This window comes from Malurus melanocephalus, unplaced genomic scaffold, assembly GCF_030028575.1.
Source record: "Malurus melanocephalus ecotype Western Australia unplaced genomic scaffold, MMel_1.1 scaffold_182, whole genome shotgun sequence".
Lineage (NCBI taxonomy): Eukaryota > Metazoa > Chordata > Aves > Passeriformes > Maluridae > Malurus > Malurus melanocephalus.
In genome coordinates, this window is record NW_026623414.1 from 477,668 (window position 1) to 548,666 (window position 70,999).

At 40.2% G+C, this 70,999-nt stretch overlaps 3 protein-coding genes across 5 annotated transcripts in view; all 3 read left to right on the forward strand.

Moving 5' to 3' along the window:
- FBXO3 (F-box protein 3) overlaps positions 1-4,314 on the forward strand; it is an 11,259-nt gene extending 6,945 nt beyond the window's left edge. The window contains exons 6-11 of the mRNA XM_057372988.1: positions 51-96; positions 1,174-1,258; positions 1,913-2,035; positions 2,444-2,559; positions 2,911-3,101; positions 4,179-4,314. Of these exons, the coding sequence (XP_057228971.1) occupies positions 51-96; positions 1,174-1,258; positions 1,913-2,035; positions 2,444-2,559; positions 2,911-3,098 (558 nt within the window). The 3' untranslated portion in view covers positions 3,099-3,101; positions 4,179-4,314. The remainder of the gene's footprint in view (positions 1-50; positions 97-1,173; positions 1,259-1,912; positions 2,036-2,443; positions 2,560-2,910; positions 3,102-4,178) is intronic.
- A 4,775-nt stretch (positions 4,315-9,089) lies between these two features.
- CD59 (CD59 molecule (CD59 blood group)) lies at positions 9,090-15,383 on the forward strand. The gene is made up of 4 exons (XM_057372989.1): positions 9,090-9,203; positions 11,407-11,479; positions 12,188-12,289; positions 13,739-15,383. Exons 2-4 carry the CDS (start codon positions 11,416-11,418, stop codon positions 13,930-13,932), a joined length of 360 nt encoding a protein of 119 aa, XP_057228972.1. The 5' UTR covers positions 9,090-9,203; positions 11,407-11,415; the 3' UTR covers positions 13,933-15,383.
- A 4,409-nt stretch (positions 15,384-19,792) lies between these two features.
- LOC130577545 (golgin subfamily B member 1-like) lies at positions 19,793-54,250 on the forward strand. Of its 3 annotated transcripts, none has more exons than XM_057372990.1 (29): positions 19,793-19,887; positions 22,369-22,426; positions 23,052-23,195; positions 23,926-24,072; positions 25,147-25,269; positions 25,838-26,005; positions 26,218-26,403; positions 26,703-26,825; positions 26,966-27,079; positions 27,188-27,509; positions 27,856-27,965; positions 28,329-28,446; positions 28,544-28,635; positions 29,106-29,256; positions 32,717-32,826; positions 33,595-33,685; positions 34,562-34,695; positions 35,876-35,985; positions 36,245-36,413; positions 36,780-36,884; positions 37,149-47,978; positions 48,264-48,415; positions 48,494-48,653; positions 49,934-50,086; positions 50,615-50,782; positions 51,674-51,768; positions 52,130-52,264; positions 52,849-52,963; positions 53,571-54,250. In XM_057372990.1, the coding sequence occupies exons 2-29, from the start codon at positions 22,382-22,384 to the stop codon at positions 53,727-53,729; spliced, it is 14,529 nt and encodes a 4,842-aa protein (XP_057228973.1). In that variant the 5' UTR covers positions 19,793-19,887; positions 22,369-22,381; the 3' UTR covers positions 53,730-54,250. The 3 variants fall into 3 exon arrangements, with proteins under 3 accessions (XP_057228973.1, XP_057228975.1, XP_057228974.1); XM_057372992.1 differs by having other exon boundaries at positions 34,565-34,695; XM_057372991.1 differs by lacking the exon at positions 19,793-19,887 and adding an exon at positions 20,927-21,061.
- The last annotated feature ends 16,749 nt before the right edge of the window (positions 54,251-70,999 follow it).

A 70,999-nucleotide genomic window follows, 5' to 3' on the forward strand; every position in this document is an offset into this window, starting at 1 on the left:
AAGTCCAGTGTTTTCCTTCTAACACATCCTTAAACTTCTTCCCCTTTCAGGACCAAATGGCTCGTAATCCATCTGCTATTGTTATGTTCATTACAGGTAACACGTCTGATAAAATATTCAAAACAAGTGTTCAAAATAAAATGGTCAGTATGGATGATCCATATTTACAAGTATTCCTCTTGGCTGGGAGGGTTAATCTTGGTTTAGCATGGGGTAGAGGGGAAGTTCCATACACAGCMTTTCTCTTGGCATTTTGAAGTGGCAGGTAAATAGACCACTTCCTCMATTCAGAGKTACTTTATACAAGGTTTGCATTTTGTGGATTAGTGGTAGRAAGGAGCATAATCAACTTGGAGTTCCTTAGAATTCCAAAAGATCAAAGGACAGCACACACAGCTCGTCTTGAAGAGGAAGTGGTAAGTACATTTAATCTAACAGGAGTGGGAGTACYTGATAACACATCATGAAGGCAAGGATAATAATTTCTTGGTAGTTCAGCTTCAATCCYGTTTTGAATCACTAATATTGATAAATAGTTGAACTCTCTACTTTTCTATTGAACTCTGTATTACAATGCTTGGAAGATTTATGGCTGAGAAATTTTATGTGCAGAGATCTGGTATGTGAAACTCTCTTCTTTGAGAATTAAATGTGACAGCTTGAGTGTCTGCTTAGCAATCAAGCTGTTCCAAAATAATGGCTGTGGGTGTTTGAAAAGCTGTTCTCAGACAATGGCTTCAAGTGTATAAAAATCCCAGAATGACATACAGCCTTAGTCCTTTGAGGTTATAGAGGAGTGCAGTGTATGCCTATSATTTATTCCTCTTTTTAAGGAGAGGAAATTCTGCAGTGTTCCTTAGAAGCTTTCCATATGGAATCCAAGTGATGAGACACACCATTGAAAACCCTGGTTATAATGTAATGATTCTTGGTTGGCTTGTGTCATTTCTGGAGGATGTACTCTTAACTCTTCAGTTCTTGATTGGTTTCTCCAAATTTTCCTTGTTACCCAGATAGAATGAACTGGAATATTGACTGACTCATCTCAGTAAGCCTGAGCATTTGTTAAAAAAATAATCAAAGCTTTAAATGTTTTCCTTGAAGTATTTACTGTAATGTGCATAGTGGTAAATTTGCCTATCCTTAGAAATACTTTTCTTCCTTGGCATCTAGGTACATCTTACTTTGAATGGTTTACATCCTATGTCAACAAAGTTGTAACTGGAGGTTATCCTATCATCAGAGACCAGATTTTCAGGTATTGTGACTGGGATTTGTAACCTCAGTGCCAAGTTTTGGTGCTGCTTCTAAGCATGCTCACCTCTTTCCAAGTAGTTTTGGGTATCTCATACAAAAGCTGATGGTAGGGACAGGAGAAAGCCCATGAAACTACAGAAAATAAACATGTAAACCAGACTTCTTAAAGCAACTTCATTATTTTTACCAGAAGCTTCAAAGCTTGTAACTTTGCATTAATGGGATCAGAATTTTGCATTATAAGTGATCTGAAGTTCAGCAAACAACATGATATTTATTCTGTGTGCCATGAGGTGTATTTTTGCTGCAGGACTGTTCAGAGTTAAAAACCCAAATGTTTTAGCTAATTGGTCTCTTGAGTATGTAAATGAGCATGTTCTGGTGTTCGAACCGTCATGCACTTGCAATTTCTTCCAAACACAATCAAGAACCTTAATTCTGTCAAACTGGGATGCTGTAGAACCTAATTCTTAAACTGTGAATAAATTTGCTGCTGGGGCATCTAGGTAGTTTTTCTTCTAAATAGCATAATGAGACATTCTTATTTAAACAAGTGTGTTTATTAATATTATCAATAACTAAYGACTTTAGGTGTTTCATTTTCTGTACTGAATGTGCAGAACTGCTTGCAGAGTTAATGCTTTCCTCTTTGTAGGTATGTGCATGATAAAGACTGTGTTGCTACCACAGGAGATATTACTGTGTCGGTGTCCACCTCTTTTCTACCTGAACTCAGTTCTGTACATCCACCACATTATTTCTTCACTTACAGAATCAGGTAAAAATAAATGAATTAATTCTTAGAATGCAGGATAGACCTATGGAATGTTCAAAGCAAATTCATGCACAGCATTCAGAAATGTTCTGAAATGAACAGGCTGTGCACTATATGCTGTACTTTTTAACAAAATAAATCCTAAATCTTTACCTGGTCAGGTGCACAAAGTACCAGTCAAGTTGGTAATTGTTAAAATGCAGTGCGGGGTGGGGGAGAGAAGTTAWAAGTAGCTCTGGTGATTTAGGAAAGGGTAAGTAACAGACAGTGAAGCATTGGAGATGGATACTGCCAACTGATTCAGGTTACCTTAGTGGTGTTTTCTTTTTCCAGTCTASTTGGTGATCTCAAGGGCACTAAAACATTTCTTGAAATAATACAAATGTATTAAGTATGTTGTTTGGCTTCTAGAATTGAAATGTCCAAAGATGCTCTTCCTGAGAAGGCCTGTCAGCTGGACAGTCGATACTGGAGAATAACAAATGCCAAAGGTGATGTGGAAGAAGTCCAAGGTCCTGGAGTAGTTGGTAAGTAAAAAATTACTGGAGAGAGTATTTAATGTACTTGTTTTTAAAATTCTGTTATTACTTGTTTGTCAAGTTGCATGTTTGTATTAAAATAATTTCATTGCTTCAGAGAAAAAGATCCATGTCCATCTATTTTGGCTTAAAAGTTGTTTCATAAGAGGCATCTGAACAKCCTTCTACTTAACCCCTCTCCACTTTTCTATAATATCAATTGCTGAGAATCAATTTATGCATCCACTAAAATACAAATTGATCTGCCTGAATCTTTTGTGAAGTGCAAGTGCTCTAACAATTGCTAAGCTGTAGTTCTACATCAGTCCTTACCCTTGTGATCTAATACTTTTCCCACAGGGGAGTTCCCAATTATCAGCCCAGGGAGAGTCTATGAATACACCAGCTGTACCACRTTTTCCACAACCTCTGGATACATGGAGGGGTACTACACCTTCCAYTGCCTCTACTACAAGGACAGATTCTTTAACGTCACAATCCCTAGGTTTCATATGGTGTGTCCAACATTCAAGGTGTCTACAGCATGAATGGTAAGCAGAGATGCAGTTGGCTAAAACAAACACAAAAATAATAAAAATGACAAAAATTGACAGTGTTGAATAGTGTTCATATTGCTAATTCCATGATAAAAAATGCCCCATAATTCAGAGCCCATCGTTTGTGCCTGCAGACTTGGCATTGCATGAGCTGCGTGGATTTCAGAGTTCCCTCCTGGRTTGGAACCACACTCATTCATTGTAGCCATAATAATGGATCTGCTTTATTCAGACATGCTCCAGTTAATGACAGTTTAAAAATTGTAAAGTCTGTGTTGTTCATTAGTTCTTGCTGAAAGTGCATTTCATAAAGTCACTTAATGACTTCGCAAATCACCAAGGTACTTCATTTGCCATTAATTATAATGTAGTTTTAGTTTGGAGACTGGATTAATTATATAATTTCTCCCATTTCTTTGGCACACTTCTCTACAGAGCAGTTCTTGGTTTATTTTATCCTTAGTTTTTTGTGCAAGCACTGAGGAGTATTGGGCTTTCCTCAGGAGTAGGCATCTGCTTGTACTCTATCTCTGATTTATCACAGGATTTCAGACATTCAATCCCCGTGGTTCTAACAGTAGGTGCCAGCAGATGTCGTGCTTCTAACAGAAAATGACATCTCTTAACCCTTGCTCACATTTTTGGGAGCTGGAACTGCCTTCCTTTCTATCTTACTTCCCTTCAGCCAACTGGAAAAATAATTGGCTTTTCTCTCTTGCTCTACCCCTGCTTTAAAGGTGGTAATGACCCTTTTGTTTATAAGTTACTTCAGTAAAACACAACGTAAGCCACCAAGAARACWGGTACAGCTKAGGTACTGAACTGTGGCTTGACATAATTGTAGGTATGAAATAGTGATACCTAATGGATCCTTAGGGAGTGAAAAGTCAAACAKTTTGGCAAAATTACCTCTATTGCAAATTAAACTTGGGTTTCGGACATGGATCACAATGTCTGCTTCAGCTAATAGGCRTGACCATACAGCCCAGATTTTTCTAGGCAGATGTTAATGCTTTCTTAAAACTAACTGGAAGGGAAGATTTTAATTAAACTGTGTGTGTTTTGAATTAGGCAACATCCTAATGAATCTGCAGTGGATGAGGACCAAGATTCCACAGGCACTGATGACTCTCAAGATCGACAGAGTGTTGGACATTCCTGCACCCTCTGGATGCTGCCCACGTGACAGCAATGGGATTTTTTCCAAACAAACYGTTTGCAGAAGCTGAACTCTTTGGGGCTAGTGCATAAGAATATTTCTGACTATTTTAAATGAACTCTGTTGCACATCAGGGCAACTAGCATGAATGTTGGTGCCAGTTCTAATATTCATTAGAGTACAACTTTCATTTCCCTGGTTCAGAAGTGGAGAAAAAGGAGGGAGAATGAGGAGGGAGAGGAAGAGAAAGGTGTTTGGGCTTTGTTCACTTTTTTCCTGAAGTGTGAAACAGCTTGATAGTCCAAGATAATGATACCTTACATTTTTAAACTATTGCCTATTTATGATCATACTGCAGATATGGTGTGGGGATTTGGTTTTACACAAGCATTTAAAATTAGTATAGATGAGATGGCAAAAAAGGGTGTATCCTGTTGTCCTTTCTCATGAGTTTGTGCTCTGGATAACTCCTGCTAAGAATGAAACTTGCAGTTTGGTCTGAATATACCATTTGGATGAGATTAGGTGCTCTTACGCTTTTTTTTTTTTTAATTAACATAGAAACAGCAAAAAATTCTGGTCATCAAACACATAAATTGGGAATGAAACTGGCCTTATTTTTAGACAATCTGTTTTGAGGGTTGATTTTATGGTAAGTGATTCTGATCGGATAATGCCTCTGGGAATGTAGTGTCCATGCATAATCTGCCACTTGTTAACTAAGGAATTTCTCAATCACTACAGTTTGGATTTGTAAATATGTTTTGAGGTTTCTTTCTTTATATGTTGTTTGCTGTTGTCATAGGTGACAAATTTATGTTACGTATCATGTTTCCCTGAGCCCTCGATGGATTTTTGTAACTGCATAAAAATAAAAGGAAAAAAAAAAGAGGCTAGCAGAACAGCAGATGACTAGAAAAATAATATTTAAAGAATATCTGTTTGCTTTATCATTTTAATTTTGTTTCTCTTGTCATTAATAAACAACTGCCTCCTTTGTTCTGAAGTGCTACATGGGAATGTTTTTGCCAAGACTTGACTAATAATTTTGTGACTAGCATTGGTGAGTCCTTTTTTTGGCAGCCAGAATTTGTAGATTTTATGAGGTAGATCAGTATGTTGTGGTTCCAGCTCAAATTTTCCATTACTGACAAACTGCAGCTTTCTCTTACTTATTTTGCAAGTCCAGGTATTGGATTCTCCATGTGCCCAGCTTTCTCTGGTGCATTTTCCCTAGTGGCACAAAGTAGAAAAACAAATATTGAGTCTGATCCCTACAACAGTCGATAGGTGAAACATCTACAGAAACAAAACCAGCTTGTGTTGTCTCTCACAGGAGCCAGAACAGCTCTGAGAATTGCTGGAGTGCTTCCAAAATGTTACCATTTTGAGGATTAACACAGAATTATCTGTGAGGGGTGAGAAATTTCCACAGAAGTTTTGTTAAGGATCAATAAAAGAAGGTCTTAGTGGAGCTAGAAGTTATTCCAGGGCTCTTGTTCTGCTGTGTGTTTTTGAGGAAAGATAACTATCATGGTTGGAGGCCTTTCATGGGAGAATTCCTCCCAGGATCTCTATGTTCCAGTGCAGTGGAATCAGCTGAAGGGCATGGGACTCTCTACAAACACTGCCAACTCTTGGCAGTTTCACTCATTTTGTAGGGAGTGGTTCTGCCTTGGGTGGTGAAAGATGAGCTTTCTGTGGTGGATGCTGAGATCCAGGACAGTGCTGTTCTTTCAGCCCTGTGCATTGTGGTGCTGTTTGAGGCCTCAGCTCAGCACAGCTGGTGGCAGGAGGCTCTGGAGTGGAGGGAACCAGGCAGGAAACTGGGCTTGCTGTTCCTGCTCTGAGCACAGCTGTGTTTGTAACAGGGCAAGGGGTATTTCTTTGCTTCAGGCAGCAGTTTTAGCACAGGTTGTTGCCTGTAGCTGCCAGAAGCACTGCAGCTCCCCATGATGTGCATTTGAAGTGGCGCTGAAGCCAGTGGCTCTCCTCACCCCTCCCAAACAAAAGGTTATGCCAGAGGTGTGAATCATAGAATCATGGAATCTGTGAAATCAAAAAGGAGTTGGTGATGTTTTGCAGCACTGCTGGCCTGTKGGAATGTTCACAGAGCAGCAGAAGAGAAGTGAATTGAGATCCTGAAGCTACAGGCAGCACCTCACTCCTCTATCYGGGCACAGGTGTGGGCAGGTGTCAYTCCMGTGCAYCCAGCTGCCAAGCATTCCCCATGGTCACTGGGATCACAGGAATGTCTTTCCCTCCAGCCAATGTCCTGCAGGCTCAGCCTGAAGTTCTGCCACCTTCTCCTGACTTAGATCTTGATCTCTGATGCTTGGTTAGGGCTTTTTACCCGGTTGGGTAAAACCAGCCTTGTTGAACACCGTGGATTCAGCCGTGGTGAAACCCTGGCATGTCCAACACAAACATGTAACTGGCCTGGTCTCTTTAGACACTGACAGTCTCTTTAGAATTGCTCTGTAGGATTCCTTCAGCATTTTTGTGGGATTTTGTTGGCTGAATAGTTTCATGGAGAGGACCTTTGGCCACRATTTCTTTGCTGTGACTGCATCACATTAAGAAAAACAACTGGTGTGCCAGCCAGTCAAATAAAAAAACACAACTGAAAGTTGCTTGCAAGTTATTCCAGTATTCTGGTGCTGCTTTTGTTTTTTCTTGTCGTTGTTTAACCTTGCAAAATTGCAAAGATTTTAAGGTGGAAAATTCAGGTCAAGTTTGAAATACCATYTATTGGTACAGATAAATGTGTGTTCTTTTGGAGGGACTGTTGCCAGATTTTGAGAAAGGAAAATAGGTAAGTGTTCAGCWGTGGCTGAGGTCCCTTGTTCCCAGTTCCTCATCTAGGTGAGTTAATAGGGTTTTTTTCTATTATATTAATTGAGGGGATTCTCATTTATTAAGCATCTTACTCTTAGATCCCTTTGCTTTTATTTGTGGCTTAAACAGAGGTAAAATCTTTTAAACATAAGATTGTATGCTGAGCTGACTGCTAATCAACACACCAAGAGACTCTGATGTAAGTTCTAAGTGATTTAGGGCTTGCTTTAGGTTTAGTAAATAAATTGGCAGTTTTGGCCAATTATTATTTGGCCAAACAAAAATAAATCCAAGAATCCTTTTAAAATAAAACTGGTAGCTTTCAACATATTTCATATTGTCCTCAAGTGAGCATGGAACTTTTTTTTTTTTCTAGATAGCATGAATTTAAGTATTACTAAAATACTTCTGGTGTTTTCAAGTACATTTCTGTTGCTCTTCAATATGTTTTTAGTTTGTTAATGGTTAGATCTATATCCAGGTACCTCTGGAGGAAAAYTGCCACTTTCCATTCCTGGTTGTTCCTTTGTGTGTTCTGAAACTCTTCACTGTTTTCCTTACCTCATGGTCTAAATKCCAAGGTTATCTCTCTCTGGGAGACCTTGGGGTGCCCTCCAGTACCTAAACGGCCTCCAAAAGAGCTCAAGAGGGACCTTGSAAAAGGACCTGGAGTAACAGGCAAAGGGGGATAGATCTTAAGTGAGAGAGGGTGGGTTTAGATGGGATGTTGAGAAGAAATTATTTATCAGAGCAGGGTGAGGCCCTGGCATGGGTTTCCCAGAGAAGCTGTGGCTGCCCCATCCCTGTAGTATTTAAARGAATAAGATGAATGTGTCTTTACAAACAGACCATGTGAATCTACTTGTAGGCAGGGCTAGGAACTTACAGATAGTGAAGAAACTCTCAGTTCTAGAAAATGTTACTGATCAACATGGAGTGCTGCTCAGCCAAGGCCGTGTTCAATCCTGAACCTAGATAAAAATAACAAAGACTTAACAGAATAGTTTTTTTTTTTCTTTCTTTTATATAACAAAAGGGGGGGGGGGTGCATATTAGAGGGGGCATTGGGAAGTCTGTACCTTCTGAGTACCTCAGCCAGAGGGTTAAAGGAAGAGGGAGATGGAGCTGGGAATYTGGGATAAAACAGGGACTGTGTCACCCAACCCAAAGGGGAATGCTCATGGCTTCTCCCTTTATTCGAATAAAGTTATGGGACTCTGATACCTTAGGATTTTAGCTTCTATCTTTTTCATGTATCTGTAATCCTGTARTTCTTTAGCGTATAACTCTAGACTCAAGTGCTGAACTACTGTTCTCTGATTTTAGACAAAACAATTCCTCCTTAGGCCYGTAACTCAAGGACACCTCACTGKGCCAGGCCACAAGAGATGGAAACAACAGAGAATTGGGGGTGGCAAACTTGGAGTCAATGACWTCAGTGGCTGCAGCTGCAATTGGMGGATTCAGCCCCGATGTGCAAATGGAYARAACTGATAAAGCGTGAAAAACCCGTGAGCCATTGTCCATWGTGGATGCAGCCCCTGGGTGACTGCCCTGAATGGACCTKAAGGCCCTGCAATAAATAGAACTGCTTTTATTGCCTTAATTTTGTCCAGCCTCTGTTTTAGGTAGCAGTTCAGGCATCAACTCCTCCGTCTCCTTTTTGGACATAAACCCTCTAGCGTCGTGGGTTAATTTTCCTGGCATGTTGAAGGCCAGGTCAGTTGGAGCTTGGAGTAACCTGCGACAGGGCACGGTCTTGAAGTTGCCTCTCAACCGCAGCCATCGCAGGATGTATCCACAAGCGGCGATGGATGGCAGGCACGGCCGGATCCCGCAGGAGAGAGGAAAGCAGACCCATCCCTGAAAGGCTCCGCGGGCTGTGTGCGCCGGGAGCGCGCAGGAGCGCGCAGGGAGCTCCGGCCGCCCGTCCTGAGGGAGCCCCGCCTCCGCTCCCGTCAGCGGCTGCCGGCCACCGCCCCGCCCCGCCCCGCCTCGGGGGCGGCACCGCCGGGAGGGGCAGCCCTGGTCGAAGCAGCGCTCGGAAAAGCGGCTGGACAGCTCTGCATTCTGCGAATGGCGCGATTTGTCCGGGAGCGGTGAGCGGGCCGAGCTCAGGGCAGCGCGGGGAGCCCGGCGAAGCGAAGCGGTGGCTGCGGGGGGAGCGCGCAGGTCGCGCCGTGGGGGAGAGCAGGGAGGAGAAAGTGCTGAGAAGGGCGGCTTTTCCCGGCAGCTGCGAGCAGCGGGGCGGGTTCTGGGTGCCGCGATGTGTTTGGCCCGGGGCTGGGGCGTTGTGCCCGTGCCCGTGCCCTGAGTCACGGCGGCCGCACCGCAGTGCGCTGGGCCCAGGGCCGGAGCGGCGGTGGAACGCGGCCAGGAGGCAACTGCCGCTCCTGTCCGGGCACGGGAGAGGGGCTCCWGCTCCCCGCGGGGATTCGGCTCCTGCTCCCCTTCCCCCTGCCCTTTCCCCTTCTCCCCCGTGCTGTCTTTTACAGTGACAACAGCAGCAGGTCCTGTCCGCTTGCCTTCTCCCAGGTGGGACTGCGGAGAAATTCTGTTTCACCACCGGGCACTGAGCCTTMCGTGCTGTTGCACTTGCTGTTTCCTGTCATTGAGATGGGTCAGATGCTTGACTTAAAAAAAAAACTAATTTAGAAAATTCAGTTTAGGAGATGTTTCCTACTTTTGTTTCTTTTAAGCCATGCTGTGAATTGTTGTTTATGTGTATTAATTTTCTGTTCAGMGGTCAGAATTTCCTGTTGTCTCACATGGAAACRGTTACTCATTTTCGCAAAAATAGATGCATTGAATTACTACTGTTTTGCTGGCTCTGGTGATTTTTATTCGTCTGCCTTATATTCATGCTGGTCATGAGTTGGTTTTGCTAAAAGACAAAGCTGTTTCCGTCTGCTGACACATGGGTGACTGAGGATTCCTGGAAGATGGAGAGATTCCCRGGGTGGTTCTATTTGCTGTCCAGAATGGATCTTACTGTTATCACCRCACTTGACAGCACTCCTGCAGATCCACTCGCTGTGAGATGAGCCTCTGGCCTTGAAAGGCTTCTTGCAAAATTGTTTACCTCAGAAAATCAGCTTATCTTCCACACTGTGTTTTTGGTTTTTGTAGTTTCCGTATACTCAACAGGAAGTCATACAGAGAGGAGAAAAAAGAGAGCAGGTTGGGTTTTTTTTTGTCATTGGATGAGGGATTTTTAGATTCTTTTGTTTATGTTTGATTTTTTTGTTGGATGAAGTTTGGAGGTTTTTTGTGAGTAGAAAAATGAATTGGACTTAAGGTTGAGAAGCATATAAATACTTTTTTTGCTGTGAACATGTCTTTTCTAGTCCATGGACAGTGTTCTGGGAGCAAAAAGCTCCATCATAACATGGCTAAGGTCTGCCATGCTGAACTCTTACAGCTGCATGTAGAAATAGCTGCAGGCAGAATGAAGAGCAGTGACTGTTTCACTACGGTTTAACCTGATATAAAACTTGTTATCTGAATACCTTTAATGTTTTGGGACTTCCAATCCCTCTTAAGCTTTGAAGACAAACATAAATCACGCCCTCCTGGCACAAGTATGGTCCTTCTCTTCCCATTGTATCTGCTTGATGCCTCCTTGGAATATCCTACTCTGCAATAGGAGAGATTTTTTAGTAGGAGCTGTGATTGTAGTTCAGACTCCTTGTACAGGAATCTGTCTGAGAGCTCCTGCTTTGGAGCTGCCTACGTTAGAAAAAATTCCTGACCTTCCCAACTCACCGCTGCCTACGGATTGCAGCAGCCATGGAGACCTGAGCCATTGCTGCAGCCACTTACTGCTTGTGTCAGTGGCTCAGAGAGAGGGAGAAATTTTGGGAGAGGAGAGGCAAAAGGTCCCGTAGAGCAGCCAGACCTCTTTCAACTCCATGAGAGARAAGAAAGGAGCACAGTCTGGCTCCAGGGTTACTGTGGAATTGCTGAAAAAGAAAAAGCATTTGAGACCTTTCTTTTTGTTAGGTGCATTTGTAGCTGCAAGAAATTGGGAGGCCTGCTGAATGGTGTAATCAGAGAGGAGAGAGGAGACCCTTCTCAGCATGTCAAGGCTCAAATATCAGTTCTGAGAATAAAAATTCTGTTCTGAGAATAAAAACCCTCGCTTGGAAAGTGCAGTTGTTTTTCTCTCTTGTCTTTCCCTGTTTTTCCTGGCCAGTGCTTTCAGCTCTATACTGAAACAAGTCTTGAAACCTSGGTTCATCACTGGGCACTTTGTTTTTAAATAGAATGAACTTGTAATATCTCTTTATGCCCTCCAATTAGGGAAGAAGCATGGCCAAGATGAACTGCATCCTGCTGGCTGCCTGCATTGTTCTGATTGCTTTTTGCGGTTCTGGTGAGTAGAGGCGAGGGACTTYGTGGATTAATGTTATGACAGGGGCTGATAAAATCATGGAAAAAATGCCAGAGGGAGGAAAAACAGCAGCAAAGACCTGGAGTATTTAATGCCCCTTTGGGGAATGTCAGTAACCATTGAAGCAGGGCTTATTTTCTGTTCTGATTGTCTTGGGTCAGGAGAGACAATCAGGGACTGGATGTGGTACTGCTTAATACAGCAACAAACTGGTGTTTTGCTGCTAGAAAATGGGATTCCCCTTATGTGAATTGGAAACCAGTGTGTAGTATGAGAGGGAAAGGAGAAGGAATTAAAAAAAAGGATAGAATAAAATTTGGCTGAAAGTGTCTGTCATTGCCTGGAAAAGGCAGTCTTCAAGAATAGATAAAAGGAGCAAACATTTGATAACTTGTTCTGCAGGCAGATAATGGTAAGTGTTTTTAAAAGTGGCATAAGTACATGCTTCAAGATGTGCCTTTCAAAGCTGGCAGTCTCAATTGGTACACTGACATAAGCTTGTCAATTTTAACTGAAGTCTTGAGTTTAACRATTTTAGCTGAAGTCTTGAGCTTAATAACCAGGCATATGTTTTGTGACAATTACATGCCGATAGTGATTCCTCTTTTTCTTTTTTTTTTTTTTCCTTTTTAATACTTCTACTGCCTCAGTAGATTATTATTCAGTAAAGATAAACTCTTGTTGTCTTAGGTTATACCTTAAGATGTTACCACTGTGACAACAGCCCYATGGTGTGCAGGACCAACAGCACCTGCTTAACGAGTGAAGACACTTGCTTGCAGATAAGAACTGGTATGTACAGTGTCCCACAGACCTAAAATAAACCCACTTGGATCAGCTTTCATCACCTGGTCCCCTCTGATCGGGCCCTAGCATTTCTCAGCCCTGCTCAAAAGGAGGTTGTGAATACTTTTGAAGGCYATGCTTATATCCAAGCAATAATGTGATGATTTAGATAGGTAGGTTATAATTGTACAAGCATGTGCATAGATACCTGTATGCCCAGATTTAAAAATCAAACAAAAACCCATCCAGAGGAGCTGGTAAAAAATAAAGACAGCATTGTCTTTAAAATACAACTTGTTACTCTTTAAAAACAAATAAAGGTTGTGTAGCCACAAAATAAACCTGTCAGTGAAGGCTCAGTGATTTATGAATTGACTATTGAAATAAATTCTCTTTTCCTGAGGGTGAAGCGATCTGTGTCTCAGGAGGGACATCTTTGACTAGATCAGGTTTCTCAGAGCTCCACTTAACCTGGCCTTGAATGTTTCCAGGAATGGGGCATCCACCAYCCCTGTGGACAACCTGTGCCAGTGGTYTACCACCCTTATCTGCTCTTTAGGCTCTGTCTTCTGCACATCCTTCACTGAAGGGTTGTCAAGTGCTGGCACAGGCTCCTCAGGGCAGTCCTGAAGTYCCCATCCCTGCAGGGATTTAAAAGCCAYGTGGATGTGGCACYTGGGGACATGGGTTAGTGGAGGGGTTGGCAGCACTGGGTTAAAGRTTTGATTTGATGGTTTTAGAGGTCTTTTCCAGCCTAAACGATGCTGTGAATGTCTGGCTGGTGATGTGAGGTATCAAACTCCATCCTGTATCTCCCAGTGATCATTTGAACTGAATTGGATACACACTGCTAAATTCCTAGAGAAAGAGAATTTGGAAATATCTAAACACATGAAATTAAAAAGGCAAGTAMATGGCTGGGGCAGAAACAAAACTATAGGGCTRATGCTGGGTGCACAAATGGCCCATGAGCTACAGGACACAAAAAGTGTCCCTTCTGGGSAGGGTGAGAGGCCAAGCCCAGTGATCTGTCGCTGCAATTTCATGTCTAATTATCATCTCCCAGTTTGATACAAAATTGGAGGGTACATTTTTTACCTTACTAACCACAACTGTACAGAGTGCTGTGGGTGGGACTGTGGTCAGATCTTCCACTCTTTGTGCAGAATATCTTCTATTTGGAGGTTTATGCAGCACATTTCTGTGAGGTCAAAGAGCCAGACTGAACAACTTCTGCCTCACTCCACTTCCCCCCGATGCCATGGCAACAGAGACCACGAGGCCTCCATCAAACTTCAGTGTTTGTACCACAGGCCCTGTCACAGATTGAGCTTTGCCTTTTCCTCACTGTTTTATTCTTCCAACTGTGGCAGTCTGAGGAGTGCCTCTCTCTCCCTACCAGAGAYGGTGTTAGTGTCAATACTCTTCTTAATGTTTAATTTTTTTGTTCCCTAGGTACATTGAGAACTTTCTCCTGCTGGAAGACATCCCAGTGCACTGTGCGTCAAATTGCTGACTTCTTCCAGCTGGATAATTTTGAATTCTTTTGCTGCCAACACGACCTGTGCAATAAGGGTGCAATTACTGGGGTTAACAAAGCAGCCTTCAGTATTGTCTCTGTAATGGCCATGTTATGGATGCTCCTGTGATAATCCTGATCTGTGTGCTGTCCTTTCAAGCTGAAATTACATAAAACCATTAACTCCTCTCTATGTTGCACATTTTCAGTTCTGTCCATGGGCAGAAACATTCCCTTGTGATTTGRAGTAGTTTCCCAGGGTTCTGTAAGTTGAATTGCTGTCTCTGTTCATGGGATGGAGATGTGTGTTGTTAGCAGTTATTGTGTGTTTTGATCTGTCCCCATTTTCATGGGGAAGTTAGGTTCTTGGAAGTCATGTTATCTTCTGGAGAACCTTGGCAAACTCCAGTGGGTAATGTGAAGGAGAAGGAACACTGCAGCTTTTCTGCTGGAAACTATAATTTTTGTACCATCCCATAAACTCCCATTATTTTGGTTGGCATTTCTGTGGGTTTTGATGTGTTTTTCTTTGGATGCTCCTYGTCACAGACCAAGCAGTGGATTTGCCCTCAACACAAGAAGTGTTGGATCATAAGYGTACCTTGCTGCAGTCTTTGTGATGAATATGGAAATATGCAGTTTCAAATCATGTAAACACTTTGTTCCCATCACTACCTTTTTTTTTTTTTTTTATATAAGCCAATGATATAACCTTGTCAAGTGCTGTTATTTTTGGAGAAAGCACCTACATTTCTTAAACCAAAACCAAAATACTGTTATAAGTGAGAAACACTTCCTTCTTTTTCTTCAGTATATATATTTCTGTKAGCATGTGGACAACAGTTGATAGCTTCTCTCTTAATTTTCCTGATACATTATCCATGCCTAGGATTTTAAGTCAGCATGTGCTTTGCACTGAGTATTTATTGGTATACTGAAAATTGATTATAAAATRCTAAGGAGTTGAAATGGCACATGTAGTTTACTTCCCCACCTAATTAGCTTTTGGGTTTTGCTGCAAACGGTGACGTGTAAACTTAACCCTTCAAGCTTCCACCTAAGAGTATTAAAATCTTGCAGAACTTTATTTCCATAAATGCCAAGGCACAATATAAGTGTGTATTTATATAGCATGAATAAAACCTGCTCAGTTTGTAGGTATCAGAGGTCTGAAGCTGAAATACTGAGATATTTACATTGCTCAGCTCCATGGTGGAGACAGACCTTGGGCCATCTCYGGTACCTGGGGACCCTCTCAGTCAGGTGTGATGCCAAATCCTCCTTTTTCTCCCCTGGAGCTGCTGGCATATCCATGCTGGAGTTGTGTCCATTGCCAATGGGATATCCTCTTCCCCAGGACCCTCACTTGTGCTTGTGACACCAGTGACACCAGTGGCACCAGTTCACCAGTCACAACAAGGGTGTTGTTCCAAATCCGCGATGTATTCTGCAAGTGTACCTTTCGGTTAAGCTTATTGTAGCTATGAAAATGTCCTGGGATCTCTCTTAACACTCAAAATATGGAAGTTGTCCTGTCTTTGATTAATAAAAGTGTCAAAAAAGAAAACGTGGAGTGTGTGGTGATGGATCGGTATTTACAATGATGGAACTCCAGTTTCAMTGTGAGGTGCATCCATGCTTCCCATCCAGACACTCAGCAAGTTCCAAGTGGATGTGTYTCCTTCCTTTTATTTATTTCCCACCTGATTAAAAACAGACCCTGGAAGACAGTATTTTCAACACAATGACTTTTTCCACTGCTGCAGCTCCGTTTGCCAAACTCAGGCTCATTTCAGGTGAAAAAGKATTAAAGCACTGACTCAGTATAAATGGGGGAAGGTTTGTAGTAGAGGTGTCTTGTTGGACAAGATGATAGATTCCTTAGGCTTAAAATCATCCTGATGGCAGCATTTTTTCTCTATTGTCAATGTCTTTTTTGATGRTGGCACTTTTAAACTTGTTTTATTGCTGTATGGTCTGCATATATAAAATATCTCCTTTTTCGTAAGTGCAAGAAACTTATTTTGTGTGTCTAATGTTCAAGCAATCATTTTGAATATTTATTTTTTATAGCCTTGAACACATTTTTGTTTAATTAGTCATATTTCTCCTTTCTTTCTCTTCTTGAGGCAGCTTAAACAAGGAGTCYTTGTGTTTTAAGCTCTAAAAGGCCACTTTCTTTTTATAAAAATCAACCAGAACATGGTTAAGGTTTGCATTCTCTGAGTTTGGTTGGGCTGACTGCTGAGCCCTGTCCTGCAGATTGTTGAACAGTGACTATGCCTTGAATTTTGACTCTGCTGCTCCTGTGTTACACCCAAATTCRATAGCCAGTGCTCAAAGAGTGCCATTAACACCAAGAGAGCCATTGAAACCTTGGCTCAAATATAAAAATATTAAAATGTTTTAAACTCTGAGTCCACCAGGACCCTCGAGTCCTCTGAATGCTATTTTCCTCCTGGTCAGCCTCCAGTATGTACTGGTGCCAGGAGTGATTCCCARTCTTTGGGCTGGGTGTCACAAAGTGGCACCTGAAACCCAGGGAATCCTAACTTCAGGCTGCTCTCAGTGGGAATATCAGCCAGGTATTTTGTGTGGTTTAGTTGTGCCCTGTAAGATCCAGGATAATGCAGGGTAAACCCAGTGTGAGCTGCTGTGTCACTGTGCAAAGGTTCCTGTTACGGGTCCCTCTGCAGTGGGTGCTAGGTAACTTGTCACTCTTGTTGGGGTTGTTTTGGTTTTATTTTGTGATTACCTGAGTGGTTTGCTCAATTAGTGGCGTGACTCAGACCTCATCCTTTGAGCACGTTTTTTTATGCCAATTTGGCCATCTAATCATCCAAGAATATTCTTCCCTATATCTGCATCTAAGTTGCTCTCAAGCCAGTTGGGTTTTTTTTTGGGGGGGAGGCCGTGGGGAGACACACAACTTAAATAGGAACAAAAAGGACAAAGTAACAAATGGAAGCTGCAGCAACACAGAAATTCCTTCTTGTGATCTGTTTTTGCCATTAATTCCTTCTTCAAGTCCTTGTGGTGGTGACCACATGTCCTTTGACTGGAACTTGGGCATGCAGAGAGCTTGGAAGGCTCCTGGTCTTGGTAGGAATGTGGGGCCGATATGGAATCTGGCTTTATCCTGTGTGAAATCCTTCTCTAGTTTTTACATCCCTCATTAAAGATGAGGTGGGATGTCTCCCTGTTATATCAGGATCCAGGAAATTGTGAAAAGAAKCAGATGCACCAGGAAAAGCAGACAGGCAGAGCAAGCAATTTCCTCCCACTGCTTTTTGGTGCGAGRGGGATGAGGAGGCTGACCAGCGAGCAGCTTTATTTATTTTGTCTTAGCAACTAAGATATCAGAACAGCACCAGTAGAGAGGAGCACATTAGGAAACTCACTGTTGCACTAACTGGGGCATCTGGATACTGCTGTTATATTAATATTAAATGCATTTAACAATGGCAGCGTCCCTCCAGCTGGAAGAGAGTTTAATGTGTCTGAGCCTCTGTGTATCTCCAAGGGCTTGGGTCTGACTGGTAAATWCAGTCAGTCCTAGGCTGGCATCACAGCAGGGGAGCTTGGCTATACCTAAACATCCAAGAGAGCCTATCTGTGAGATCCCCACATTTGKTGAGGCAGAAAAGAGTACACTGCACTTTCTGACTCAACACTGTGAATATTGCATTAACAGGACATGCTGACACCATTCTGCAWTTTAGAGAGGGACAAGAGAGCAACTGATTGGCTGTGAGATCTCCCAAAGGAGTACGGTGTCATCTCCACTCCTGTCCTTCGAAGAATAATTTATACATTGGGATAAAATGAACACATGCAGATGGTATCATTTTTTATGTGTATGACAACTTACAGCATTAAAAAAAAACTGTTCTGGAGCCTAGGAAAAGGGTGAATTAAAAAATGCTTTTGGTTTCTTTCTCCTAAGCAGAATGAATAAAAAACCACCAGTGTTTGGAGCAAAGTTTCCCTCCTGAATAATGACATCTCTGCATGTGATCCAGTGCTGGCTCTATTTAAGGGATAAGGAATCTTGCACTGGTTTAGATGCTTCCAAATCCATCCACTGGCACCTTGTGAGCCCAGCTGAGTTATTCCTGGCATGCTAGTGCTGTTCAGGAGTGACAGCTTCACCATTCCTCACTGCACAGGGTCGGTGTGATGCCTGGCACCATTTAAACCAGCCCCTTACACTGTTTTGGTGGAATGGGATGAGACAGGAGATGTGCACTCCCATTCTCCCCTCTCTCAGGCATTCAGAGATGCTGCTATGGGGAAAAGCTATGGGGACATTGCACAATGGGGCTAAAATCACCAAGCTTACAGTTTGACTGGTTGGATGTTGTGGTCAGATTTGGAATTAGTTTTGGAGACTGGTGCAAACCACGGAAGCCTTGTTCTCCAGAGGATTCTCCAAGGAGTGCTCTGTGCCACATTCAGTGCTGAAGCTCTTTYCATGCTCAGAATCCTCTTTCCAGAGATGTTGAAGTCTCCCAGAGCACTTCAGGCATCCATCATCAGCAGCTGTCATGGCACTAAGTGGTCAGAGCTCAGGTGAGAACACTTTCAGCTGGCATCTGAAACCAACCACGATAAGAGTGCTGCACCAGGAAAAGATTTAAGTGATTAAAATGACAGCCACATCTTCGAATCTAGTTGCTTTTAAAGCCTGATGGGTTTSTTCCTTCCTGCTCTCAGTCGTGGTAATGCTGTAGGCTCTTGTAAATGGAGGTTTATTCTCTGTTCTCTGTGATGAAGTGATGGGGAATGGTGGGGCAGTAGACCAGAATCCAGTGTTAGTTATCTCTAAAAAGCTGCATTTTGTACACGGATAAAATGGCTGTCTAAAAGATTGCAGGAGATAAAAAGGCTGCTGCTGTCACATCCGAGGCACAGCTTCCATTTGTACTTGCATGTTTTTCCTCGTAGTGAGCTGGAGATGGTCTTTTTTTTCTGTTAAGAAAAAGGATTTTCAATCCATTCCTCTCCCTGAAAGTGAGATCAATATAACTGTTGTTAAGATAATTCCATTTCCTAATAATACARCTGCCAGTTTTTCTAGTCTGAAAACCTTTTAACTTTATTTATGTATATATCTCAATTCACATTATTACAATGTAGTGAAGAGGTGGAATTTTGCTGGAGACTTTGGCATTGCTCATGTGTAAGTATAACAAACTAAAGGAGAGTATAACCTGGAAAATGGACTTGACTTGGGAGCTTTAAATTGAAGAAGGGTGAGTTTAGAGCAGATTTTAGGAAGAAATTCTTTGCTGTGAGGGTGGTGGCAAGGCAGTGGCACAGAKAAGCAGGTGAARGGAATGAGAAGRKAGTGTCTYTACAAACAGACTCTGAATCTGGGGTGAGATAAGGCTGATATTGGGAGATAGAAACARTAGGAAGGATTTGCATAGGAATTCTRCTGATTSGYTTACCCCMGTCTATTTTAATAGAGTACCTGAGCAGARACACAGAGATGTATATTGAAAGRGGGAAATGTATGATAGAAGGGGGGGTTTCATCAGGCGTTTTGGGGAGCCTGTACYTCTCAAGTACCTCAGCCAATGGRGAARGAGAGAGGGAATGGCCAGGAAATTGGGATAAAAGGAGGCTGCRTCCTCTATGAGTTGGAGAGACCCCATGGGAAATGCCCATGACCTCTCCCTTTATTCATGAATAAAGTTGCSGGACTCCTCTGTCTCMTTTTTGGACATAAACCTCTGGTGCTTGTGGATTAATTTTCCTAACACAGGCAATAAGTATGTGGTAATTTTCAAGGAGACATATATCTGGCTTGTAGGTTCCCGCTTCTCCACAGAAAAAAAATGGAAAAATTCAGGAACAACAGGAGCTCAACAGGAGATCAACAATCTCCATCACCGGCCGGAGCGGGAGGCTGTCGGTCCTCCCCGCCGCCAGGGGGCGCTGCAGCACCGGCGGAGCCGCTCCCGGCGGGGCGCGGCCGAGGCTGCGGGGCCGCAGAGGCGGCGGCGGCGACGGGGCCGCGTCGGGGCTGAGCGGGCTCGGCGGGCTTGGGGGCCGCGGCCGCCCCTCCGCCGCCCCGCAGGTGAGTGCGGACACCGCCGMCACGGCAAAACCTCCTCCGTGTGCCGGCAGGCCCGGCCTCGGCCTGTGGAGCCCGCCCCGCGGAGCCCTGAGGGGGGAAGGAGGGGGCGGGGGGGGGTCGCGCACTCCCATTGCCGGGCGGTGACAGAGCCGCGCCGGAGGGGCTGCAAATGAAGGAGGGATTGGGATTGGAAAGGGCTCATTCGAGTTCTGTCCGCACCCCACATGCACCTGCACTGCTCTGATCTGCTGTTTGTCCACTTGGTCACTCTTAGAAAGTAGTACTTCTTTTGTATATTATTTATTTTATATATACATACATATATATATATATATATATATATATATATATATATATATATATAAATAAAATACCTTAAATGTATTTATTATAGAAAATAATATTTGTATTACTATTTAAATATGACTAAGTGACTAAGAGATCCTGTTTGTAATAGATCCAAGTAATGGCTGTATAAATGTATCATAATTATACAGAGTAYGTGTGGTTTGGTAACGCTGCTTCAGTTTGTGCTGTGTGTGGTATGTTCATGCCGATTTGGGCCAAGATTTTGTCCAGAAGCTTTTAGTTCATATATGGCACAGATAKTTTGTTTGAACGAATTTAGTTTGTTCAGCAGAAGAACCAACATCCTGGTGGGTAAAAGCAAAAGTGTGCAGGTAGAAGGAAGAAATAATTAGATGAAAATTATTTTCTTTTAGTATGTGTGTTTCCAGCACCACATTGTTTCAGGAAATGGGTTTAAAATACTACAAGGCTTAGCTGGGTTTTTACACAGACTGTTTTTCTGCTGGAGTCTGGTGGCAGAGAGGAGGGGGGAACTGCCATCACCTTCCTCAGCACTGAGAGCTGAAATGACCTGCTGCCCAAATCTGTCATGTGCCCTTGTGCTGGGCCCTGTGGTCTCTGACTCAGGTCACTGAGGAGGCTGGAAAGTGCCCAGATTAATAATACATGATTAGGTTTTTCTAGTTGGATTTGGCTGCAGCTGGTAATGGATGAGTTAGGAAGGAAAAGCTACCACTGGGACTTTTCTTTTTTGTAGCATCCTGTTGTGGTAAGAGCTGGAACCTCAGTTGTACTTCCAGCATYAGGAGAAAGTTGTTTTATAAAATGGAGCAGCATCTGTTGTGTCTGGTGGAATTTGTGAAAGGTGAAGAGTTGAGGGATTGCAGCTTTATGTAAAAAATTGCAGCTTTAACTTGCTGTCTGTATCCCAGGAAAAAAGCAAAAACCATCCGTGGTTGATTTCATGCTGGGTAGGAAAAACCTGACCGGTTWTGTTTCCCAGCTTGGTTTGGAAAACTTGTGAGTATTTAGCGTCACTGATGAAAATAAAAATACACCAGGAAGGAGCAGTTCAGGTATTCAGGGAGGAATGCTGCCAGGTGAGACAAGCAAAATGATTCCATCAGTCAGAGCTGGAAATGAGCTGAAATACTCATAAATGAAATACAAATGCACCACCGTGTTACATCTAGTGAGTCATTYTGTCCTCTTTGTACCCGGGTGTCCCTTTTATGTGTCTGGAAGTGAGCTTTTCACTGGGAACAGGTTTGATGTTACAGCTCTGGAGTAGTTAGTTAGGAGAGGAGGGTTKTACTTACAGGTTCTGTAATTCCCGTCCCCACGCCCATGGCTCATTTGTTGATTTTAATGTTAGCAAAAATCCTTAGGAGGATCCTGTTTGGCCTTTGAGGTGATTTGGCCCATAGGTTGCAGTCTGTGATTCCTGGGTTTAGCTTTGAAGTAATAAACACCTTTAAAAGCAGCCTCTGCTGTCAGGCTGCATTCTTTTAAAGATAAGCTATGTGCTAATGYATACTTATAAACTGCTTTCCAAATTCAAAACTGGTCTGTGAATGCACAGTTCAGAAGTCTGTAATACAGAATGGAAAGGACACATGATTTTCCTCTTGAGTGTTGTTAGTTGAGAGTGAAAATTACTGAGTAGGTGTGTGCTGGCTGTGCTTTCCAGATATGCAGTAGTCACAGGAGTTTGATATTGCTTAATGGTTTTAGCCTTAGTGTGTGATTTTCTGGAAATGTGCAAAAATGTAATCCCTGATTTCCTGCAGTGACAGGCAGTGTTTCAGGTCAGGTTAAATATTAGCAAACTATAWGTGGTTTGTCTTCTATTTATATGTTGGAGAAGCAGCTGTGCTGAATAATACTCCATGGCATTTACTCTTTAAAGACTTCTCTGGATTATTTTTGGTAGTATTGGCATTTCACTGGCTGGCAGTTTTTAAAAAAGGCACATTATGCATACTTTGTACATAATGAGAAGTGTTATTTCTCAACAACTGCTAGTGTGGTGGAGATCAGAGGTGTTGTCAGAGCTGAACAGATCAGTTTCAACCATTTCACAATGAAAGACATAGAGAGAAGTATGAATTAATTTTAGTGATTTGAGTCTCTGATACTTATTGTGGTATTGTTTCATTTACGTTTTCGTAGCCATCGTGGAACTATGTGGAAATGGGCTACTGGAGATGATTCTCCTTCCAAAACAGTAGTAAGTACTGAATTACTATTAATATTTTCTTGAGAATTTCTGATGCTGAACATATTTCATTTTTGATATCCTAACCATATGTATTTGCTCTTTTATAAAGCAGTTGTCTGACTAGTTTTACCATGACAGCTTTAGGACTCTGAAATCAGTCAGCTTGTGTCCTTGTTTTTTCTCTCCTTGATATTTAATCTCTCATGCCCATCACAGCTGCTGTGCTYATCCTCACTCTGCTTATTTTGCCTTAAGGAAACATCTGTAGGAGTTACATAAGCTTCCTCCCCAGTGGATCTTTTTGTGGAGTAGGTTCAATATCAATATTTGATGGGTATTTGTTTTATTTAGTAGCACTGCTGGCTGCCACAGCACAAATGCACTGAAGGAGTAAATTCAGGTTCGATACCTGGATTCTTGGATAGTTTTGCTGTATTTCAAGCCAATACTCCTAAACTAATTCATAAGGTTTAGAGTTCCATGTGATTTGGTAAAAACAGCCTGGTATAATTCATGGAAGTTTTAGTGTTGTATTTGCAGACTGTTTGAATAAAGTGAGACCCAAGTGCAGGCGTTTGAGGAGCAGTGCTGTGTGCCCCATTTGGCTTTTTGAAAGCATGGTTAATATCCCCAGGCTGCAGGCTCCCAGGATGTGGGAAGTGCAGCAGTGACGGATCTGACAGAGCAGCTGACAAGCACCGAGCAGCTGCTGGCACAGCTAAAGGAGCTTGTCAGGGAGAAGGATGCTCAGCTCCGGCGCAAAGATCTTCAGTTAAAGGTACTGTGCACKTGTTCATGGCAAAAACGCTGTTTAAAACCCCCACTTCAGTCCTTTTAGTCATGTTTTGCAAGCTTCTAGTTTGTTACAACACCTCTGGGATGGTCTCAGGGAGCTGTTCTGGGTCCTGGACTTTACTGCTTTTTCCCAGCATGTGCTGTGTTCCAGGATTGAACTAGAAAGAACTTATATCTAATGTCCTGAAGGCTTTTTTAGGGCTTGTTGTTCTTTGTTGTTTTTTTAAAAAAATCATAAGGTTGATCTCTTCGTGCAAGAGACTTCTTTTTGCACTCTTTATCGGTGGATGTGAACWGCCTACTGTTAAAATATGGAATGTTTTAAAATGCTAAACCAAGCTCTCTTTAACCAAAATGAAACAAGCTTTTACACTATTAYGAAGGTGTCTGTCTTTTTGTATTTTTTAATATAAAAGTAATTTATTTTTCTCAATAAAAAATTAAGCCCAGAATTCGTGTTGCCATGAAAAAAATAGGAAATTTATATCATAAGGCTTTGGATTCTTAGACAAGTGTAATAACCATGTGCAGAAAGTTTAAATAATGAAGAGAAAATTTAAATAATTTAAATAAAATATTGTAATGTCTCTTCAGGGACAAGCTTTTTGTTAATAACTTCAGATTTCTCCCTCTTTTTTTTTTTTAATGGAAGAATTGAAGCAGGCAGTTGTCCATGCAGCTAATTTAATACTTTGTGACTTTGATATTTGTAGGAGGAGAAAGAATCTGCTGATGCCAAACTTTCCAAGCTGAAGCTGCAGAACAAAGCCAAGGTTGCATCATTAACTTCRCAGTTGGAAGAACTTAAGAAGCAGTTACCAGTGGCAGGAGGCTTAGAGGCCAAGGCAGAACCAAAAAAGGTAAGGTGTCSTCACATTTTATAGCAGGTGCAATTTCTGGGGTGCTGTAGGCAGTTTTTCATGCTGGACTCAATGTGGAAATTAAAATTTTGAGCTGAGTCAGGTTAGGATTGGGGTAGACTGTGTGGGTGCCGTCATTTCATCTGTGTTTCTGTTCAATTCTTTTATTTTTCAATAGAAATCCAGAAAATTGCACAGTCCTTTCAAATTGTTTCAGTAAAAAAGTTCTCATTCTTTTGCCCTACTAKCAGCTCAAAGTTTTGACACATATGAATCAGTCAGACAAGGTGTGGAGAAGAAATGAAAACAAAACCTGTCTTATTCCTTTGGAAATGTAAAACTGTCCTTATTAGCAAAATGTAAATTAAGTGTTGGAAAGTGTTTTACTGAGAAGAGATTCTCAGATCTGTTTGTAGTAAGTGGACTTCTGTTTCTTCAAAGTGGCATATTTGGACTTCATACAGCTTCTGAAATTACTTTAGTGAGGCTTTAGTTTTTCAGGGGAATTTGTATTTTAAAGCTGTTCTAAAAGGGAACAGTAGCAATCATTTTGTTGCAGTTCCCAGTTGTCCTAAAAAATGTGGAGTAACTATGTTTTTGATCTTTTTTGCTAGTAAAACATAAGCTTTACTTTGCAATTGCACTTGATTTCTTGTAATGGCACATAATTTCTATCAAACAGCATTTTCCAACCTGTTGAAATTCTGATTAAAGATATGCTTAAGGATGGTTTAATGTACTTCTTTCCTCACGATAGTCCTGTTTTCCCTCTGAGATATATGGACTACATTTGCCAGTTTATGAGTTTCAATTGCCAGAGGAAGTGAATCTCCTTGCTGCACATTCCTGTCCACTTTTTAGCAGTAATTGTMATTAATAATTAAAATACTAAAACTTTTATAAGGTTAATACAAATTCTGTGCCAGCTTCTACATGGAATATGAAATATATGAGAGAACTGAGACACAATCTATGAGTAAAATCTTCTTTTTTCACCAATATTATCTCACTAAGTAGGGATACAGAATCCAGGAATTGCCTATGCATGGAATGCAAACTTCCCTGTTTTTGCAGGCATCAAAAGATGGAGACCAAGAAAATGCTGCAGCAAATCGAGGGAAAATATTAGTGTTGAGACGGAGAATTGAAGAGCTGGAATCCCAGATCACTCAAAAAAATGAAGAGTTACAGAARAAGGTGGTGTTTTATATGATGTGACTTTTCACCTCTATGGTGCAGGATTATGTTTGAATATATTTTTTTAAGTATATATTTAATTCTAGGCTACTGAACAGCTGTTCTGAGAGTTTTCTGTTGAGGAGTTAATATATTGCAGTGTGGGAAAGGGCAGTGGGAATTCTGTCTTTGTGCCTTCAGTGAGCAGTGAATCCTGGATGAATGGAATAGGGTGCACAAAGATCAGCTCTGTGGGTCAATATCATATTTAATACTTGTCTTCTTCAATTTTTCTCATTGAAAATATAGTCATAACAGGAATAAATGTAGGCTAGGGCTGATTTCATGTTGTGAAGTGGTGTTTTGTGGACATAACCTCCCTGGGGAAGGTGACAGGAATGGGAATGCTGCAGAATWTCAGAGAGAAAGGTTCAGTAAATAAAGATTGCACTTAAAACAGAACCAGTTATACATCAGATTGTAATTTTTGGAGTACCCTAATGCAGGCAGTAAAGAAACGATGCAAACCATTGTTCTGTGCTGGAGATGGAAGCACAGCTCACAAACAGTTCTGTCTTTTCACCTTCAGGATGCTGAGCTGGAGGCCCAGCGCAGCCGTGGGGCTGACATGGATACCATGCTGGCAGAGAAGGAGAAGAAGTTGGCTGAAAGGGATGCTTACATCAGGGATTTGCAGGTGGCCTGTGGATCTGGTGATGCTGGCAATGAAATACTCCTGCCCAATGAAGAATTAAAGGTATGTTAGCAGCTCAATTATAAAATCTCTCCATAGAGTTTTCAAGGAATTCTGATGTGTTACATGGGTCAGTCCCTCTCTGAAACACAGTTAATTCATGTGAATAAAAATTCTTTACTAACTATCTTCATTTATTTTGTCATTAGCAGGGAAAGACTTCATGATTGCTGTATCATTTTTCTGCTAATTGTCTTTTGGTTTGCATTGTAAAGAACCAGCTGGCAGCTAAAGAGTCATCACTGCAAAGCATGGAGATTTTGGTGCAGAACCTTACTAAGAAGGTGGGAGACAGTGAAGAAAAATGCAGCTTGTTCCAGGAGCAGATTGAGAGTCTTAAAAATATTCAAAATAAGGAAAGAGAGCGTTTCCAAGGAAAAGAAGCTACATTAATAGAAAATGTAAGTAAAGCAGTATTCTAAAAATTATATCCTGTTTATATGAAAGTGTTAAGAGACTACGGACCACATTAGAAGTAGAATACAAGTGTTTGAGGAAAAGGAGACTGCCATTTGGGCTTCATTTATAGAAACTTGCAAGGACTTAATGTAACTGACTAATTAGTGTATTTACTGTTAGTGGAAACAAAATTCAGACTTAATTTGGACTACATTGTCTGGATTAACTTTTAGTTAAACGATTCAGTGTAGTTTTACTATTGTTTATGGACTGGTGATACTTATTTTCTTCATGGTTTTAGGTACGTATGTTTCAAAATATTATCCAGGAAAAGGAAAAGGAGCTGGAAGCACAAAGACAAAAACATGAGCAGGAGCTTTTTAGATTAGCTGCTAAATCTGATGCAAGTGCTGACCTAGAACAGGTACGTTGCTCTGGAAACTCAGCAGCTTGAATTKGGAATCATGTAATTACTAACCCCTGTGACACAGTTCAAATGTCTGGGTGGGAGAATAAATTAAATCTTACAGATTGCTTGATTATTAAACTTTTTATTTTTGATAGCTACTAAAGGCCTTGAAACAGAAACTCCATGAAAAGGAAGAGGTCATGCTGGGAAGGACACAGGTGATTGATGTCTTGCAAAATGAACTGGATGCCAAGGACCAGCAACTGAAAGTAAGAAATGCAGTATGTAAGAGTACAAGCATAGTGTTTGACAGTGGTAGCAAAAGCACTTTGTATTAAAATTACAATTTTTTTCCTGGTGGTGTTTTTTTTAAACAGGAGATTAATGAAAACCTGAAACGTCTTTTGTCTGAAAAAGAAAACCTCCAGTCTAAACTGGATGCTGAGAAACATGTAATGAGAGCCCAATTAAAAGACATGATGGAGAAACACGAGCTGGAAATGACAAAAGTTAAGGAGAAATATAATGCTGAACTGCATGAAATTCAAGAGAAACATGAAACTGAGCTGCAAGAGAAAGATCAGGCCCTGCTTCAGCTTCAGAAGCAAGTGGCAGAATTGAGTGGTGGTGGACAGAGTAACCSCAAAGAAGTCAAAGATCTGGAATCTATAACCAAAGAGAAGATGGAAGATTTGGAAGGTATCCTATTTAAACAGTTGTTACGGAMAATATTAGAGGTTTCTTTTACATTTTTTGGGCCTCTTCTTTTTTATACCTGTTGCAATTAGAATGACATGAAATTTGATGGAATATTATTGCCACACTAATGAAAGTGATCAAATACTATAATAATGAGGGTTAGAGGATCAGCAAGATAATCACATGAACTATATATTCCTTGCTACATTTCTAATTCTTACGTCTTTCTGTGAGTGCTCTTGTCTTGTGTAAGTGTATAACCTCCAGTTGCTAAAGGAAAAAAACAGGAGGTTTGTATTAATAATCTCTCTATAGTTTTAAATAATTTCTGCTTTTTATTTYTTAGTCCAAGTGAAATTGAAAACAGAAGAGGCCAGCAAATCTGAAGCTAAGTTTTTGAAAATGAAGGCTTGGTCTAAATCGAGAATCAAACAGCTGGAAGATGAACTGAARAATGTATGTGTAGCTTTATGGTTAATAGTCTGTGTTTTCTGCAATTACTGTGCTTGAAGATTTGATTGGGAGAAAGTAAACTATGGGGCAAATAGAATATTAAAATAGTTTACTGAGAGTTTATGTACGAATTAATGTATTAAAATGGAATGGACATAAAACATTGATTCAAACCAAAAAGTACTACAAACTGGTGTTACCAGCACTCAGGAATAAATTGGTTAGAGATGAGCTACTGAATTGCACTTCTAAATATTAGAGAAGCAGCTATTCTAAATATTACTAAAGAATAAGAAAAAAAGGTTGCATTAAAGGTTGCTGTTTTTTTGCTCTGTTTGAAACTCCCATAACTGTTCTTTCTTACAGTTTTCCTCAAAGAACAGTGATGTATCTGCCTTAAACAGTCGTGTCTCAGAATTGGAAGTTGAAAATGAAGAACTACAGTCAAAACTGCAGTCATTGCATGAAATCAGAACTCAGAATGGTAAAAGAAAACCTTTTGCAGATGATCCAAAGTAAAGAATCAAAAATAAATTAAATTATTTATGTCCTCATGAACCAAATTTATTATGTTTTTRTAGAAGAACTGCTGAAAAAGCTGGAGCTCTATGAAGAGCAGCAGAGGAAGCTGCAGGCTGATCTTGACCAAGTTACAAAGAGAGCAGCKTCACAGGTTGACTTAAAAATTGATTTGCATGAGCTATTGATTAATGGTGCTAATTAGACTTTAAAACGTGTATCAGCTGGATTTTGGAGCTGAGAATTAATTTACTCATTGATGGAATTCTGTCAGTAGCTGTGCAGTTGGAGAASAAGATGACAGGTTTTGAATAACTTAAAAAGATAGATTTCCATCTACTTTGAAGTGTGTGCAAATTATATTTTTCCAAGCAGTTTGCTATTTATTTAGTTATGTTTAACATGAGTCTTGAAAGAGTGGCTGTTACTTTYTAAAAGTATTTTTAATATTTTATGAAGTTGTGGGGCTTGTTTTTCACATAATCTACAATACCTAGAATTACCAATTTAATAGATTTTTATTTATGCAAAGTGCTGAATTATGATRGTTTGCCAACTTACAATGTATTTACATTTGCAGAGGGATTTGGTAAACATATTTTAATGCACAATTTCTTTTGTTAGGCCAGTGAATCAGGTAGTGTGGATGAATTGCAGAGCCAGCTCTTGGAATGGCAGGAAAATGTYCCAGAGTCAGAGGAGTCTCGTGATCAAGTCAGAGAAGAGAAATCTGCCATGGCCTTGAGAATGGCTCAGATTGAGGAGGAGAGAGAAGGTGAATTGTTTTATTTCCAGTGCAGTAATCCTGTTTTTATAGATACCTGTGTGTGTCTGCTGTGCTTCAGACCGAATTGATAGCACATCACCATGGCTCATTTCTGTAGTCATAAAATTTGTATTGTTAGTGAAATTGCTGAAATTTGCAATTTCTGCTTTTTTCCCATTTCCTTTAGTTTGTTTTTCATACATTCATCTTTTTTTTATATCATTTTTATAAAGTGTAGATGTGCTGTTCTGTTTGCCATTTGAGCTGCTGCTCTGTGGAAAAGCTTATAGTCTGCATATGAGATATGACAAAAATGATAAAATCCCACATTTTTATCAATGATTTATAGTTCCCAACTGAAACATTAAAACTGCCTGCCTGGAGCAACTGGTGAAGGTGTAGGGGACTGTAGTTTTGGTTTCAATTAGATGAATGAAGGTGGTCCTTAAGCAAAATGTACCTGACATGGAGTTTCTCTTTAGGTAATTTCTCATTAATTCTATTTAGGATTTTTAGCAATTGGTTTGTAGGTGTCACTTATATAAGCCAGCTGAATAATATTAACTGGCAATGGCTTGGAGATGGTTAAAAATATCAAATTACCTACAGAAAATAGCATTTCAAGTAATGTCAAGTTTTATAGCTTGCTAAAAAATTAATCAGCTGATGAGAAACTGAAGTAGCTTCTATTAGAACTTACAAAAGTGTGGTTAAATTTCTGATAGTTTTAACTGCTCTTTCCATGCCATCTGGACTAAATTACAATTTTTGTCCCCTTAGTGAACTGTGTGGGGAATAATAGCAAATTTTAATGCGCAGGACCTACCATCATAATGAATCCAGTTAGTTAATTTGAGCCTTCTCTTGTCAATCTGCAATTCAATTATTTTTCATTTCCATGATCAATTTGAAAATTCAGTGCATAAGCACGGAAATATTTTACAGATCACGTCTCTTTTTAAGGGGCTTATGCTTTGGGATTAAAAGGGAATTATACCCCTTCATGAAATCTAGCTGTTAGCTCATCTGTGCTGACCACAGAGCCACATGCAATATTAATAACACTTGTAAAATTTCCTCTGCCTCAGTCCAGGTTTAATTTTGCATTTTATTTCCCCTTGGGAATAGCATGACCTTTCTGTTTCTTTTTTTCCTGCCGTTCCACCTGGTGAGCCCTGAGCGTCCCTTCCCCCTCCACTCCTACCCTCCACTGCGATCTGGGCAGCCAGGGAGAGCAGTTTCCCATCAGTTTTGTGCATGCAGGTTCCTGCACAATGGCACCTTGGAATGTACTGTTGCTGATTTCTCCTGGTGTTGCTTCTTGTGGAGAAAATTGCCAACAGTAACTTGGAAGGTCTGCCATTGATGGTTTGTGGTTTTTAGCAGTACGTGTCACAAGTGCTGGGTGTTAACTTGAGTTTCTCCTGCCTTGCAATTCCTGTTTCTTCTTTWATATTAATGAAATCATCCTCATTTCTCACTCTAGTAACAGCTGACTCCATATATATGTTGTAACTTTTCTAGAGACAAATTTTTTGGCTTTCCACAAGTTGTGATTAAGGAAGAATCAAATTAATTCTTACTACTGCGTGAAATTCAGTAGTACTTACAAAACCCTATTTTCCATCCCATAAATTGCTGAACTTTGCATTCATTAGTATTAGCTACCAATATTTTAAGCAATATGGAAGTAATAGGTAGCATGAATAGTGATACAGGGAAATACACACACCCCATAGTTAGCTTATAAGCAGTGTGTRTCTGAAAAAAGGTATTCTGGGAAGTTTTCAGGTTTGTATGTTAGATAATAGTGAATGAAAAGCCTTCTAAGCTGCTGTAAAACGTTAGAAAATACATTTACTTACTAATTGTTGTTAAAGCAATGCTCAGTTTAACTGGAAGTGTTTTAACATTTGTCTAACTCTTCTAAACCATTCTAAAGCTYCAATTTCTGTACTTCCATTTTTCTTGTGACAATGGTAATTTCATTGTTTTTTTCATTATCTGATACTTGAGTCTGAATATATTGGGTTCCTATATGTCAGTGTAAGAAAAGGGCTTAAATTTTTGCCTGGAATGAATCTTATTCTTTATCTGCCCCTTAACTGGCAGTTCCTGTAAACAGAGGTTGAAGGCCTGCAGTCAAACTTTGGCATTTATTTTTACAGCCTTGAAAAAATATGTATAATGATTAAAAAAACATGTAGAACCTAGAAAATACACAAACTTGTGCAAAACACTTAAAAATTGACACTGCAAGAAGCCAAAGTGTAATTGCAATTGGAAGTATAATCCAATTTTTCAATCCCCCTTTAAAAATGGCCATTTTTTTTTCTTTACCTTTTTTCCCCATTAATCTTTTCTGACAAGACTTTAGGTATGTGATTTTGAAATATTACAGGAAGAATTAAAATCTAGCAGGTGCTACAGAGTTGTGAGTTAATGAAATCTGTGGTCTAAGTAATCCTTGGACAGCTCAGATGAAAGCAGAGTATTCCCAGTAGGGCTGAATCTCCAGATAGTTCCTGGTGTTGACCTCACAGCATAAATTCTCTGAATTTTGTGTGCTGTGAGGACAGCTGTGGATTCATGTGATTAAACTAAAAACCAAATTTGTAATTATGCAATTCCTTTCAACTTTTAATTAAAGTATGGAGCCACCTTTACTTTGCCTTCCTTTCCCTGGCTGTGCTGTTTTGTCTGCTTTGCATGGAACGTGGTGTTTCCTAATCCTTACCCCAAACGTGTTTTGTCGTATCACAAAACAGATGGGAATGCACTTCAAATGACAAATCATTTCTAACAATGAGCAGGATGCATACCTAAACTTTCATATTCTCAATTTATTCAGTGTGTTTATTTCCTAGTGATTCTGTATTTGTCTTGAAAAGAATGATGTTACTAATTTGTGATAAGATGGTTTGATGCCAGTTTGCAGTGTAACATGTGCTTGTGACTTCCTCAAATGATCTGGCTTTAGAGGTCATACTAAAATTAAAGTTTCTGTAAAAATGCATGTGATTGTTGAGATTAAAAAGGCATCAGCTGAAAAAGCTGTGGTTTTCATCATACAAATTAGGTATATTTGAACTTGGTAAATTGAATTCAGATGTAATTTGGCATTTTAATTGATCGGCTTTCCTTTTTAMTATGGTATAACCTCACCTTTTCCACTCTCCTGTATAAAGCCTTCCCTTAGAGCTGATGAAGAAGTGAAGGTAGACTTCATTTTGCTTCTTCTTAGTGAGATACTCAGACTTTATGTTCTACGTAGCAATGCTGGAGGGAAATCACAAGGTGAACACCATGGATATTAATCTTTAATCTTGTTCCTGTCAGTCATTCATAGGGACTTCATCCTGTCCCTCGTCTCCTCTCATGTAGTAGTGTCTGATATAAATGTAAATGCTTTCCTGTGGCACAAAACTGATTGAGGATGACTGGTTCTTTCCTGGCTGCTCCGATCCAGCCATAGTCTCAGGGCAGCAGGAGCTGGAGGAGGAACTGGCCACAGTTCAAGGAATGGGCAGGCTGCAGCAGGCAAGAAGAAAAGGCAGTCAGACCAGCAGGAAGCTGCAGGTGGGTTCAAAGAGATGTGAGTTGATTTTTACCTGTCTGTTAATAAAAATACAGAAAGTACTGTTGTTTATGTGGTGCTTTAGCCTTTGGAACATTAGGATCTTAAAAACATAGATTAGAACTGAAAACACTGATAAATTTAATGTACGTAACTAGAAGCTGGGAAATGGCATTGCACCTCATACTGCTTTCCACTGAAATATCACAAATCTCTCTGGACTAATTCCCATGCCTTGAAGCCATGTGCATGCTTCAGATGTTAAGGCGATTTTTGGTTTCAGTAAAATCTTTACAAATCTCCTTGCTGGTGGAGCTTTACTGAAGAGTTARTGCCATTTCATTCAGGTGGACTTATAGGTAGTTGGTGCTGTGCCTTGTGTGAAAAAGTGGTAACTTCTGTAAGAATTAGGATGTCATTGTCACATTAGTTAATTGAAACTTCCGAGAACTCTTAACTGTAGAAATCAGGGGACTAATTAAGGTATCTGAACATAGTTATCCATTAGCCTTTCTGATAGCTGAAGGTGTTTTTAAAGACAGCAGATATCTTAAAAAACTTGTGGGAGACTTGGGTTTTCTGGAAGTAATAGCTGGAGCTGGGCAGGCCACTCTAGTCCACAACAATCCTGCATACTTGCATTTAGGCACCTGTACCACTTGTTGAGTTTTAGGATTTTTGATTGAAGCTGTGGTTTTAGTTGCAGAACTATTTTACCCTTGCTTGCTTTCTTCTTTAATTTGAACTTCCTTCTCATGTTTTGTGTGTAGGAAGAATTCCACTTTGATGGCAAACAATGCTTCCAAGAACTGAATGTCGCYTTGGATAGCACTGACTCAGCTGAAGGAGAAAACATGGGAGGTTGGTGGCCAGAGTACCCTTCACCTAATGCAGGTGTGATAGCGACTAGACAGTTGATTAAAGCATGCACACAGCATCTGCATTTTGTGTCTATTTTTGTTTTCAAATTAAGCTAACAGCCCATTTGTGGTGTATTCTAATCTTTGTTGGATTTTTTTTGGCTTGTGTTTTGTTCCTTTTMATTTCTGAGCATGTGCGTGCTGGATGAACTGCCTAGTTCCGCCTTCCAAGTACAGCATAAATATGGTTGAGCACTGGAATTGGATGAGCCTTGGTGTTCATCAAATATCCTATGTGGCAAGATTTTGTGTTTTTTTAAAGTTATGGYTTTTGTTCCTGTGAATGTGTTTCCAGTTTATATCACGGTTATGTTGCAAACCACAATTCCATTCCATTGCWGTTGATTTAATTTAAAAATACAATTCTCAGTTTTTAATGCTGATATTTTTATATTGATGGTAAAGATTGTAAATGCATCTTATTGTTAGGAGGGAATAGACTCACTTTCAAATTTTCAATCCAGACCAGTTTATTAATAATGATTTAAGGTATGATCCTGCAAGCACCTGATTAACCTGTGGTTAATGTAACATGAGCCATGCTATTGATTGAGCCACAATAATGGTGCCTCAATATCAGAATATTTCTATGGGTCCTCTGAGTTCTTGAGCTCTGCAACTATATTTTGGTTTTTCAACAGTCCCTTTGCCATCTAAATTTTGGGGTTGTAGTGCCTTGGGCATTTCCACTGTAACTGGGTGAGATTTTATTGCGCCCAGCACTGACAAGAGCTTTGAAGAAAGAGCTGCAACCATTTCTAGACTTCAGGAATTTTGGGAGGCTTCTCTTGAAAGAATTTTTCTTCTTTGACCTGAGTAGGTTTACGGAGTGTGGTTGAAGAGCTGGAATTGGAAAGAAACCAACTGCAGGAACAAATACTTTTTCTGGAAGAGCGTTGTCAGGATTTGGAAGACAGATTTCAGCTTCAAGGTAGAATGGAGGCTCTCCAGGTGAGCTTTTGAGTTGTGTAAGCCTGGTAATGCAAGAGAGTAATTCTCAGTTTATGTTCTTTATATCATAGTTTACCATAAGACAAAACCATCAGTTTACAGCTGACAAAAAATGGCTCAAGCTTAATTTTCACTCATTAATTATGTTGTCAGAGTGTGYACATTCTGYATTATGCTTTGAGGTTGAAGCTTATTGSTTCTGTTCAGYACATGGAGAATTATGATTAGGATTGAGCTTTTACTATGTTTCTAAAACAAATAAAGACAACATGATTTTCATTATTCTTTGTGGAGGATTTGCCAGAATATCCAGATTTAGATTTTGTTACAACTGGCTTGAATTTCCCACTTCTTACGTCCCTCAAGTTTCTTTTCTGTAAGTGTGTATATTTAATGCGTTATATATATCTGTGCACATTTTTGGAAAAGAAACTGCTTACAGAAAAGTGATTAATCATTTATATATATCTGTATACAAATACATGAAATGTAAACTCCATATATTAGCTAGACATAGATCTGTATTTTAAGACCATTCAATGAAGCCCCACAGAGAACAGTCAAGTTCTTTTCAAAGGAAAATTCTTTTTAATACTGCCTTACAGGCAAATTACTGTGATAATTCGTGAACCTTTTTCTCCAAGTGACACAACTCATCTTGTATTCAAACCCTTGGTGTATTACTCATAGTTCTTTAGCTGTTAAGTTGCACATGTATAAAAATGAATGGTTTTAAGATGAAAGACAAGTTTGCATTAATTGTTGCTTGAGAACCTTGTAACAAAGCCTTTCAATACAGGTAACGTTTGGTGTAGAGGAAGAAGGGCAGCTATTGAGGGCGGTGCAGGTGTGTTCTGCCTCCTCCAAAATGCCACCTTCTTTTCATGAATGGTGACAAGTTTGCCATGTCTGTCCTACTTGCTGTTGRTTCTGGATGTGTTTTGCTTTTGGTTTTTGGTTGCTGTTATATGACTTTATTTACCTTTTTTTTCTGTTTTGGTTTCCTTTTTTTTTTGTGGTTTTATTTTTGAATTGGTGCAGTGGATCTGACTAGAGTAGGAGATTGGTATTGTGTTTAAAAGCCCCAAAAGCTGTGTGAACAAAGCTTGCTACCCCTTTTCTCCAGTTCTCTCATGCTTCTCAGGGTGTGATAATGCTCCTCATCGTTGTTTTSTTGCAGAATGAAAATGAACGTTTACAAACTCAACTCACCCAATTGCGCAACCAGCAAATGCGAGATGTGGAAAAGCATCAAATCCTGATCTCTGGCTTGAATGAGCAGCTTAAAGGGTAAAATGAAGGTTTTTTATAACTCCATACACCATTGGMTTTCTTACATTTAAGCTTCAACTTCTAAATGAGGAATATAATCTCTTAAAACAGTTGAAAAAACAACTGCTTTACTCGTGTTTTTATTTGCAATGTTATTTTTGTACTTRAAAGTTTAAGTGGAAAGTGTAAAAATAGTGATTCTCTTAGTTTGGGGTTAGTAAGTCTAGAAAACTTAAGCTTTGTTTTTAAAATGCTGAAATATGTATTTTCTTCTTAGGTTAAGTGACAGAAATAGTTTCCTTGAAAATTCACTTGGAGAAAGAGAACAAAAACTGGTGAGCACAACAGAAAAGCTGGAACAAATTGAAACTTTGAGGAAACTGCTTCAGGAAAAGGATGTGCTGAACAAAGAGCTTGGTGAAAAGTTTATGCATGCTGAGCAAAAGGTAAGTTAAATGTAATGAAATCATTAATGATTTTGCTTATTAGAACTGATGAGCTGTAACAATAAATTTCCATTTGTTTCCCAGCAGAAATATTGCTGTTTTCTCAATCTGCAGGTTTTTGCTCTGTGTTTACAATTTTGTTCATTTATTTGCTTTGCTTTAAGTTTGGTGTAAGGATTTCTTAGACCCAACACAGCTTTGCATGAAAATATTTACATTTTATTGGGGAGATAAGTTATCCTTGTTTATTAATTTCAAAGTATAAACCTCACTGTTGTGTACACCCAGTGTTATGACTTATAATGTTACAATTTTAATAGAATTCCATGTATTTCTATCACATGAACTTTTATTTTTAATACTAAGCTGAATGAAGCCTTAAAGAAATGCAGTGTGTATGAAGTGGAGAACGTTGAGCAGAAAACAGCCATCAGTGATCTCACAGAGAGAGTTGCTACACTGAAAGAAAAGGTAATTCATGAAAGTAATGTAAGGGAAGAAATTTTATGTTCATTTTTCATGGCCCATTTAAATGTCAGCAAAAGTGACAGCTTTAAATTTCATACACTGAGCTTTCTGTTTGCTAAAACAATCTAAAGAAGAATGTGTTTTTCTTGTGACTCTATGGTTKGGTACAGGCTGATTACCTGAAACGCTTGTTCTACCTGTGGGATTTGACATCTCKTCTAGCCGGTGTTTGGAGTGTTCTAGTAACATTATTTTCTTGCTATTTAGACTCTGAAACAAGACAGTGTGGTGGAGTCCATGCAGCTGGACCTGGACCAGACAAATGAAGAGCTTGACAAGTTGAATTCAAGCCATTTGGAGGAAAGGTCTCAACTCATTCAAGATCTGCAGAAACGTGAAAGAGAAATTGATAATCTGAAAGAAGCACTGGCAGAAAAAGACAGGGAGATGTCTGTCCTGTCTCTGAACATGACAGAATATTCTGAGCAGGTTATGATCCTGAAGCATCAAGTGCAATGCAAAGAGGAGGAGATGCGAGGTTTGGAAGAGGCTTTATCAAAGGCTGAGAGGGAAATGCATTTGCTGAAGGAAGTACAGACAGCAGATGTGAAAGATGCCAGCGTGAAGATCTCTGCCCTTTCTGAGCAGAGTAACACCATGAGACTGGAGCTGGAGAGAGTTAGAGTTGAGAATGAAGCTAAAGCCAAAGAAAATGAGGAATTAATAAGGCAAAACACTGAGAACAGTGTGACAATTAAGGATCTCCGCTCCGAAATCAAGGCCAACAGTGTCGCGTACCATAACAAGCTCATGGAGTGCGAGTCACAAATTACTCTGCTGAAAGAGCAAATTACTAAATCATCGGAAAAGCTGCAAGAAACAGAGGATAAACAAAGAAAAGAAATGGAATGTTTGAAATCGCAGCTTGAGGAAAACAGTGCTCTGAAGGAAAAATGGGACACTTTGCTTAAAGAGAAGGAGAGCAAAGAACAGACACTGGAAAATGAGTTAAAGTCAATTAAAGATTCATATAACAAATTGGTTTTGGAAAATGATAAAAAAGGTGAAGAGTTGGCTGAGTTATCCAGGAAGCTTACAGAACATACTGACCATGAGGAAACAGCTAAAAAAGAATTGCAAGAGAAACAAGAGCTMATTATTTCATTAGAGCAGAAACTTGGGGCTTTGGAGAAGCAAAATGAAGAGACTAAACTTAAATTAACTGGGGATCTGAAAGCCAAAGAGACATATTGCAAAGAACTTAATGACCAATTAAATGAAATACATAAACAAATTAAAAAACTGGAGATAGAGACACAGGAGAAAACTTCAGCTAATAACCAGTTGCAGGCAGATCTTGAAGGGAAACAAGAAAAATTGGTGGAGCAAATAAGAGCRAATGAATATATGAAAAAAGGTATAGATACAATGGAGAAAGAGAAGGAACAGCTAATTAGAGAAAATGAGAATTTGTCCAAACTCCTGGATGTAAAAGAGTGTGAGTTGTTAAAGAAAACCCAGGCTGTGGCAGAATTGGAGAATAAATTATCTGTTAGCACTGCTGAGTATGAGAAAACTCTTTCAGGACTAAATTGTGATAAAAACACTCTGGCAAAAGAGATTGAACAGCTTTCAGTAGTTGCCAAGCAAAAGGAAAGTTCAGTTGCAGAACAGCTGGGGGAGAAAACAAAGGAATGTAATATGCTGGCTGAGCAGTTGTCTGAAAGCAAGGAAGAGACCCAACAGTTGCGTGAACAAGTGCAATCACTGCTCATTCAGCTGAAGGAGATTAGAGATGAAGAAATAAAGAAAGAAGAAATGTTAAATAATAAATTATCTGAATGCAGTGGTCTAATCCAAGAGCTCACGCATAGTAAGGAAAAGAATTTACTCCTGCAGGAGCAAATTCAAGGCATAACTTTGGATTTTGAAACTGCAAACAGATCTCTAGAAGAGAAAAACCTTCAAAATGATTCATTACGTAAGGCAATTGAAGAGAGTAAGCTTTGTGTTGTAGAGTTGCAGGATGAAATAAAAAATCTGAAAGATGAAAAAACTAAGTTATCTCAGTTGGTAGAGGAAAGAGACTGGGCTGTGAAAAGTCAGGATTCAGAACTTGAGAAGTTTCAGAGGCAAATTTTTGAAAAAATGGAAGAAAGTACAGTGTTAAATAATCAGCTACAGCTATTAAGCAAAGAAGTGGAGGTGCTTAGGCATGAAAAGGAGGACTTTTCAAGCTTATTGAGTGAGAAGTCAGAGGAATGTAAATGTCTTCAGTCTGAAATTACTTCAGCAAGGCACCAAGCACAAACAGCAGCTCTAGAAAATGAAAAATTGAAAGCAGACATGGAGACAGCTAATGTTACAGTAATGAAAAAGTCAGAGGAAGTCGCTGCTTTAACTTCACACTTGTCCCAACAAAGTCATAATATTTTAGATTTGAAGGACCAAATTGACAGCCTGTTGATAGAGAAAGAAAACTTTAAAATTGCCTTTGATGAAAAAGAAAAACTCCTTTCCGAAAAGGAGGCTTTGATTCAGGAAATGAAAGATAAAGTGGCAGGAGAAGGACAATATGTGGAAATCATTTCAGATCTGCGAAATCAAGTACAAGCCCTAAGTATTGAAACCAGTGAGCTCAGACATGCAATGCAGGAAAAAGAAAATGAATTTAAGAGGCAAGCYCAAGAATTAAAGTTATTAAAAGATAAATCTGAAGAGTCTGATGTACTTAGGGTTCAACTGTCTGAGAATATGGAGGTTATTTCTGACCTTCATCGTCAGCTTAAAACTGTGACRGAACAATCGTCCCAGTTGAATGATTCAATTGTACAGAAAGATGCATCTTTAAAACAAAAGGTAGATGAATACATTAGTTTGAAAGCACAGCTTTCTGAGGTACAGGATTCTTGTGTTGTGCAGGAGAAACAGTTACAGCTTTTAGCCTCTGAAGCAGAACAGTTAAAAGTACTTGTTTCAGAAAAAGAATTAGCCATCAACAACATTTCAGTATTCAGTGAGAATTTAAAGATGCAGCTTCAAGAGAAAGAGACTGAGTGTGGTGTCTTAAAGAAACAGATGGTGGAACTGGAGGAAATGAAAGAGAATTTCCGAAAGGAAATAGAGCATCAGAAGAACRTAATAATTGAGATGGACCAGTCCTTATCAGAGAAGGAATCATCTCTTACAGAAAATGAAAGTCTCCTCGAAACTCTGAAGGAGAAAGCAAGGAAGGATGAAGAGAAGACTCATTTAATTTCTCAGCTCCAAAGTCAGGTCCATGAATTAACTCAGGAACTACAAAACTCTAAAGAGCTAGTCCATGAGAAAGAAAATGCCTTTTTATCTCTTCAGGAGAAAATTGAAGCACAATGTGAGCTGAGAACTGAGTTGAATGTRGCTCTTGGGCAAAAAGAAGAAGTTATTGCTGGGCTACTTAATTCCTTAAAGGAGAAAGATGCTAGTGTACAGATGGCACAGAGCAATGTCARTGCTCTTTCTACTGAGATTGACATTCTCAGGTCAAAATTGGAGGAAAGTAGAACAGCCATGAAAAACCTGACTGAGGAATTTCAGGAAAAGAATGAGAAGCTTGATAATCATCAGAAAAAAATTGATTCTTTGACTGTTGAACTCAACTCTCTTAAAAATGAGCACCAAAAAGCTCTAGACCAAATAAATACCCGGGAACAAGAACTACAGCAAAAAGACTTGGCTGTGGAGTCTCTGCATGTGACATGTACTGAACAGGCAGAGAAATTGGAATGTTTGAAGTTGGAACTGAACAACCTAAATTCCAAATCATCTCAAGACTGCCACGACAATGCACTTTTAATAAATAGTCTGCGGCATCAGGTGGAGTCTTTAGAGAAAGAAAAGAACCTGTTGCAAGATGATGTTGGTAAACTGATGGCTGAAAACACACGGCTTACTGCATCTCAGAATGATTTGGAAAAGAAATTGGAAGAGCTCCAGGAAATCCATGAAAAACTAGAAACCAGTGAGAATTATTCAAGGATGCAGATAGATGCTGTCAAACTGCAGATGAAGACTGAAAAAGAGAAGTTRCAGATGCAGGTTAGTGTGAAGGGTGAAGAACTTTCTAAATTAGAACTTAAATGTGAAACTCTAGAACAAAGTCTGCTTGAGTCAGAAAACAAATGGGTGACAGAACTTGATAGGGCAAATTCACAAAATAATGATCTGACTGAGCAATTGAGCAGTTTAGAAAGTGAAATGAAATCAAAAGATAGTGAAATCCAGTCTTTGCAGCAAGAGCTGGATCTTATAAAAGAGAAATTAACTCAGAGTTTATCTCCATTACTTAGTAGTAGGCTTTTATGTAAAGAAAAGAAGGCACAGACTTCCRATTATGAACTGCAGCCAACTGATAGTAAAACTCAGTTGGAAAAATTCTCCACTCTGGTAACTGCTATTCTGAGTAAAGAGACAGAAGGAGAACATTTGCAACTTATGCTTTTAGAAAAACAGAAAGAAATAGACRCCATGAAAGATGAACTCAGAGGTATGGAATCACTTGAGAAGCAGAAGGAGGAGATGCAGAATGACATGGAAAAGATGAAGGGCAAATACACATCTGAAATAGAATGTCTGTCAAAAGAAATGGTCTCTCTCAAGGAAGCTTTGGGCAAACAACAGTCTCTGTTGGAAGAAAGGGAGGAGTCTTTGGCAGACATAAATAAGCAGGTTGAATTTCTTCAAGACAAGATAAATAAATCAGAAGAAATGGTAAGAACCAGTGAAGAAAAGCTGCAGGCTGAAGGTAAAAAAGTAGCAAGTCTCCTTGAAGAAATGGGGGAAAAAGATCAGCTTATCCAAAATTTAAATTCCCAGGTTAATCAGCAGAAGGATTTAATTTCTGGTCTAAGTCAGCAGCTGAAAGAAAAAGACTGTTCTGTTACCCAGGTCACAGAATCRTTGTCTAATGAAATGCTGAATTTTTCTGAAGAGAGAAATACATTAAATGCCAAACTGCAAGACCTTGAAKCTGTTCATAATAGTTCAGTGGCAGAGCTAAACCGAGTATTGCAGGAACTTGAGGTATGTAAGAAAGAACTGGAGCATAACCAGGTGATGTTGAGCAGCAGAGAAGCTGAGTTTAAAGATTTCATGAACGAGAAAGAGGAGATGAAATCTAATCTTGAGAAAATGGGCAAGGAAAAAGAGAATCTGAAAAAGAAACTTCAAGCGGCATTGATAGTAAGAAGAGATCTAATGCAAAAAGTTGGAAAATTAGAAAAGAGTGGACAGGAAGAAATAGAAAAAGAGCAAAAAAAAGCAGAGGAGCTGTTGAAGCAAGTTAATGAGTTAACAGACAAACTGAAACTAATTGAAAGACAAAATAGTGATTTTGAGTCTCATCTTGGAACTTTGAAACAACAACTTGTAGAAAAAGATGCTAAGATATGTGATTTAACCAAAACTTTATCTTCAAAAGCATCGTATTTAGAGGAGCTTCAGCAAAACATTGCGGAACTAAATGATGTCATAGCTGAAAAACAAAATATTTGTGAGCAGAACCTAAAGTCTTTACACGAAAAGGACTGTATGTTTGCTCATCTGCAATCTGTGCTTGATGAAAAAACGAGGGCGTATCAAGAGGAACGTTCTCAGTTGCTCCTGACTCTTGAAGAGGTGAAGTCTGAACTTAAGGAAGAATTGTTAAAAAAATCCAGCTTAGAAGAGCCTGGTTCAAGTGCTGGAGACAGGAATGGGTGTCTGAATCCCAACAGTGATGTCAATGCCATGAATCAATTACAAAAAGAAAAAGAAGCTTTACAGAGGGAGCTTTTGGTCATGAAAGAAGATAYGAAAAAATTCCAGCAAGAAAGGAAAGAGCATGTGAAACTGGCAGCAGATTTTGATGAACAAAAAGCCCACCTTGARCAGCTCAGACAAGAACATAAAGCCCTCTGGGAAGTGTTCCAAACAAAATGTAAAGAGCTGGGCTTTAACCCGTTAGAAGAGAAGGAGCTGGTTCCACCAAAGGCACTGCTGGGAGTACAACAAGCTGACCAAAGAACTTGGGAATCAGACAAGCCAAGAAACGAGGTTCAGGTTGTATCCTTGAAAGAGTCAGAAAACATGATCACTTCAGTGCCAAGTGAAGAYACCAAGTTAAAAGAAGTAAGAAGTGATTATGCAAAACTCCAGGAGGAAACKGAGATATTAAGGAAAGAGTTGAGAAAAATATTGTTTGAATTTGGCGATGATAAGGAAGAAACAATCAGTTTAAAGTCTTTGAGACTACAGGAACAATGTCAGGGCAGCTTGTTGGAGGACATAAAACACCTACGGGAAAAGCTGAAAGCCCGTGAGACTGAAACTGTAGAGCTCAAGGCAGTGCTTGAACAGGTGAATAATGAGAAAAAAGCACTTTTAAAAAAAAGTGAAGAGGATTACAGGATGAGCCAGGAGGAACTGCAGAGGTCAATAATTGAAGCTAAGAAGGAGGTTGCAGGAAAGAATGAGGAAATAGAAGCATTGAGATGTTCACTTACGGATTTGAAAGATAAACTTGGCCTGGAGAAGGAATTACTAAACAAAGCTGTGAAGGAGGGCCAGGAAGAAGCCCGTCAATACAAAACAGCATTTGAAGATGTGAAGAGTGAAAAAGAGGAACTTCTCAGCTCTTTAGAAAAGTCCAATTTGGAACTAATTAACATGAAAAAGGAGGTAGAACATTTCAGTGAAGAAAACAAAAATCTTGTGGCAGAGCTGTGTGTGCTACGTGAGAAGGCTGAGATGAGTAAACCTGTGGTGTCCATCAAAGAGCTTAAGGAAGAAAGTGGGACTGAAAAGGAATTGGGAGAGATTAGTTCAGAAAGGAATTCCTTTCAGGGGAATTTGGAAGGAAAAGGCGCCGCTTCGCAAGTATCAGAGACTGATTACTCTGGGAAAACTAAACTGAGAGAAGCAGCAGAATGTGAAATCCAGAAACAAATCCAGATAATGGAAGAGCCACTGGCAAAACCTGCAAATTTAAAGGATTCCAAAGCCCAAGAGCAAAGAGCTGTAACAGAAGATAAATCCAAAGAGCGCCTCCAAAGGAAATTGCAGGCAGCTTTAATATCGCGCAAAGAAGCCCTGAGAGAAAATAAATGTCTAAAGGAGCAGATTGATCAGCTGATGTTGGAGAGAGAAGAACTGGTRAACAAGACAGGAATGCTGGAGAACTTGCTAGAGCTCGGCAGAGAAAAGCAGAGTTCAAGTGCTGTTGCTGCRTTGTCCAGAGATGAGAGCCTTGCTTCGGAAAATGCAAGGCTGCTGACGGAAAATGAAAACCTCACAGCAGCGTGTGAAAGCCTGAAATCCACCATGGAGTCCATAGTTCAGGAAAAAGAGGCCTTTTCTTTCCAATTAAATACCTTAAAAGATTCTCAGACAGTTGAATTGACAGGATGGAAGGCTAAACATAGTGAATTAAAGCAGGAGTATGAATCGCTTCTTCAGGCCTATGAGAATATCAGTAGTAAAGTGGCAGATATGAGGCAAGTCATTGATCTCAGTAGGAAAGAGAAGCAAGAGGCTGTTCAAAGACTCAGGGAAGGACAGTCTGAAAAGGAGGCTCTGGAGAAGCATTTACAAAATCTCCTTGATGAAAATGAGGTTATTAAGAAGCAGCTGAAGCAACTCGGTGAATCCCAGAAAAGGGAAGTTGAGGAGTTACAGAGCAAAGCAGAAAGGCAGATCCATGAGCAGGAGGCAAAAATGCAGGAGCACCAAGATCGCCTGYGTGAGCTCACTGAGCAGAACCATCAGCTGATGGAGGAGAACGAGCAGCTGAAACAAACCTCTGAAAACCTAAAGCAGGCTTTAGAGAAAATTCAGAATGAGAATGATGCCCTTCATAATGACATCACTGTGACTAAAGCAGCATTGGGAGAACTGCAGGTTCAAATGGAAGTGTACCAAAATGATACACAATCTAAAATCAGCGATGCGTTATGTGAGAATGAATCACTGGTAAAGGACATGAATGTGTTAAAGGATAAACTRTCTGAAAAAGAACAAGCTGTGCTTGCCCTAGAACAAGAAAGAAAGTTAGTTTCAGAAAAAGCGCAAGAAACTGAGAAATCTTTGCTCCACAAAACTCATTGTCTAACAAAGCTGGACATGGAATGTAAAAGTCTAACACAAGAAATCGTTAGTCTGAATGAAAAAGTTAAGATTTTAGAAGATGATAAATGTCTGTTACAGGAAGAATTAGAAAATGTGCAAGAAAGTTCTTACAAAATTAAGAATGAGAGAGAATTTCTTGAGACAGAATTGCTTAATCATGTTAAAAAAGTTGATCATCTTACTGATAGGATGAAGTCAGCACAGGTACAGAATAACATGCTGTTACAGCAGCTGGAAGAGTTAAAGGCAGAAAAATGTAATGTGGTTAGAGAAAAGGAAGAGCAACAGCTCCACCTTGTAAAGATGTTTGAGGAGAAGGTGAAAAGTGCTCAGAGGGATAATAATGGGACTAAAAACAAAACAAAAGAATTGCAAGAACTCTTAAAGGAAAAACAGCAGGAGATCAGCCAATTGCAAAAGGATTCTATAAAGTTCCAGGAGCTGATCCTGGATTTGGAAAGATCTGTGAAATTATCACAATCAAAAAATGAAAAATTCGAAAAGGACTTAAGTAATGCATCAGAAAAGCTGGCGAAATCAAATGATGAAATACTTCATCTCAAGGGACAGCTTTCTGCACAGCTGAACCTGTTGGATCAGTCCAAGAGGGAAGTGGACAGGCTTAAAGACGAGAGTCTAAGCTGGAGAAAAGAACTGCAGAAGAAAGGGGACGAACTTCAGCTTCAAAAGAGAGGATACGAGAGGGAATTGGAATTTCATCTTCAGCAGTTGAAACTGCTTCACAAAAGTGARCTTTCGAACCTGGAGGAAAGACATGGTGCCCTTGAGAGAGAAAAAGATCGGGTAATGAGGGAGGTTCAGGGTTTGCAGGAGGAGGTCAGCACTAAGGACTCCCAGAACAAACAGCTCCAGGCAGATCTGAACGCGGCTCTGGCACGATTGGCTGCTTTCACAAAGTGCATGTCCTCCCTTCAGGATGACAGGGACAGGGTCATCACCGAGATGAAATCCTGGGAAATGCAGTTCAAAGAGGCCATTCAAAATAAGGAGAAACAGCTGGAAGACAGTAATAAGAGAATAGCAGCCTTGCAAGATGAATTGAAAGAGAAAATGACTCAGATTCAAGAACTGAATATCAAATATTCTGTGGTAGAGGAAACAAAGGATGAACTGTATTTGAGGCAAAAATCTGTTGATATGCAGCGCTATGAAGAGCTCTGCAGGATAAAGGAAGAAAATAGCTTTTTTTTTAACAGACAGCAAGAGTTGGAGAGTGTTCTTCAGTCCAAAGAAGAAACTTTGCAAGCACTCCTTAAAGAAAATAATTCCCTTAATCATCTCATAGAAAAYAGTAAAAGTGCAGGAAGAGAGATAAAAGCTCTGGAATGTAATTTTACAAGGCAGGAGCAMGAATTGCAAGAGCTTCTAGCCGAGAAAGAAAAAATGAATGCTGAATTGCAAAAGCAGATAACCATTTCTGAGCAAATGAAGACCATGCTAAATAATAAAGACAAAGAAATTTCCTTACTCATTTCTTCAAAAGGGGATGAAATTTCAGATTATCTGGTTCAGGTACAGACGCAACATAGAAACCAGATCAATGAGTATGAACTGCAGTTAAGGTCTTTGCAGATGGAGAGACAACAAGCTGAGGAGTCCCGTCAGAGGCTGGAAAATGAGCTGAAAAATCTCCAGGTGAAAGCAGAAAAAGCAGATCAGGATAAGGCTGCTATTGCCAGTGAAATAGATGCCTTTAAAAAATCCATGTCATCTCTCCAGAATGACCGGGATGAACTTTTTACCAGGTACAAGGAGCTGGAACATCTTCACCAGGATGTYTTAAACCAGAGGGACAGTCTTCTAGTTGGCAGTGCGAGTGAGACTAATGCTTTGAAACAGGAATTAAGGATCCTGCTCAATAGGATAGATGATCTGCATTCTGAAAATGCAATGCTGASTGCACAGCTGATAAAATATAGGGAAGATCTTAACCAGGTTTTATCTCTGAAAGACCATCAGCTGAAGGACTTACTTAAGCAGAAATTGGATTGCATTAAAAACCTTGAACATGAAAAATACGATCTTCAAAAGCAAATAAAAGAAATGCAGCTTTCCAGTGAACTGCAGAAGGGGGCTGCTGTGGCTTTGGAACAGGAGAATAAAAARTTGGCATCTAAAGTAAGTGACTTAGAGGCTCTAATTGCATCACTAAACAAAGAGAAACTTGTTTCTGAATCTGGGGAGAAGTTGCTAAGTAGTGACAGCATTCAGAAAAAAGAATCAAATGGGCAGCATGGAGGAAAACTTCAGAAAAAGGCTCAAGAACTCCAGAAATCCAGAGGCAGAAATGCAGATGAGGAATACAGTGGGACTCTCCTGACACTTGAAGATGGAGATAAACCCCATGCTTCTGCAGAGAAGATGCTGCTTGAAGTTCAGTCTCAAAACAATGAGTTGAGATCCCAAAACGAGGCCTTTGGGAAAGCAATGACTGCTCTGCAGAATGACAGAGATCGGATCATAGAGGACTTCAGAGCTCTTCAGAGCAAATACACCGCCGAGCTCCAGACTGAAAGGAAAAAAGGAGATGAACTTGCAGCTGAACTAGAGGGGTTTAAATCCCATCTCATGAGTATCCTCAAAGAAAAYTCTCTTGTGCAAGGGCCTGTGCTTGGTGCTGCAGATGAGGTCACCCTCTCTCAGGTGGCTGCTGGTGTTGGAAGTGTCTGTAGCACTTTAGTCAGTCGGGAGCTGGAGGTGAGCAGGCTCTCAGCCGAGTGTGGCACCTATRTCCAGCAGATTGAAGCGTTTGCCAAGGCTATGGCCAGCCTCCAGGATGACCGAGACAAATTGCTGCAGGAGCTCAGCCAKCAGAAGGTAACTTCTGAAGCCAAGCAGGGCACAGCTTCATTTCCCATTGATTGCAGCAGCATCAATGGGAGAAATTCTTTAAAAAGTAGTTTGGATGTGCCTCAGAACAGTGGGAAAACTTTGGTAAGTTTTAATTAGCCACATTGCTCTGTAATTATTATTCTTTGTGCAGAGAATTCTTAGAGACATTATGGATTCTGAAGTTTAACTTTGTAGATTGTGTGAGTGCTGGGATAGCACTGTGTGCCCAGAGAAGAYGTGTTTACAATTTCAGGAGTTGAGGTAATTACCCCTGTTAAATGAAGCAAATGGGGAAAAACATTATTCTGTAATTAGAATTTTAGCACTAATYAAACTTCACCTATCCAGTTTGCATTGCAGTTCACTAATGATGTGCATTAAATCTAGGCTAASGAAGGAGCCAGCCTTGCAGCTGTTGAAATATCCAAACTGAAGACCAAGGTTGATGATTTGGAGAAAGCTTTACATCAGACAAAGGCCTTCCAGGCAGAAACCGAGAGAGAGATCACATCGTACCAGAAYGAGCTGGCTGGATTAAGGTACACAAGTACAGCTTTGTCCTTCTCACTGATTTGTAGGTAGTACATAATTATTTAACATCTGATATTTATGTTCAGAATGGAGAAAAACCTCCTCCTCTCGGAGTCCCAGGCGCTGAGAAATCAGTGTCAGATCACAGTGGCTGAGAAAGACCGACAGATTGCAGAGCTCCAGAGGCTGCAGCAAGACATGATTGGCAAGAAATCACTCCCTGCTGGCAGCAATTATCCAGTCAAGGTAGGGAAATGGAATGCAGCAGGAATGTTAAGTGGAATGTAGCAGTTTATTGTGTGAAATTTGCAGCTTGCTTCTCAAAAGAGAAKTATACAGCACCCCAGAGTAATCCTGTAAGTTACTGTCTTAAGTTAGTTAAATCTTCAGGTAGTTAGGAAAATATAAAAGGAAAAAGTTAAAAAAAATAACAAATGGGTAAATGGGTTTATTTCTTTCAGATTTGTTATGGCTGTAGCCCATTTTCAGGGACATGTTTTTTAAGAGGATYAAAAAAGAGCTTGCTGGTTTACATGGAGAGCATATTTCACAATTTATATAGTTGACGCAGAGAAGTTCTAAACACCTARTAAAATTCCTTCAGAACCTAAATCAGTGTCTAATTACTGCAGATTAGACTGGAAGCTAACTGGGGGAGAAAGGGGAATGGAAGTGTTCTTGTCCTTCCCCTGAAACAGCTGGAGCTGCCTTCTGCCAGGAGCAAAATCCTGGATTTAGGAAGGCAGCAGCTGACACCCAGGCTGGCAATTGCTTTTGTAGACTCATTAAAGATTCAAGGAAAGTGCAGTTGTCGAATAATATTCTTATTTACCTTTTGTGCACCAAAGGAAAAGAAGCAGTATTGATTTTAGTTTCATTAAAACCAGCGTTTTAGTTGCTGAAGTTTGTATGCTGTTCATTTTTTGTGATTACAGTCATGAATAAGAGCTCTTGGCCAGTAATGTCTGTGGGTAATGCAGTATTTTTATGTGATAAAAATACTTTATTTCATGATTGTACAGGTAAATAGATTCCATAAAGCATTAGAGAAGGCACATATCCCTCTTTTATTGGAGATTAATATCAAAATGTCAAGCTGCCAGAGATAAAGAAGGCCAAAGCTGTAAATTGGAAGTGAATTCAGGTGTTTCTTCTTTTCAAAACGGATTCTTTCAGCTTTAAATTAATATTTACAGACTTGCTGTTTTGCAAGTCATGAACACAAYTAGCTTGAGAATAATTTTTGAAAGGTGTTTTATATTATTCGTTTGCTGTTTACCCCCTTTTTTGTGCTTCACATTACTTGCAAATTAAAAATTAAATWGGGTTGCCATTTTCTGGTAATTTTTTATTACTTTTTTAATGCCACTATTAACCCTATACTTACAAAAATCCTTCYTAAAGTGTCTTTCAAATGTGGTATTGAAAATGCTCTTGTGGAAAGGGAATTCTGTAGACCGTGTGTATATTTGGCATTGGGGCTGTGGATTATTTAGAGCACTCCTGGATATCCTGATCTTTTTAAGGCTTTGGAAACTGCCTCCCTTGCTGGAAGTGCAGATGCAGCAGAGGAAATCAAACGTGTCCTGGCTGAGAAGAACCAGCTCCAGGCAGAGCTGCAGCGCTGCCTCCAGGAGATGCACCAGAAGGACCTGCACTTCCAGCAGATCAATGCCAAGGTGACTTGGAGCAGCAGCTCTGAACCTCAAAACCTGGCACCACACTGCAATATTGCTCAAATGGTGGTRTCTTGCATGACTGAAAGTTCATTTTACTTTGAAACTCAGATATTAAAACAGCCCTGTTGACTCAGATGGGAAATGGCAAATTAAATGTCAGTTCTATCTTTCTGTCAGGCTGCCCTGTTACTTTGTTATTTGACTGGGAGGTTTATTTGACTCTGCCTTCTGAAGCCACTGATGAGCCACTGCTGAGCTTCTATTCAAATATTTTTCTTCACAGACAGAAACAGATGTTTGTCTTAGCTGGAGCAAGATTTTAGCTTCTGGTTGGGTGTGTTGATGACAGGGGAAATCATTGCTCAGCTTTCATTATTTCCTCTGCTCATAAAACATCTAAATCCCAGCTGAACTGGGACCGTGCCAAAAAGTTGATGCAATTTTGAAACAGCAGCTCTCAGGTCTGCAGGGATTTCCTGGGAGAGCTAATTCCTCATTTTTAATGACTTCAATGTGAATTTCTCCTAGGTTGTGCAGTCATCAGAAGAGAATGCTGTCCTGTCTGCCCAGYTGAAGACTCTTTCCCAGACTCTGAGGGACAACCAGCTTCATTACACTGATCTGCAAAATCGTTACTTAAGGCTGGAGAGGGAATACCAGGCAATGCAAGTGACATCTTTCCAAGGCTCTGTCCAGGCAAGCAGATACATGGAAATGTTTTTAGTTTTTTCCCTTCTGTGTTTACACTTCTCTGGTTTTCTTGCTACAAATGAAATAAGTACTTTTTGTTGAACTGATCCAGTACTTTGCTGGCCCATGATGTGCTGAAGATAACTCTGTTTATTGTTGTTAAGCTGTTTTAATTTGACTTTTCATTTAAGGAAGCTGCTTTACATATTTTCTTGTTTGGAAACATATTTTTTTAATTGGTCTACAGCTGGCAGAGATGACTGGATGCATGACCACTTACCAGTGGATCAGGAAATKTAGTGATAATTTCACATCAGTTGTGGATCATTTTACAAGGTGTTTGATGAATATTTTCAGCAGTGAGATCTACATCACCAGTTCAGCATTTCAGTACCTRTTGCCAACCCCTCATACACATCTCTAKGATTATTATTTGGGAGTTGGAAGYWGATGATCTTTAAGTCCTGTCCAACCCAATCCTTTATGATTCTGTCATTCTTCTTCATTTTTAAAAAGCTTTCCTGTACTGCTTTGGTTATTCAGTTACAGTCATTAATAGAATGCCTAAAATAGCATATGGATTCATATAGAAAACAACTCTTGCTCTTCCATAAATGGAAATAAATCCAGACAAGAACTGTGAATTAAAAATAAATTAATAGCTGCCTTGCTTCTGGAGCTGTGGTTAGTAGTGCATTTCTGTGTGGATGTGTAGGTGCATTTCTTTCCCCTCAGACATTATTGAGAGGTGGAAATGAAAATATTAAATGGCAAAAATAATTACCTGTTCCACTGTTTTGAGGTGCTTATGACTTCTTTAATTGAAATAAAGGCCCCTAGCAAGTAGAAAAATGGTCACTTGTTTTTTTTTTTTTTTTCCCTCTTAATATTTTGTAGGATGAAACCAGAGAAGTTCCCCCTGGAGCGCCACGGGAGAGATCTGGGATTATTGTGGAGATAGACAATATGGAGCTAAATGAGCTCAGGAAAAGGTCAGGACTCAGAGCATGTATTAGCAATATTGTTTTCCTGACAGCTGTGTTGTGAGTGTGAAAGTAATGCTTTTCTATCCCTTTGAGGCATTTGTGAGGAGAAGGGGAAGAAGTGGATTTACAGTGGATTAAATGAATCATAAGCCCTATTCTTGAATTGTTATCATCTGGTAATACTTGTGGTTTGGTTTTATATGTAAATTTACTTAATGTGGTGACTTTGTCTCAATATTTAAGCTAAAGCATCTCATTAGAATTAAGTCTATCACAAAAGGGAAGATTTCTTACTAAAACAACCACAAGTAGTAATTCTTCAATTACAGTCCATAAAATATTGATTTCAGATTTTATTTTGTTCCAGACTTGCAGAGACTGAGCAGCAATATGAGTCAGTGCAGCAGGCTCTCTCCCAGCTCACAGAAACATTGGCAGAGGAGAAGAGGAGGAGAGAAGCTGCAGAAGAGGCTCTTGGACTCTCTGAAGAGTCAAGTAACAGGTAAAACACAGATTATTTATTTGCCTTGTCCTTCCAGTGAATTAGTGGAGGTTTTCATGTGGATTTTAGATTTTTTTTTGCTAATAATAATAAAACCAAACCGGTTTGTGAGCCCACAGTGCCTGAAGTGGTGAAAATCCATATGTGACTGTGTTAAAAAGCAAGGTTTAACTGTGGATCAAAAAGGTGTTACTTGGGGCTTTTTTTTTTTTTTTGTTTATCTAATTTCATCTGTTGGACTCAGCAGTCAGTGGTATTTCTATTTTTCCAGGTTAGGAAAAAAATCTTCCATGTAACAGCTCTAGCACAGTCACTGGTTAGATGGAAAATACCATTATCTACTAAATAAAGTGTCCCTCACTACTGTCACCTGAATATCACTGCTCACTAGGTGGGGGTTAATTCTGAAGGAATGAAACACTTTTAGAGTGGATTGTAAATAGACACTGAAAAAGACCTGGCAGCATTTTGTGGGGACCTTCCCCCAGTAGTGTAAATGTGCAAAATAATGGGGTTTGTGTCGATTCAGTACTTACAAGAGGAGCTAACTCAGTGCTCTGTGTCTGTCTCTGGTTTTTCTCCAGGTTTGAAGTAGGAAGTTACAGGTCTGTCCCCAGTGACTACACGGTCCAGATGGAGACTGAGGAGGAGAGGGAAGCCTTAATCATCAATCCCAGTGAACATGTTGTTGTGAGAAAGGTAAGGAAATGAAAGCCTTTAAAAACCCTGAATTAAAAAAGTGGTGGAAAAACTTGCTTAATTTCTTTCTGGATGGGCTGGGAATCAAACACCAGCAGCTGTCAATTGTGCCAACTGGCATTGTCTTTGCCAGACAGTGTCAACTGTGCAGAAAACACATTGCATGTGTCCAGATTAAAAAATGTGTGTAATCATATTTATAGTACACATGTGGCCATTCAATCAACTSTGTTTGCATTTAATTATGCATGCCCAGAATGCAATATGTATATTTATGTGTGTGGAGTTGCATAATGCACAGCCTGTGTTCATTCCCTTATCCTCTTATTGATGTTGGGCCTTCAAATCGTTTATGGTGGGGGTTAATTCTGAAGGAATGAACATTTTGAGAGTAGGTTGTAAACAGAAACTGAAAAAGAGCTGGCAGCAGGATTTGGGATCGGTTGTGTTTTGGTGTCGGTTGCTGTGTCAGAAGCAGAAGGTTTGTAGTGCCTCAGGAATGCAGGCTGCTGTGGAGCTGTTGCTGATGTGGAGCTGTTGCTGCTGTGGAGCTGTTGCTGATGTGTATCCATGATCATTTCTGTGATCATTTCTGTCTCTTCCCCAGATGAAAGGAGGAGCCCTTTCCGTGCGCCGCTGGCTCCGCGGGCGAAGCCTTTACTGCTCCAAGCTGCTGACGTCCCGAGCCAAATCCCGCTATTTATTCCTCACCTACCTGGTGACACTACACCTCCTTGTCCTGCTGTGCCTCWCTGGTGTGCTCTGAATGCATTCCCCTCCCCGTGGGTGCTGCCAGCCCAGCCCCAGAGCCTCCTCCTCCTCACATGCTGCTGTTTTGCTATGCACTGGACACGGTGGTACAAATCCTCRGCACACTACAGGAACCTCGAGCTTCTCCAGTGACATTTGTGCATATCACACTTGCTCCAAAGTTGACTTGAATTGCTCTTGAATGGTGGGATATTATATTTGCTAAGGAGAAAATATTCCCCTCTGCCCTCTAAGGAAACTGCTGCATACAGGTTATTTAATATTGTTTGTGGGTACATAATGGTTGATTACTACTGAATGGGTTGTAAATGATATCTTTTCTATACAAATTTTATTTTAAGAGTCAAACTATAAATTCTAAAGGAATATCAAGCTATTATTGTATATTGGCTTCTTGATTGTAACAAGAAGTTTTATAGAGTGCAATAAAGGAAGAACTACTGAATTTTTGATTTTCTTTGGTTGGTTGGGTGTTTTTTTTCTTTTTTGGCTGAAAATAAAAGAATTAAGAAGGTCCTTCTTTGCTATTCAGTTTGTAAAGAGATGCGTAGATCTGTGTGCTAATGAGGTAAGCTGATGATGAAAGATTCACAATTGAGATAATGTAAATATCTGCAGCTTCTTATATTTTTGTATTTTTTTTTCCTGTAGCTTGTGGGAGTTTGGTGTTTTTTTTAAATTTACTCGCACTTTTCTTGGTGGGGTTTAGCTTCTGCTGTGTTGGAGGCAAAATGCTCCTCAGCTGCAGAACACGTGAATTTCAAGCTTCTAAAGACACAACCTTACTTATTTTACATGTTTCAGCTTCAAGGTACAAATCAATAAATTCAACCAAGAATTTTGTGGGGAAAAGGAAAACCCAGTGACTACGGAAAAGGAAGGGTTCCATCGGTTTTACTGATGAGCAGAAACAAGGTTGACTTGGAGATACTTTAATGATATGATTTATCTGCTTAAGAGGTAGTTCCTGCTGCAGGTAAATACTGTAAACCACCTTCTTTTGATGGCCTTTGCTATTTCTTAGTCTGGTAAAGGTCTGGATTTTYATATAAATCCAATATATTCTGCTATTTTTTTTAAACAGTGGTGACTCATGTCTTCTGAATGGCTGATTCAGTCCCTGGTGTCACCCAGGTACTGAGATAACTCATAAACACCAGGTACAGTGGGAACATGAGTGCTGAACACGCTGACTTTTCCCTTCCCAGCCTGAAGAAGGATGTTAGCAGGATGATAATGAGCTGTTCTTGGCTAATGATKTGATAATGAAGCAGAATGTTTTCCAATGGCAACAGTGGACCTTCAGTCTTTCCAGTCTCACTCATCCGGGATGGATTTTTGCCTTGGGGAGAGAGAGAACAGCCCTTTGTCCTGAGGCTTAGTGAGTGGGAAAGGATCCAGAGGTGTTAGAAATTCTGTCCTAATTTGTTCAGGCCCAGTGTTGTCACTGGGATAAGCACAAACTTCGGGAAAAAAAAAAAAAAAGAATGCTGAATGGCTTAACCTGTAGATATTCTATGAACTCCATTCTAGAGGCTGATAAAAATGTGTTGGGAGGTGAGCTCATGTGATTTATGAAGCAGCTTTTCCTGGGTAAGTWCTGCCCTGAGAGTGTGTTCATGATACTGTTCAGGATTTAAATGCTTGGCTTCACTTGGTCTGAGATCAAGCAAATTGAGGAAATTTGTTTAAAACCCTCTGCTCTCACATTCCTGTGTCACAGCTGAGGTAATTCCCGATGTATTTAAGAGCTGGGCTTCCCTCTGCTTTGTGGTGTTGGAGTCAGAGTCTGACTGCAGTGCTGTAATGTTGGAAACTGCTGCTCAATAATTGGTTTAGTGCAGTCCAAAGCCTTTTCCTGAGGGTTTTGGAAGAAAATAACAATTCATGGCAATGTGWATGTTCAAAAATACCAGCTACTAGAACTGAGGAATAAACATTCCTACATTAAAAGCTCTTTCTAATTTTATGTGATAAAATCAGTTTTTGCCATGTTAGGGACAAGAGCTGGACAAATGCTGTGTTTCATTCCTTTCACATTTCTAAGTGCCTTTCCTTACTGAGTGAAGTTGCCAAAGAAGGAAAAATAAAACCCTTCCCAGCTCTGCCTAAAGAGACAGTTTTCCTGTCCTAAAAATAACCCAGGGATCCAAAGTCAGACCTGCTCTTGATGGGAGTTTGGCCATGAATTTCAGGGAGAGCAGGATTGGAGGTGTTGGCCAGCTTCTGAAGTTGAGCTGTTGCTGGGCAGTTGTGCCAGCTGCCTCTTGCTCTTTTTCCCAGAATAACAACTTTCATTAAGTATCTGCCTCTTTAAAATATGAAATAGGTCGTGGAGTGAGCTCTCCACATTACAGAGTGGCTGTCATTTCAAAGCTGCCCTGAAACTTCAACTTTTGGTTGTTTGTTTGAGATTGATGATCACACTCTGAAAAAAAAAACCAAACCAAAAAACAAATTTCAACATTCCATGAGGGAAGAACTGCAGTCTTTTGAAGTAATGGATGGTTTTGGTGGTTTGTTCACCATTAACTTCTAATGTTGCAGGTGGTACWTGCATACAATCAATTCATTTGAAACCAAGGAACTTTCCAGAAGATAATTCCCCCTTGGAAGAGGTGGAATTTAGAATAAATCTAAATTAATCACACTCAGCAGAGCCAAGTGTGAGTCCTGTAGCTGAGCTTGCCCATGGCCACRAGGCCAATAATGAGATATCACCGGAGCCTGGAGGCTGCAGCCAGAGATTTCCCCTTTGGAAAGAGCAAAAGGGTGATGGATTTGCTTTGTTCAATCCTGTTCAAGTGGGAATTTCTGTGGATACTTCCCATGACTGTAAGATCAGGGTTTAAGCATTGACTTTGCTGTTTAGGCTGATTCTTTCCCAAAATTACTGTGTATTAATGATATGAAGGTGTCTTAGGGAGAGGAAGCCCCACTTGTTGGATTTTATTCATATCATGAGTCAGGTTTTGATTTTTTCTGGGCTGTCCAAACCCTCTCCTGAAGTTCTGTGTGATGAATAATGTTTTACCTCATATGTGGTGATATTATTTGGGGCAATCATGACAGGCTCCCTAATGCAAGTGTGACAAACTTGTTAAAATCTGTATTTAATAAGTTATTTTTCTGTTAGAAAATCTGTCTCTGTTTTATATTAATTAATGAGTTTTTGCAAAATACATGTTTTCCAAAACCATTTGACCTCCAGCAAGGGRGAACCTCACTGTTTAAAGGCAAAATAATGTAACTGAGTAAGTAAAGCCGGAGAGATTGTACCTTTGCCACCTCCAATTCCTTCCCTTTATTTTTTTGTGCAATGACACAGGACCCATTCCTTGTGGAGAACCACGAGTTTGCTGATGCCCACCTTGGCTGGGCTCCTGTGTGCCCATAAGCAGCACTTCTTCATTTTTGAAGCTGCCTCACTCTTTTCTGGGGAGTTTGTAGAAGGAATTGGTACAAAGGGGTTGCCCACAAATTCCTATTTTAATTCCTTGCGTGTTTTTGGGATGCATTCTGTGAGGGCAGGAGCAGGCACAGTATTTCATGTGAGGTTTTACCTTCACAGTGGTGCTCTGATAATCCTGATAGACCGTKCTGATATTGGAATAATTTCCTTTGCAGGCTGCTATGGTTGGAATGGGTCAAAAATACAGKGATGTGGGGGATGAAGCACAAAATGAAAGAGTGATCCTGACCCTGAAATATCCCCCTGAGCATGGAATCATCACCAGCTGGGATGATGTGGGGAAGGTGGGTGTTTTATTTCATACTTTACACATACTCATCAGTCATGAAGTTCCTACTGAGGCAAAACATTTGACAATGACAAAAAGCAGCTAAAGTAAAAAAAAAAAAAAAACAAAACCGAAACAGGTTCCAGTTACTCAGTGAGGAATTGGGGAAGATATTAAATTACTGAAATCGGGAGCAAAACCTGGGTGCTGGGGAGGGGTGATTTTTCCTCCTCAGTGCTTGCCCACATGAGCTGATGGGTGGTGCCCACATCTCACATTCCGTGTGACATTCTCACTGTCACTTCCAGAGGAGAGGACACACTGSTCCTTCCTATCCCTATACTGATTCTTTGAGAGAGTGATTAAATTTTTTTTTTTCCCTGAAGTATGTTTTTCTGTTGCCAAAAGTGAGCTTTTACTGTCTGGCTGGTGAGAAGGCATTCCCCATCCAGCACAGCTCCCCTGGCTCTGTGCAGTGATCTCGGTGGAAATGGCAATTCCAGGATGTCCCAGGTGCTCATGGAGAGGATTCCACAGGGCTCTCACTCTGCTAAATCCCTCAAATATYCCCCATGTCCTGGGCTCTTTGGGAACCATCTGGGTCTGGAAAATACTGTAGGATGAGGTGCAGTTATAACCCAGATACCTAAACTCAGTCCCTGTGCCAAATCCATGGACCCAAAGTGTTCCAAATGAGCARAACAAAGTTGATCAGGAGCAGTGGGAGCTCCTCAGTTCATCTTTGGAAAATCATTGCCCACCTGCTCCTCTAGATGGAAGCACAGTACTTGGATTTCAGGATTTCATTCTCTCCCACTTYCTGCAGGAACACTTTTYWWARTACATCCCGTTAWGATTTTCTTCCTGATAATTTTCCTACCGCCTACATTCAGCAAGAAATAACATTTTCCTGTAGGACAAAGCATAAAACTAAAATTGGAGGTCACTATTTGATGTTYTYTTGTCTGCAGCTGGCARTTGTYCTGTGCCCAGCACATGCTGTGTGTGTTCATTCTCTGGGTGATGCTGGCTGGAAGAGCAGAACATCTGAAATTGAGTCTGAAGAAGGAATTAGGGAAGGTTAAAAAGGTGGGATGTGCTTTCCTGTGGTTTGAACTCCTGGCTGGGTTGATTATTTTTAGGGTGTGATGTGCTGGAGGCTCAGGCAGGGCTGTAACTCGAATCATAGTCAGGTACTAAACAGGCTCCTGCAGCTCGAGGCTTTTCTTCTGTTTGACACCCAGAGCAGGAATTACTTATGGAAGTGGCTCCTTGTGGAAGTGGCTCCCTAGCCCACACCGGAAGGGAAGAGCCACGAAACAGAGCTGACAACTGTTGTGATCCTCCGCAAACAGAATAAAAAGGGATTTTGATCCAGGCCACAAATTTCTTCCCAGCGCTTGGAAATCCTACCCCTGCAAGCATCAAGATGAAGAGGAAACAAGAGAATTCCTGGGTAAGGTGCCAAAAATGGGACAAAGGCACAGCAGGGCGGTGCTCAGGCATCCCCAGGGAGGCAAAAGGGATATCCCCAAAGGCTGGGGCCGGGTGTAGGAGCGGGAATGGTGCGGGAATGGTGTGGGACACGCAGCAGGAGAGCGGGCAGGATTTGGAACAGAACATTCCTGTTCTCCTGTGCCTCAACCCACAATATTCTAACTGCAAAATTACACAGCCCATTGTCCACCTCCAATCAGGTGTTGCCAGGAGCTGACCCTGACAAGGTGTGGGGGGGAAGACATCAGGATCGAGCGTTTTCTGGCTCTGATGGCGACGCAAATGTTTCATGGAAATGCTGGCATAATTTGGGATAAGTCCTCCTCAGGAGTTTCTCTTTGCTGGAGTGCTTGCTGCTCACACTTAATTCCCTATAAAATCAGCACTGGATGATTTTGGTTCTTGTGGAGTATCCATTATCCATTGACATCCCAGTTATCATTAAGTCAGATTTAACGGGATATGCAGGGCCTGACTGGGCCTGGTTTGGAGGGAAAACCTGGAAACTTCCAGAGATTTATGAGGCCAGCTTTGTTCCTCACCGCTGAAAATGCCAGGACTTTGGGAATTATGTCAGCACTGAGGTTTCCTTCTCTTCCCTGATTTCTTTTCAGTAAATTTCTTCTTACATCTGATTTATATTTTTTTTTTTAATTTTCATGTGATTACTTTCTGGTTTATTCAACTTCTCTCTGCATTTGTATTCCAAACCTTCAAATGAGGGTTGGCCTGGCATCTCAAAGACAAGTTCTGGAAACATTTGATTATTTCTTTTTCTTAGAGGATTGATATAGAATCGATTTTTTTTATACAGCTGATGACTTTCTTAATGAATAACTACAGCTCTGAATAGCTCTTGATATTGCAGGTGCTTCAAATTTAGAGAGGATCTTTTTTTCTATTGAAGTTAATTTTGAAGCCTAATAATACTTGTTTCTAGGATATAATACTTGTTTTTAAGATATTCCTCAAATAAATTTACTATCCTGATGTTTTGTGCTCAGAAATGAACGTGTTGGGYCAGAAAAAAATGAGCTATCAAGAGAATAAATCCCCAACCCAGTAAATTTGGTGAATAGATGTGAATTTGGCAGACTTGCTCTTGCCTGCTTTCTGTCTATTTTAATATGGCCATAAAAATATTAATAAWWTTTTTWAAAAGCAATTATTTTTATTATATGGGATATATTTAATATCTTTAAAATATTTATTATATAGTTAATAATTATATATAATAATTATATWATATTATATAAATTATATATAATATTATTATATATAATTATATATAAYATTATATAAATATTATATARTAATTATTTATTATATAGTTAATATAATTATTATATTTAATAGATATATTAAAATATCAAATATATAAATTTAAAATTATATTACTAAAAGTAATATATTAAAAGTACATTATTCAGGTATTYGAAAAACTTACATCTTTTGGCCAAAAGTCCACATGGCAAATTTCTCCAGGRATAGAAATAAGTGTGATTTATATACAGAATATAGCTGTAGAATTGCCTGGGAGAAGATGTGGCTCTGCACTTCCCTCGGTGCCCACCTTGGGCATATATTTAATTATGCAGATTATGCATCCATTAACAACAGTGTAAATAAATTAATTAAGCTGTGAGTTTGACAGCAGGAAGGACTGGGAGAGAACACAACAGGGAGATCAAACCCACCAGCAGCCATGGGAACAGCCCAGGGTTTAACCCAGGGGAGAGCTCTGCAGAAAACGTGTCTGGGACTGCTCCTCTGTCATTACTGGGATGACAAATCTGGGCTTCAAGATTGTTGCAAGGCTTGGTTTTTATTACTGATGGCATTAAATTCATTACAATTATTATGAACTATTGGTAATTCSTGTGCTCTTTAATTGAAAGCGTACTTTTCATTAGAAGTTGACTTTATCGGTGAAGGCATTAATTTCTGAAATTCAAAATGTGAGTTTAACCCCCTCATGTCAGAAGCTGCAGGGATTTAAAAGCCCTGTGGAYGTGGCACYKGGGGACATGGGTTAGTGGTGGYCTTGGCAGTGCTGGGTTTAMAGCTGGACTCAACCTTAGAGGGYTTTTCCATGCTRAATGATTCCATGAAATGTGGTCWGAAGTGGCCAGGAAGGGAGARGGTGAACTGTTGTGTTTGCTGAGGGTCAGGCAGAACGAGATGGAACGAGTTCAAACGGGACCAGGTGAGGTTTTAGCCAGACAAGAAAGCTCTGAAAATGGTGGAAATTGTCTGTCACTGGGTTTGTTTGCTGGAGGAATCTGTGGCTGCTCCAGCAGAGGAATTTCTGAGACAGAACCAAARCTGATTGTTCCTTGAGATGGGAGSAGCCAGACTATTCTTCATGGCTTCTTCCAGCTGTGTTTTCTGTACATTTTGGGTGTGTTTGTATATAAATAAATATATATATAAACCTTAGACTGCTGCATGGTTGCAGCCTTGCCATCAATGTAAACAATTTATCCCAGGGTGTCATCTCCAATGAATTCTGTCAGTAAAAAGCTGACCTAGGTTAATGGAAAGTTATCCACTGGCTTCAGTGATTTTCCTTTTACATKAAATCCCAAAGAAATGTCCTTGTCCTTGCTGTCCTGGCCTCACACAGCTGGGTTTTTCCTGGAGTTTTCTTAGGGATGCAGCTTGGCCTAGAGAGCCTTCCTCTCATTTTAACAGCAGGAAAAGGAAGGGGATGAAGAGAGAAATAATGTGTTGAGACTTCAGGGGTGGAATCCACAGGTGCAACAGTCCTGTGAAATGGGATTTTGACTTCCATAAGGATCTCAGTGGCAAAAACATCCTCTCTGGAGAAAGCAGGGGGTACCCCAGCATTTGGGGTCATAGTCAGAGGGAGACAACAGCTTTGCCTCCAACTGCAGTGGAGATTAAAGTAATTTTTAACAACTTTACTGCTGCCAGTTCCATCTGAAGGTGATTTTTCCTCATTCAAATGGTCTCTTAATGATAAAAGCTGCAAAACCTKTCAAAAAAAAAGGATTTTTCAAAGTTCTGCTCCAACTACCTGAGAGAGGTTGATCTTACCCTCATTCCCTCTTTGAAACAGCAATCAGTTCAAATTACCAGGATCCACATCTTCTCAAGCAAATGGAAATCATAAATTCCTCARTGTCTGAGTGAATTTTACTTTATTATTCTGGTTTCAGTTTGTGTGGTTGCTCACTGCTCAGATTGATAATAAATCACCTTACACAAAGGAATTGCACTATTAACTGCCTGATTAATTGCATTATCACCTTCCTGATCAACATAACTCACATTTCAATCTCAAGCTCTTGTAGGTTAATGTGGTGCAAGGAAAGAAAATATTTAAAAGGTGGCAAGTGCAATTTTTACAGTCCTTGCACATAACCAGAAGAGTTCTTGGGCTCTTCTTGCCTCCCTTCCCTAAGTTTCCTTCTCTTCCCAACAAAATTCTCTTCAGTCCCTGGCTGGCATCTCCAGTTTCTATCACAGCTCTTAAGAGCAGATGAACTTGGTAGAGGAAGAAGAAAGATTTGTCTTCTACAATGAGGCTCTAGGTAAGAGCTATTTGTATTTTTAATAGATTCTGTTGTTTCAGTAAATAACATCAGCTTCTCAGTGGATGAGACACTCCAAAGACAAATCTTGTGTTCTCAGAAATGCAGGACAGCAAATCAAAGACCACAAATAACTTTGTGTGGCTGAGGATGATCTGCTTTGTTCAGTCCATGACTGTGATTAGATCACATTTTTCTGAAGGGCAGGCGCACCATCACCAAGTGAATTTGAGTCACTATTTGACTTCAAGGTAAGTGTATCAACATAATTTAGAATTTACCTTAAAATATGGAAATATTTGCATCTTCAGAGCAGAAAGTTACTGTTGGAGCTGTCAAGGAGAAAGGAAACTCAACAGCTTGCACTGGATGGAGCAGGAGTGACATGAGCAGTGGGAGCAGAAGGAAAAGGGCAGGGACCTGCTCCTGTTCCCAAGGGAGAACCCTCCCCGTGTTTGGATGGTTTGGGCTGAGTCTTCTCCAACTTCAGCACAGAGCTATGATCAGTCACAGATTCCGTTCTTTGCCTTTTCAGTGGTGATGTCTTTTCTGTACATTTAMAAGGTGAAATTCTTAACATTCTCAGCACATGGTTTRGTCAATGCCACATCCTCCCACYTGGCCCTTGTGGCCAAATGACKAATTKGASCATTTGACTAATGAAGCCTTGTGTCTTTTAAAACCATGCTCCCTTAAAGGTCATTTTCCCAGCCTGTGTCCTTGATGATTTTCCTTTCTTTACCCAAGATGTGTCTTCACTCCAAGCTTTAATCTCTTCCCTCTTTTTCCCTATCAAATGGCTGATTCAGCCTTCTGATCAGCTCCTTATTCAAATCMACCAGGCTGTTCCTTTTTTTTTTTYYYTTTWWYTCCCTGTGGAGCAGCTCCYTGTAAACATCTCCACAACTTCAATCCTCTTAAAGGTTTTTATAAGGCCTCAATGCCGCTGAACCTCACCAGACTTAGAGGCTGAGATGGTTTTTATCTCATGATATTCTTTGGACTGATGTTGTAATATTTATATTTATGTGGTTCCTTTTAGGGTGTTTGAGGTTTGTTTCAGAACTTTGCTGCTTTCAAACTGTTCAAGAAGCTGTCTCGTGCATATTTTAAAATTTTCTTTTTTCTTTTTYTTTTTTCTTTTTACTTCACAATTGCTTCTTTTTAATTTGGTAAAAAGCCTCCATTTATTCTCAAACTTRTTTTCCTGGGAAGATGTGCAATAATGTGTCACTTCAAAGCAACTGCTATATTCCCACATTCCCTTTAACAAAGAAAAGTTGTCATCATCATTTAAGTATTATTCCTTCTAAATGTAAGAAAAATCTATCCAATACAAGAAGAAGCAGACATTCCCCCTCATACAGTTTTTTCCCAGGGGAAACACCTTCTTTTCTTAGGAGAAAATTGTAGGGAAAAAAATATTCATCAATATGAAGGTTACCTTAAATGCAAACCAGCCCAGCTGCAATGGCTTCTGTGGGTGCAATTTATTAAATCCATGGAATATCTCACACTGAGATTTTAAATGGAAGTCCTGGAAGTGATTGCTGAGCCCTCAGCCTCCTCTAACTCTGCAATTCAGTTCTGCAGTTCCCATCAGGGACGTTTTCCTGGTGAGTGACAGCAGCTCTGAGGGAGACACTGCCATCAGTTATGTCACAGATCTTGATGTTTGCTCATTAAACACACAGAGCATTTTGAAGGTTTCCTTTGCGGGGGTGGGTTCCCCTCCATTTTTCCCTTCAAAGTTGGATGCTACATCTGTGGTGAACCTTTCTCGGGATTAGTTATTTCTGTGGTAGGGCTTTGCTGACATTCTAAGAATCTCTCGATACAAGAAAATCTGTTTTACAAAAGAAGCAGCATTTTGGAGACACAAAATGGAAATGAAAAACCCCSAAACTAATTTAACCTTGTCTTAAAATGGTTGTTGGTCACATTAATTGGGGATTATGGGTTTCAAAAAGAAATGACATCTGTGTTACCTCATATTTGCAGAATGGAGAGGGAAGAGAGACAAATGTACAGTGGTGAAAGCAAATCATGTTGGTGGAAAACTTCTTGAGGTCACTGAGGGCACCATGCTTGGGATGAACTGACCCCTTTTTCTATTTGGCAAACTTTTAATGAACAAGGAAGAGGACCTGGTGATCTCTTACTGCAGAGGTTAATAAYAGATGGTGCTGATGAGCATTTCATGTAAAAAGTGAAGCCTGCAGATCTCATTACCTGGGCCTCCTGATCGTGCATTCCCATCCAACAAGAGGAGTGGAAAATACACTTAACTCAATTAAAAGGTTACAGTGGGCAGCACTCACACTTCTGATTCTACTCCCAGTGCCCTTTYCTTCCTAACAGAGGCAGAAAAGGCTCCTGAGGTCCCCTGGGCTGTTTTCCCTTGCGCTGCTGCTGAGACACGCGGCTGACCACAGTGAGTGACAAGGTGAGAGCAAGATTTGGGTCCCAGTTAATTGATTAGCAGTTGCTGTAACTCTTAACTGGTAAAATTCTGTCTTGTCTGCACTGGCTTTGGGTAAAGCTCTTTATTTCTSTATAAATCTGCAGCCAGAAACTCTGAGCAGGAATGCGACAACCTGGGTGAGCTTCCATCACATTGAACAGTGAGCAAAGCACAGAGTAGTAAAAATCACCCAAATTCCACATCCCTCTGTGCTGGTTGGACAGGGGATTCCAGAAAGCAACAGTCCTGACAYAAAGAACACCAGAAGTGTAACGTGGTGACAACAAGCAATGAAAGCTTCGAGGGGAATTAAATCTGCGAAAGAGGAAGCCAAGCCCAGCGACAGAATGAGACAAACAGGGTGAAATATCTCCTGTTTCAGGTTGGCCTCAGGCAGGAATGAGTTTGTCAGTGCAATATATGCTTGAATTTTAATATGGAAATGTCTCCTGGCATGTATTTCAAACACACTACAAATAGTGATATTGATCTAACCTTCAATTAATGGGAGAGGTCCTCTGTGGAAATTGGCTCTGGGTTTGAATGGCAAATGGCTTTAATATTCTGGGSAGAGTGGATCATTTGCACAGCTCAGGAAGAGACTATAAATCACCAGCATTGGGGATTTTTTTATTATCATTTTAATGCAGGCTTGCTTTCCCTGGAGCAAGGGACCAGGAGTGTGGTAGGTCATTAAAAAATCATGGGGACGGTGTCAGTAGGTAGGACAACAAATAATCTGCTTGTGCTGAAAGGAGTTGTTTGAAATCCYTTCGTTCCTGCTCTCAGGACAGAATCAGCATTTCCCCTTTAGTCTGTACCCACTCCAGGGCTATCTTTCCCCTTTTGGCCSTCCCAGAGCACCCATCCTAAAGGCCGTTTTTTAGAGCAGTCATTTTCCATCCAGGCTGTTGGCAAATAACCTTTCTTAGCCTTGAGCCATCAACTTCCWCTGAAGMTGATGCTGACATTGAGCAATTTTCKAGAGAGCTGTTCACAATCAGGCTGTGAATTTAGCAGGTTTGCTCTTAACTGATTTCCTATCTGGCCCAGAGAAAATTATGTTCTTAAAGGACTTGGAAGCCTCTAATTAAACCAGAGAAGAATTTCAACCAGTCCTGGCTTYCACTGGACTGTGAAATAGCCAAGATGAGAGATCAGAATGTGTGCAATTCCCTGTSCTGCTGCTGGGGATTGTCAGGAAGGCTTTCCTCCTGGAACCTCCTTCCCTCTGGTTGTCCTGTAAAGTGAATTTTGCTGTGCAGGTTGCCCAGTGAATCAGCTGCTTGGCTCTCTCCCAGAGCTGCTGAATTACCACGATGTGACCCAGGGATGCAAAGGGATTTCTTTCATTATCGGGGCCGGGATCCTCGGGAGAACACAAGGATGTGTTTCCCAGACAACAGCTGATCTCACCAGCAACTGGGAGAAAGTACAGAGGCTGAAAAGGGAGTTTATGAAGAGCAGGGATCGATTTAGGGAAAAAAAAATCCAAATGGCAAAATTATAGATTGTTACAAAATATAAAATTCACCGTAGAGAYCAGACCTGCTACTAAAGTCTGGGAATCAGCTCTTGGGGTATCAGAAATAAAAAATCCCTTACAAAGAAATGCAGTTTGAAACACAAATACATCACCTCCTAAAGCCTCTACGTGCTGCGACCTCAAAGTCACAATCCTCACTGAACTTTTTTSCCCAAAATAAAACACTCCAGAATGATAATCCTGCTGGAATAARCCCAGGTGGCATCTTGCACACGATTTCATTTGGATGAAGTTTGACTTCAAATGCCATGCARGATAAATAAACCATCTCTCCTGTGCTCTGGATGTGCTCACGGTAGGAAGGCTGCTCCAGACTTCTGGTTAATATTTCAGTGGCATTCTTGACAGCAGAATTCTGTGCATCAGCTTGACAAACCAGCTTGTGTGGTTCACTTCTGAAAAACAGGTTAGAAACTTGGGTGCATCGCTCATCTGCATCAGCAGTGAGGGGAGGATTAAATTCCCTCATCTGGCCATTTTTTAATGATTTAAAAGATTCTTGTTCTGCCCTTAAAATGATAACCGTTTGGGCTGACCATTGCTTTAGGGACCTGCTTTAGGATCCTGAAGGTTTTGGGGCTGCAGTTTCYCAGATTTCCAAGCTGATCTGTTGGCTTTCTGCCATCAGCAGGGCAGGGGCTTTTTCTCCCCCTCCATCAGTCCTCCTGCAGTTCCTTTTGCCTGCTCTGCTCAAACACAAAGCCTTCTTTTGTTTCCTGTTGACTAATTAGCTCCCAGATGGGTTAGYGAGTGGAATTGTCCTATGGAGGGTCCTGGCAACCGTGGAGGCTGATGCAAGGGGATGTGAGAGGCCAAGGGGGGTTTGGTGCCCGTTCCCCTGGCAGGATTTTTATGGCATTGCCCTCCTGCAATAGGGCAGGAGGGAATAGGGAATGTGGGGTGTGTGAGAGCCAGGAGTTCTCACCCATGGCCAGAATTCAGCAACGCCTCTTCTTGCAATCCTGCACCAGGACTCCTGCACCGTTCACCTGAGGGTTTGATAACATTTCACAGTAAATTCTCATGAATGAACTAATGTGACAGGAAAGAGGAGAGAGGGAACCACGGGCTGSTCATCATGGCCTCAGTCCTTGGGAAGATCCTGGGGCAGTTCCTCATGGAAACTCCTTGCTGGCACATGAAGAACGTGAACTCCAGAGGTCTCTTCAAGTCTCAGTTTTTCTTCTCACCTGCAATTGCTTTGTCTCTTTTCCAAAGGTGATTTTTACCAGTGCTGCTTTCAGTTCTGCTCATTAGAAAAAGAAGGAACAGCAGTAAACACTTCTGACTTAATCACTTGCTTTTAATTAAATCTTTTTCTCCCTCAAAACTATTTCTTAGGCAAATACCCATCTGAGGCCTAGAYTGGGAAAATATGTTGGTAAAGTTTGTTGGAATAAGAAGTTTCATAAACTCAGAGCTCTGGGTCACTGCAGTTTATTGAGCTGCTTGCTGGATCAATTTTCCTCTCCACTACCTGCCAGTGGATGTCACACTTACACAAAAATGGTGCAATAAATGAGCCAAATTCCTTCTTCTTCCATTAAAAAAACATTCTTGCATTAAATCTTTACAGTCTCCTCAAAGAAAGCTTTGACTTCAGCAGGAGGGTAGCCTGAGGAAGGGAACAAAATTCAGTGTAAACTGTGAGGATTTATTTTGTGCTTTATGAGCCTGGACTGAAGGCTTCCTAAGAGATGTGAGAGATTTTACTGGGAAGCATTGTCAAAACCCCCTGAGAAAAGCTTTCTCCCTGGTTTTATTAGTGAGCTTGTATCCATACAAGGGAATTCTGTTGGAAACAGAGGCAAAAATGGGTGTCACAGGTCGCAGTAACAGTTCCATCACATTTTTATTATCRGGGTCCTGCACTCCTGGCATTTGCTCCTCATTGTTTTCACTGTGGYTTTCTGGGCTCTGTCCCAGCCAAACATCAGGGCACTGAGGTGCTGCTGCTCCTGAGCTCCTGTGCCCTGCAAAAGTGGTGTCAAGGTCATTGTGGGAGTTTTATATCAGCTGTGAAACATTTCACTGCTTTCAAATGGCGTTCCCTGCAAAAACATAAATGTCCAAAAGTGGTTTCCAAAGACACTTGGGGGTGCTGGGGAGATTATGGCCCTTCCCCGAGGCACAGGAAACTTAAGAGGCTTAACCAAAAACTGCAGGAGTTCATTGTGAGAACCCTGGGCTGCTGCCAGAAAAACTGAGCCTTTTTTTTCCTTTTTTTTTTTTTTTTTTTTTTTTTTTTTTTTAATTTTTTTTTATTAATTTCACTGCTGAAATCTCAGGGATTAAAAAACCCAAAAATAAACAAAAAACCCCCACCGAGCACAAAAGAATTAGTGGCTAAATGATTTCTATTGATTTTGCTGTCCAAGATAYTCACTTGGAAACTGATTCTCAGAAGCTAAAATTAGATTGGCATCATTTTAAAGCCTTGGGATTTGTCTTGGTCAGAAGAACTGAAATAAAAATGGTTGGCAGCAGCGTTCCTTTCCTTCAGAGATATCCTGCTAAAGTCTACTCAATTTTACATCTGTCAATCATAATGGTGGCATGGATATATTAATTAATTGCTAGGTTTAGTCAAACTACACTTTTTATCTCTCCAAAGAGTTTTTTTTTATGATATAAAAGTCATTCTCACTTGTTAAACTTCTGCATGAAAACATAGAAAGTTCTCTGCTGTTTTTATTTTTCCTTCTACTACAGCTCAGCATTAACACAGAGCTTTTGGTCGTCATTAACTAATACAGATGTTAATTAATTAATCATGCTTGCATAGTTCCCTWTTAAATTGCCAGTCTACTAAAATTCATCCTTTCCATTCCCTAAGGGTATTTGATATTTCAGTGAGGTCTTCTGTTAATTTTCTCTTTTCCACAGCACAATTTAACCTTCTTTTGCTATAGTTATTATCTCAGTTATCCTCTTTTGAACCTCCTGTGTTGTCCATATTTTTTTTTCCTCTAACCAGAACTGTGTAGTTGTCCCAGATTCTCTTCTGATTAAGTGCAAAAAAATCAAGAAAAAAATCCCAAATCAGGGTTAACTCTACTAGAAGTGAGATTCTAGAATTCAGACCTGATCTTCTGGTCCATATGAAGATGCAATTGCTTTGATTTGTATTTATTTTAATAAGAGATATCACTGTGTGTGATTAGGAGTTTGCAAGTAAATTGTGTCTAGTTGATGTAGAGAGAAAAAAAAATTAGAAACTTGGAAAGAGCAAGAAAAAAAGATTACAAGAATGATTTGGAATCTCAAAATCATGATGGGTAATGAGAAATTAAAGAAGTCCAACCTTCTCCAAGATAAGGGAAGTTGAAATAAAGCTGCATCCAGGGAGAGGATGGCAGAAAGTTCTGAAATCCAGCAAAATGCAACAGAACCCAGAGTTTGGGAACTGGAGACAGAATAGTTCAGGGCACATTTAAGACTGACTGAGAGTAATTAACTATCAGAACAATTAACCTATGGACATRGTGAATTTGTTGAAATATTTAAATTGAGACACTATTTTTCCTGGCTATGTGGTTGTTCAGGCAGGAATTACTGGGTGAGATTCCTTGGCACTGCCCTCTCTCTGAAGTCAGGATAATTCATCACAGACTCTTTCAGCCTTGAAAGCCAAATGTCATTGGCTCAAAACCTAATTTTATTTTATTTTTTTTCCTTCTAAGTGTTTGGAGAGGAGGGTATGGCTTATTCCTGATTAAACACAGAACATCTCCTTYCTCAGGATTCTTGTCTCCCAACTGTTTTCTTGGAATAATGCTGAATATACCTTGTCATTCAAGACTCTTTACTCCTGTGCTGTAAAATTTCTTAATTTATTCCAGTTCCTTGCTATTGCACTGGCTGGAGTTTGATTGTGGTGGTTGCTCCCCTATTCACGTTTCATTTCCAGCTGGTTCTGTATACATTTATATATAAATACGCACATAAATAAAAATGTGTCCTGCAGGCCATGTAATTATACCTGCAGATTTTCTCCCTGCCAAACCTTTCCTGTTCATTGCTGCTTCCTCAGTGAGGCAGTGGGAGATTTGTTAGGCCAGCTCTCTGTGGGTAAATCCATGCTGACTGCCTACCATTTAGGTATCATTGGTTAAGTGTTCCCTGCCAACTATTTCCTGCTGTTTTTATTATTCAAATCATGCTCRTAGAGCTGTCTGGTTTCTTTCTTCTCCCCCATTTTTTTTTTAATCTCTGTAATAAATGTAACACAGGTTTCATTCCACTGCTTCTGTCTGTTCTGTCAATCCCATGGAATCTGTTCCTGCTGTTCCAGCTGCACAGCTTTGGCTGATTTCTGCCACATCAGAAACTTCAATTGTCATTTCTTTGCCTCTCCTCCTCCTCGATGGTGTGTGCAGCCCCTCCTCACTCTCCTCATGTAAACCAAAGGGTAATGAAGTTTTATGCCTCTTCCATCAACTTTCATTCATTTCTACCTCT